Source organism: Theropithecus gelada, chromosome 4 (assembly GCF_003255815.1).
Source record: "Theropithecus gelada isolate Dixy chromosome 4, Tgel_1.0, whole genome shotgun sequence".
Lineage (NCBI taxonomy): Eukaryota > Metazoa > Chordata > Mammalia > Primates > Cercopithecidae > Theropithecus > Theropithecus gelada.
In genome coordinates, this window is record NC_037671.1 from 46,760,417 (window position 1) to 46,832,505 (window position 72,089).

Here is a 72,089-nt window from a genome sequence, read left to right on the forward strand (position 1 = left end):
TAAATAGCTCAAGGGCGGGCTGCCTGCCAGCATAAACCTTTGAGTGGCAAATACTACCAGGGTGGCCACGGAAAATGCCCTCTTGCTGACCATAATTGTTCAGAATGTGTGTAAATAAAAGCTAAAAGGAAAAAGAAAGAAAATTCTTTAGCTCTTTCAGAAGAGGCAAACGGAGAAATGAGAAATATAAAGAGTTAGGCACTATAAAAATACTAAATACTATAAATAGGGCATTTCCCAACCCACTAAATATTTTGATATTTTCCAGGGATGGAGCCAGAGATGTTCTGGAATGGTGAAGAAGGAGACTGCATGAATAATTGGGGTGGGATAGCAGAGAGTTTGCCAATCCCTACCTCACTGGGTTTTAGTTATGTTTCAGTTAATCTGCCTCATTTATGAGGCAGGTATTTAGTTCTACTTTTCAGATGAGGATACTGAGATTCAGTAAGGTTATTACCCAAACGTACGAGAAAGTCAAGATTTCACAAGATTTCAACCCAACTCGAGTTTTCTAATACCAGTGCATATCAACGGTATTATTAATCCAGACTGAGCGATGAATTAAAAACTCTGACGTGACGCTTCTGCGGGTTTCTGGAACAAGCATGGATCACCTGGGGACGGGGTGAAGTTGGCGTTGCCCTCCTTGCAATAATAGATGCTATTGTGTTGGAGCAGTTATTATGGATCAGATACTGTGCTGGGTCTATGATCTCATTTAGTCCTTACGACAATCCTGTGAGGTTGGCATTACTATGTTCTCTATTTTACAGGTTAGGAAACTGAGCCTTAAATAAACTACTGGCTTTTCCTGAGTATTCTGTGAATAAATTCCTATTACTGAAATACTTAAAAGAGCTAGATTAATAAATTAACAAAGCCCTCTTCGTAGCAACTGTGCTGAAATTCCACACGCGTGGCGTTCCCAGCCTCTGCCACTCGGTGACGTTACGATCAATCCCACCACTTTGTTCCCAGACAAGCTCCACCGCCGCTATCTCGCGAGAGCCGTAGTTTCTTCCATTCGGTTTTGGACATGCGCGGGGCGCAAGGCGCTTTGGCCAGAGTGGTTTGATGGTTTTTTGTCAGTCTTCCTACAGCTGAGCTTCCACAAGACACTTTTTCCCTTTCAGCCACCCCAGATCTCGCGAGACTTGCTTTCTGCTTTCCCCCTCCCACCTTGCGCCTGCGCAGGTCTTCAAAGCAGAAGGTCGCGCTTGGAGGAAGTGGCGGCTTTGAGTCCCGTGGCCCAAGCGCCGTTACTGCTTCTCCGAAGCTCCTGTCGGCTGCTTGCCGAGACACCCTGCCGCCAAGATGCCTCGAATTATGATCAAGGGGGGCGTGTGGAGGAACACCGAGGTAAGTCTCCTTTTCCCGCCGTCCGCTGCCCTCCGCTCCCCTCTAGCAGCTTGTGCGCACGCGCGCGGAGCTTGGGTAGGCGAGGAGGAGACCCTGTGGGATCTGCGTGGAGGGCAGCCTGGGGGCGGACCCGCGGGGCCCTTTCCGTGTGTCCGGGCCCGTGTTGTGCGAGCGCCAGTGGGACAGGGACCGTGATGTAACCACCTGGCTTCTCAGCTCCAAGCTCACTTGTTAGGCCCTTAGTGAACTTTTGTTGACTTGAATACGCCCCCTTCCACCCCCGCGCCCCGGGAGGAACTCAGAGTTCCAACTCAGGGAGAGTTGGTCCCCTGGGGCACCATCCACTCTTAGTCTGGGCATCACGACTCTGTCCGATACTCAGAAATAAAGAAGTTGCCGTGGCCACAACTTTGTTTCTTCATTGACTTCCTTGCAGAGGGGAAGCAGTTTGAGTACCAGGTTCAGAGAGCCCGTTTATGCCCGCGTCTCTCTGGTTACCTGTTATCAGGGCATAACCTGTCTGCCATCCCGACAGATCCCAAGGTCTGGCTCTTTCTGTCACTGCCTTTGCCTGGATGGAAGCCAGAAAGGAAAAACTGCTTAGGATAGTCTCTGCTTCCAGAAACGTAGTGGATAGTGCCATTGGTGAGCCAAAGGGCAGTAGAGTGGGAGTGAAATAGAAATTAGATTTTAGTGCATTTTGTGTTCAAAGTGTACCGAATTTATCAGTTTCTGGAGCACATCATATCTTTTCATGCTCCGTGTCTTTTTTTCGTTAAATTTTATGCCTTCTTTTTTTTACGTCTTTTGCCTTCCTAGCACTTGACATCTTTATGATCATCCTTCAAACCTAGGTCAGAAACACTTATTGGAATCTTTGTAAGAGTTAGTTGCACCCCCAGTATTCTCATGGTACCTTTTTCTTCCGTTTGTTAAAGCTTGCTTTGTCTTTTTGTAAGCATCACATCCTCTGTGTGGTACTGGTTAAGTTTCTTAACTTCTGAGAGCCTCAGTTTTCTAGTTTCTCTAAATTGGGATAATAATACTTACCTCACTTGAGGATTACACGAGTTAATACGTTTGGAATATTTAGAACAGAGTAGGGCACATAGTAGCCTCTGAGTAAGTGCTGGTTGCTCTTTCACCTCACCAGATGGCATTGCGAGAGGACCAGGTCTTGGTATCCCTAGAACCTAGGACAGTAACCAGCGTGAAGTAGGTTGCTTGACAGGTGTTTGCAGAATGAATCAAGTAGAGTAGGTATCTGCTGTATCTGTTTAGTTGAAAATGTATTTAAGTGTAGTAGTACTGCAACCGAGTTACAAATACAGACAGTGAAAACTGCCTCAGCTTGCTCCGAGGGAAGCAGTCTGTTTCAATTTGAGAAGAGATGATTTCTGAGGGAGAGACAGATATAAAATCAAGTAACAGTAGGATTCCTATGCAGTGGTCAAAGCTCTGCAGTCTTTTTAAAACATTATCTTTGATCATGGGAGATGCAGAGGATGGAGTGGGGTATCTCACGAAGCATGTACCTCAAATGCAATGTGGGAAGAAAAGCCTAGAAGTAAAATCGCCCAAGTGCATGCATCTATGACTCCATTAACCTTCTTGTCTGTGACTTGGCTTGCCAGGCTGCCTTGAGATTGGCGCATTCCACGTTGTGATGGGTGCCCTGGTGAAATGGTATCCAGAGACGGGGGGTCTCCGGAAGGAAAGCTGACTGGTGGGGTTGGGGTAGAAATATTTAATTCTTAGGTTAGACCTGAGATTTGGATTATTGGGTCATAAGTAGGGTTAAGGGACTGGCGGGGAAATGCCATGTGTAAACTTGAAACAGGAGGCTTGGATTGGAGAATACATTCACCAGAGTCCCAACTTGCTTCTTGAGGCCTGGATATGTCCTGTTTGATAAGACCTTTTCTGAAGACCTGTTTCAAGGCAGATGTTGCGGAAGTGTTTTTTGAGTGACTATAAATGAATGAGTTATATCTTTTTGTTGTTGTTGTGTTTTTTAGTTGTCCTTTTTGAAGAGAAGGACAGCCACACGTTGAAGAATACTTTTTCTTAATCTTTGTCGTAAAGTAGGGTTTCTCAGATTGGGCTATTCCCACTGCCAATTTATTGAAGAGTGTGGTGTAAGGGTGGGTAGATGTCTTTCTAAGGGATTTCTTCTTAATTTCTTAATTCTTGGTTGCTGTTTATTATTATAGTTAATGAGGTTTTCATCCTTAGTCTTTTAACCTAGGGGGTGTGAATGTGCGTGTTATGTGTCTGTCTCTCCAACAGCCCTATCAGAGTTAATTTAAATTTTGTGTTTTCTCACTTTGAGTTTTGTGACTGAATGTACTCTTTGGCAAATTTTTTTAGGATGAAATTCTGAAAGCAGCGGTAATGAAATATGGGAAAAACCAGTGGTCTAGGATTGCCTCATTGCTGCATAGAAAATCAGCAAAGCAGTGCAAAGCCAGATGGTATGTACCAGTTTAATAAGTGGAAAACAGAAAAGGAGCTTAATTGTGATGATGGAAAATGTCAGCTCTGTGAACCTTATCAAAGGAAGCAGACATCATGATATAACAAGGCATGGAGTGGGAGATGGAATTTGGATTTTTGACTTAGCTGTCACTTTCTTCCTGTGTAATCTTAGGCAAGCCATTTTTCTATCCCTCTCCCCTGCCCTTGTCTTCTCCCAATTAGGGATAATAATACTTGGTCCTAACTGATAGATATGTGAGGTGTCATCTAAATGGGTTAATGTATTTGAGAGTGCTTTGTGAAGCATACAAAGTCTACTTTCAGGGACAGATGAGCCCCAGCTTGTAAATTAATTGTGTTCTAAAAGTGCATAAGTTAGCTGTTTTAGGACTTACTTTCTCAAAGAAATAAGTGATAATGGCTGATTTTCCAAATGAGCCTACAGTAGTTGAGTTTCCTCATAATGCAGTTGAAATATTATATATTTTATAGTTAATATGTTATATATTAAGCATATTTAATATGTTATATATGTTAAAACATAAGCCAGCCCTGAGCCTGTGGTGTCACCTCTTTTTTATTTTTATTTTTTGAGACGGAGTCTCACTCTGTTGCCCAGGCTGGAGTGCAGTGCCGTGATTTCGGCTCACTGCAAGCTTCGCTTCCTGGGTTCACGCCGTTCTCCTGCCTCAGCCTCCCGAGTAGCTGGGACTACAGGCTCCTGCCACCATTCCCTGCTACTTTTTTGTATTTTTAGTAGAGACGGAGTTTCACCGTGTTAGCCAGGATGGTCTCAGTCTCCTGACCTCGTGATTCACCCGCCTCGGCCTCCCGAAGTGCTGGGATTACAGGTGTGAGCCTCCGCGCCCGGCTAGTGTCACCTCTTAAATGATAGGATAGTGGACACGTGAAGCTATTTAGTGTGTTCTTAGCATGAGTTATTTAGCACCATCCCCCAACTCATGTGGCGTTAGGAAAATACTTTGGATTGTACAAGAATGACCTAATTTCCTCGGCACCTGTGTAGGGGAAAGGATCAGAATGTAGAGATTGGCCAGGTGTGGTGACTCACATCTGTAAGCCTAGCACTTTGGGAGGCCAAGGCTGGGATCACCTGAGGCCAGGAGTTTGAGACCAGCCTGGCCAACATGGTGAAAACCCCATCTCTACTAAAAATACAAAAATTAGCCTGGCGTGGTGGCTACTTGGGAGGCTGAAGTGGGAGGATCGGTTGAACCCAGGAGGTGGAGGTTGCAGTGAGCTGAGATGGTGCCACTGCACTCTAGCCTTGGTGACAGAACGAGGCTTTTTTCCATCTCAGAAAAAAAAAGAATGTAGAAATTGGCTGTTAAAGAGGAAGATGATTTTTAGGCTGAAGAAATGGTTCCGATTTCTGTTTGTCTTAGTGGTACCAGTTCCTGCTCTCATATTTGGTAGGACGTAAGTCCTGTTTGCCTGCCTGTCATCCAGCTAAGTAGACTGGATGGAAAAGGTGTGCTGGGTGGGGAATTAGGAAAGACGGAGGGGATGTCGTAGTAGTTTTACTTAAATTTTAAAACATATCAAATGAAAGGATACGGTGAATTTAGTGAGTGTAAGTCAAATGCTTAAAGAAATAGGCCTTGGTGTGAGAACCAAAGCATGAGAAAATAGTATGAAAACTGGAAACACTGTACAAAACGTGTCTTCCAAATATTTCAAAATTTCTAGAAAAGTGTAAAAATAAATAAAAACAAATGATAGTTGAGAAAGAAAGCATATGATCATGATATAGTGAAGTAACCTTTTTTAACCATTACTAATCTTGCATAATTAAAATAAAATAGAATGTGATGAGATGGGGAATATTGGCTGGGTTAAGTGTGACCACACAGCAAATATTCTGTTGTCAAAAAGAACAGTTTTAGTAATTGAAGGATGAGAGCATTTGTTTTTCAGACACTAGAAGTCAGTGTATCCATTGTGCAAATTCGATGTTTATGCCAGGTAACTGACTAATATATAAAATGATCTATTTTTAATAGGTATGAATGGCTGGATCCAAGCATTAAGAAGACAGAATGGTCCAGAGAAGAAGAGGAAAAACTCTTGCACTTGGCCAAGTTGATGCCAACTCAGTGGAGGACCATTGCTCCAATCATTGGAAGAACAGCGGCCCAGTGCTTAGAACACTATGAATTTCTTCTGTAAGTGAATCTTCAGAAAGAGCATAGAATATATGTATATGTTCTGAAAGAGGCTGAATAAACTTTGAGTATTTTTTCTCTTAAACTTTTAATTATGGATGTGAGTAAAGCCAAAGTTAAAGCCATTGGATAATATTTTCCAAATCTCAGATGGTTGATCAAAATTATGCCTTCTATTATATACTTCCTAAAATAATAATTTAAAAGATTTATACAAGTCATGCATGTTCATCATAGAAAATCCGGGGAAAAAATAGTAAAAGAGCAAATAAAAGTCACCCATAATCACACTGCTAAGAATTAACTACTGGAACGTTTTGGTTCTTTACTAATAGTGTTTTTTTTTTTTTTTTAAATTTGTATGGCTGTACTGCATTTGTGACTAGGATCCGTTTGGGTCCTATTTCAGAGTGGTTGAAACCAGTCACTGAAAGTAACAAATTTTAATATCATTTATTTCAGATGAAGTGATAGTAAAAAGGCTTTATGTTGTTAAAGCCCATCCATTGTTTTCTTAGGGGGGAAAAAGAGTGTCAGAACTTGGAAATCTGGTAATTTTAACACTAAATGGTATTATAGTGTGAGTAACTCCTGTGGGCTTTTTTCTAGGGATAAAGCTGCCCAAAGAGACAATGAAGAGGAAACAACAGATGATCCACGAAAACTTAAACCTGGAGAAATAGATCCAAATCCAGAAACAAAACCAGCGCGGCCTGATCCAATTGATATGGATGAGGGTAAGTGTATGCTTTGAGGAATTTATTTCTTTGGTAACTGTAAACTCCTCTGGCCTTTTTGTAACTCTTTTAGTTCCTTTCTGAACTCCTCTACTTTAGAATTCTTTTTTTTTTTTTTTTTCCTGAGACAAGGTCTTGCTCTGTTACCCAGGCTGGAATAAAGTGGCACAGTTATGGTTCACTGCAGTTTTGACCTCCTGGGCTTAAGCAGTCCTCCCACCGCAGCCTCCTGAGTAGTTGAGACTACAGATTTATGCCGCCATACCTGGCTTATTTTTAAATTTTTTGTAGAGATGGGGTCTCCCTGTGTTACCCAGGCTGGTCTCAAACTCCTGGCTTAAGCTATCCTCCCTTTTCTGCCTCCCAAAGTGTTGAGATTATAGGTGTGAGCCACTATACCTGGCCCCCAATTTTGTCAGCGGTGTTCTTATTCTAAGTATCTTTCCAAATATGTCCAGTGTTTTCTGTTATAGAGTAGTTGCTTTTTCTGAACAGTGCCCCTTCATCTTCTGTTTCTTAAGTTCAGTTAATTAAGCAGTGTTACTGGGTGTGGTGGTGTGTGCCTGTAGGGCTAGCTGCTAAGGAAGTTGAGATGGGTCGATCTCTTTAGCCCAGGAGTTGAAGGCCAGTCTGGGCATCATAACCTCTTGAGCCTAGATAGAAGTTGGAGGCCAGCCTGGGCAACATAATGAGACCCTGTCTTTAAAATTGATAGTGTGATTCTATTGTGTAGATTTTTCAGAGGCTAGAGGTGAGCCCTTGAGGATTCTATTTCTCATTCCTATTCTGTAGAGACAGACAACAAGTCTCAGTCCTCCTATTAATTACTTATTTGACTATAGGCAAGTTATTTATTCTGTGTGAGAAGGCAACACTGTGAGACAGTGATGGAGACTTAACAGTGATTCTGTGAGGCATTGAATCAGGGATTCCACAATAGAAAGTATATGGAATCAACTTAAGTGTCCATTAATGGGTGAATGGGTAAAGAAAATGTGGGCTGGGCATGGTGGCTCACGCCTGTAATCCCAGCACTTTGGGAGGCTGAGGTGGGCAGATCACTTGAGCCCAGGAGTTCAAGACCAGCCTGACCAACATGGTGAAACCCTGCCTCTATAAAAAATACAAAAATTAGCCAGGTATGGTAGCGCATGCCTGTAGATCCAGCTACTGGGGAGGCTGAGGTGGGAGAATCACTTGAGCCCAGGAGGCTGAGTTTGCTGTGAACCGAGATCAAGCTACTGCACTCCAGCCTGGGCAACAGAGCAGGACCCTGTCTCAAAAAAAAAAAAAAAAAGGTGGTACACACACACACACGAATACTATTTGGTCATAAAAAGCAATGAAATCATGTCATTTGCAGTAACATGGATGGACTAGAAGTCATTATGTTAAGTGAAATAAGCCAGGCATAGAGAGAGAAATACTGCATGTTTTCCCTCATATGTGGCAGCTAAAAGCGTTGATCTCATGGAGGTAGAGAATAGAGTGATAGATGCCAGAGGCTGGGTATGGTGTGTGGGTGGGAGAGCAGGATGAAGAGAGGTTGGTTAATGGGTACAAACATAGATGGAAAGAAACAAGTTATAATGTTTGATAACAGAATAATTGGGTGACTATAGTTAGTAATGGTATATTACATATTTCATAGTAGCTGGAAGAGAGGTCTGAAATAAATACTCAAGGTGATGGATACCCCAGATACCCTGACTTGAACATTATACATTCTATGCATGTAACAAACTCTCACATGTACCCTATAAATGTGTAAAGTATGATGTATCAGTTAACAGAATCAGGAATTGGATTTTCAACCCGTGTGTGCCACCTCTTAGCTGTTTGACCTTACACAAGTCATAAAATCTCTCTGAGCTTTAATTCCCTTTCTTGCTAGATGGGGAATCTTAATACCTGCTTTACCTTAGCAGGGTTGTTGTGAAGCCCTCAGTGAATATTTGTTGAGTTTCTGAAATGTAAACTTTGAATGTAGTGGTTCCCAAAGGCAGACTGTGGCTAGGCTGGCTGCATCATTATCACAGGGGGAGCATTTAAAAATAGAAATATCAGGGCTTCTCCTGTATGTACTGAGACAGTACATCTGGGGTGGTGTGGGAGGCAAGGGAAGAGCAGTTATCTTGGAATCTGAGTATTTTACAAGTTTCCATGTGATTTAATTGGACAGCCTTGCGTAGGAATTGTTCTAAGGCATCAATAGTGGCATGTGTTATTCTGTTCTATAGAGCCATGAAAAATGTATTGGAGGAGAGAAATTGTTCTGAGGGGAAAAAAAAGTATCTAATGATAGCAATTCTCTCATAATTAAATAGTTTTTACCCTGTTTCACAATTTGTGCTGTGCCAGTTAGTTGATGATAATGAAGGATATAATAATTGTAGCTGCTGTTTAATGAATACTTGCTGGATGCTTTACATATTTCATTTTACTTAGCTCTTCTGAAAATCCTTGTGAAATAGGAATTGTTATTCCAATTTTATAGGGAAACATGCTTAGGGAGGGTAAGTAAGTGACTAAGGTCACATAGCTAGCAAGTGGTGGGCCTGATTTTTAACCTAGGTTCTTTGACTTCAAAACTCAAGCTGTTTCCATTATGCTACACCATAAAATCAGTATTTTTTTTTTTTCTCATTTTGAGCAATAGAGTGTCTGTCTCTTACATACCTTGCTTCTGAAGTATGTAAGAACTAAGAAAATACTTAGTTTTTCTTCTTTTAATTTTGGCAGATGAACTTGAGATGCTTTCTGAAGCCAGAGCCCGCTTGGCTAACACTCAGGGAAAGAAGGCCAAGAGGAAAGCAAGAGAAAAGCAATTGGAAGAAGCAAGGTATGTGTGTATATAGGAATAAAAAGCAAAGTGTTTTTCTCATGTAACGATCAACACGGAATACTTCTGTGACCAGATATGTGTTTTTTTTTTTTTCCCGCCCCACCAGCAAGCAGGCAGTCAATTCTGCAGTGGATAGCTGGGTGTCCTCTATTTCAGTTAATTCTAATACTGTCTTCCTGGAGATAGCTCCATATCTTACAGGTTGAGGACTTAGTCCCACAAGACTGAACCCCAGTTTTGATGCTGACCCTAAGCCCCAGGTTATTTATTTATTTATTTTTTTGAGACAGAGTCTCGCTCCGTCGCCCAGGCTGGAGTGCAGTGGCGTGTTCTGGGCTCACTGCAAGCTCCGCCTCCCGGGTTCACGCCATTCTCCTGCCTCAGCCTCCCGAGTAGCTGGGACTACAGGTGCCCGCCACCTCGCCCGGCTAGTTTTTTGTATTATTTTTAGTAGAGCCGGGGTTTCACTGTGTTAGCCAGGAAAGTCTCGATCTCCTGACCTCGTGATCCGCCCATCTCGGCCTCCCAAAGTGCTGGGATTACAGGCTTGAGCCACCGCGCCCGGCCGCCCCAGGTTATTTTGCTTGTTTGTGACCAATGAGCCAGGTTCCACTGCCCCCACCTCGGGTTCCATTCATTTGCTAGAGGGCTCACAGAACTCAGGGAAACACCCACATTTACTGGTTTATTACAAAGGATATTTTAAGGATACAAATTAACATTCACATGAAGAGATACATAGGGTGAAGCCCAGAAGGGTCCTGAGTGCAGGAGCTTATGTCCCATTGAAGCTGGGGTATGCCACCCTCTCAGCAAGTGGGTGTGTTCTTGTTCACCTTTTTGGAAGCCCCCATGTATTTGGCTGCCCACAAGTTCTCCAGACCCTGTCCTTTTGGGTTTTTGTGGAGGCTTCATTAAATAGGCAAGGTTCATTACGTCATTGGCCATTGCTTATCAACTCAATCTTCAGCCCTTCTCCCCTCTCCTGAGGTTGGAGGCGGGGAGCTGAAAGTCCCAACCCCTCTAGTCCTGCTGTGGTCTTTCTGGTGACTGCCAGCTATCAGTCAACTCATTAACATGCAGAAAGACACTTATCACTTGGAAGAGTCCCAGGATTTTAGGAGCTGTATTGTTGGAAACACGGATGAAGACCAAATACGTTATTTCACAATGTCACAGTGTGCTTGTCTGCATTCACAGTTCAATAATTATTCTAGGCATCCTTAGGACCAATAAAACTGCATGATTTATTAACCCTGTTGGGTGAATGATAATTGGAATTGTCCAGTTCCCATTTCACTAGTATTCTTTTTTTTTTTTTTTTTTTTTTGAGACGGAGTCTCGCTCTGTCCCCCAGGCTGGAGTGCAGTGGCCGGATCTCAGCTCACTGCAAGCTCCGCCTCCCAGGTTTACGCCATTCTCCTGCCTCAGCCTCCCTAGTAGCTGGGACTACAGGCGCCCGCCACCTAGCCCGGCTAGTTTTTTGTATTTTTTAGTAGAGACGGGGTTTCACCGTGTTAGCCAGGATGGTCTCGATCTCCTGACCTCGTGATCCGCCCGTCTCGGCCTCCCAAAGTGCTGGGATTACAGGCTTGAGCCACCGCGCCCGGCTTCACTAGTATTCTTTACCTTCTTTATTTCTCTGAAAATATCTTGTGTTTTTTTCTCCTAACCATTTCAGAATAGTTATAGAAAACCATATTTCAAAAAAAAATTTAAGCTATGGCAGAAGTAATGCCCAGTTTATCCAGTATGTTGAGTGTGTTCTGTTGGCATATGAGACATTCATTTGTTGTAGCTATTTTGGAGTCAGATGACTGTAGGACACACAAGATTATGTGTCTTTTGTATGACTGCCAATTAGTTACTTTCCTTGATTGGTATTGGAAAGGCACTGGCTGTGAAACAGGAAACTTGGCTGAACAAAGAGGGAATTAATGAGCCTAGAACCAAATTTTAGGTCCTCATAGAAATCTGTATTTAAAAAGTAAATGAATATATATTACACATTGTCTTTCACCCAGGATTTTCTTCTCTTTCCCCTTTTTTCCTTTTGGCTAAGTCCATGATATCAGTTCTAATAGCCCAGAAACCAGGATGATGTCACTAAAGAGCAAATCTGGACTGCGTAACAGCTTATTAGCTTCTGGGATTCAGGCCCTAGAATAACCTCCCTATCCTATAGAGTGCCTCTTGTGGCCCCCAGGTTGGCCTGCTGGTTCTTCTTGACCTGATGACTAGCTTTGTGTTGTAATTAATGGCTTTGAAGTGCCAGATCCTGGGATGGAGGATTTTTTAATGCCTCAGGATGCATGTTGACAGAGCTGGCCCATTGCTAGCCTAGAATAGTTAGCTTATTTGGGGGTATTAGCTGCCTGGGACAGTAAACAGAAACCAAGAGGAGGTACTAACTTTTCTACCATTCTTGGCCACCTCTCTATTCTGTGTACTCTTTAGAGTTAGGTACTGTGAGTAAGGTTGAAAAAAAATCACTTTTCCATTTTTATCCATGGTTGTAGGGGACCAAATTTTTAGAGCCCTTTAACCATGTGGTTTGGGCCAGGGACACAGCAAATGCATATGTGAAAAATCTCCAAGTGTGGCTAGCATTGATTGCTTTAAATAAAATTTGCAGATTTTAATTTACCCTATAATTTCTTGTAGGCATTCTTGTAGAATCTACACATCTTTATAAGTTATATTGTAACAGGCTGGATTGGCCTCTATGCAAAGTGCAGTGCAGGGCTGTTTGCTTTAAAATGTTAAATTACAAATCTACCTTACAACTTAAAGCAGTTTTTTATTGATTATAAAAGTAACACATTTTTCCTTCCAGTATTGTTAATGTTCTCATTTTGGGACATAGGTGATATAATGCTATATGGCTTGGTTATATTCATTTAGCGTTATGATGTAAAGGTTTTCTAATGTGGTTTGAAGTCTTTATTTCCATTATTTATAAATGAAATTACTTTAAAATTTGAAATATATTTTTCTAAACCTTTCTCTCTCTCAACATAGATGTGCATTTATGTGTATATATGTACACAAACATTTATACAAAGTTGGATCATACTGTAGTTTTAATGAGAAGTCAGCTGTAAATCTTACTGAGATTTCCTTGTAAGTGTTGAATCATTTTTGTCATACTGTTTTTAATTTTAATTTTAATTTTTTTTTAAGAGAGGGTCTTTGTTGCCTAGGCTGTAGTGCAGAGTTCACTGCAGCCCTGAACACCTGGGCTCAAGCAGTCCTTTGCCTTAGCTCCCTGAGTAGCTGCATCTACAGATGCACACCACCATTCCCAACTAAATAAAAAAAAATTTTTTTTGTCGAGACGGAGTCTCGCTGTGTTGCCCAGGCTGGTCTTGAACTCCTGACCTCAAGCTATCCTCTTTTCTTGGCCTCCCAAAGTGCTGGGACTGCAGGCGCGAGCCACTGTGACTGGTTTGTCTTACTGCTTTTAAATCTTCTCGTCTTTGATGTTCAACATTTTTAATATGATGTGTCTGTTTGTAGATTTCTTTTTGTTTATCTTACTTGGAGTTCATTGAGCTTACTGGATATGTAGATTAATGTTTTTCAATAAATTTTTCAAAATTTCAGCCGTTATGTATCTGCAAATATTTAATTCTGCTACTTTCACTTCTCTCCTTTTGGTACCCCTGTTATGCTTATGTTGGTGCATTTAATAGTGCCACATATTTCTCTGAGGCTCTATTCATATTTCTTCATTCTTTTTCTCTGTTTAGATTGCATAATTGTTACTGCTCTGTCTTAAAGTTTGTTAATTCTTCTGCCAGTTCACATCTACTGTTGAGACTCTTCAGTGAAGTTTACATTTCAGCTTTGTACTTTGTTTTGTTTTGTTTTTTTGAGACAGAATCTCACTCTGTCGCCAGGTTGGAGTGCAGTGGCGCCATCTAGGCTCACTGCAAGCTCCGCCTCCCGGGTTCATGCCATTTTCCGGCCTCAGCCTCCTGAGTAGTTGGGACTACAGGCATCTGCCACCACACACAGCTAATTTTTTGTATTTTTAGTAGAAACGGGGTTTCACCATGTTGGCCAGGATGGTCTCGGTCTCTTGACCTCGTGATCTGCCCACCTTGGCCTCCCAAAGTGCTGGGATTACACGCGTGAGCCACCGTGCTCAGCCTGTACTTTTTTTCTTTTTTCTTTTAGACAGCTTTGCTCTGTCACCCTGGCTGTAGTGCAGTGGCATGATCTCTGCTCACTGCAACTCCACCTGCCGGGTTCAAGCGGTTCTCCTGCCTCAGCCTCCCGTGTAGCTGGGACTACAGGCGTGTGCCAGCATACTTGGCTGATTTTTGTATTTTTAGTAGAGAGAATTTCACCAGGTTGGCCAGGCTGGTCTCAAACTCCTGACCTCAGGTAATCCGCCTGCCTCGACCGTCCAAAGTGCTGGGATTACAGTGTGAGCCACCACGCCTGGCCACTTTTTTTTTTTTAAATTACGTAAATTTTTTTTCATTTTTGTTATTTCATTCCCTTTCTAAGTTAGCTGATCAGCTTTGTGCTTTTCAATTTGAGAATTTCCATTTGTTTCTTTTTAAGCATTTTTATCTCTTTACTGATATTCTCTATTTGATGCAACATTGTTATCATACCTTCCTTTACCTTTTGGTTTTCTTTTGTTCTTGGAACATAATGGCTACTTTCAAGTCTGTTAATCTGACATCTGGTTGCACTGTCAGGCAGTTTCTGTTGCTTGCAGTTTTTCTAGCATTTGGGTCATTCTTTCCTGTTTCTTTGCGTGTCTTAAATTTCTTGTTGGAAAGGAGACATTTAAGATGATATATTGTAGCAATTTTGGGTAATTCCCCAGCCTTCATTTATTATTTGCTTGTTTACTTGTTTGGTGACTGGTTTATTTTATTTTATTTTATGTTTTTGAGATGGAGTCTCGCTCTGTCACCCAGGCTGGAGTGCAGTGGCATGATCTCGACTCACTGCAACCTCTGCCTCCTGGGTTCAGGTAGGTCTCTTGCTTCAGCCTCCAGAGTAGCTGGGATTACAGGCACTCTCTACCGTGCCTGGCTAATTTTTATGTTTTTAATAGAGACAGGGTTTCCCCATGTTGGCCAGGCTGGTCTTGAATTCCTGACCTCAGATGATCCACCTGCCTTGGCCTCCCAAAGTCCTGGGATTACAGGCATGAGCCAGCGTGTCTGGGCAATTTTAGTCTATCTAATTCTTCCCTTCCCTCCTGTGAGAAATGTGAAGCATCTGATGTTGCTTCCCAGGGAGGCAGTCTTGTGTATGCTCACAGACACCCTGAGATGGCATGGTTTGGGCAGGGCTCTCTTTGACGTTCCTTTCCCTGTTAAGTTTTGCTGATTGCCAGCTGTTTGCTGTGTTTTCAACAATGTCTTGGGGCATAAGTTGCACTACAAATTGATCCAGTCAAATTTGGGCTCCTTTCAAGGGATGCTTCCTGATGTCAATGTTTGAGATTTATTCTCACCCCGGGAGGGCTCCTCCCAGCTCTTATTCCCTGTTTCTCTCTGGCAAACTACTAGGCCTACAGATTCACTGATATCTCCATTGAGTCTGTCAAGTTTTTTCCCAGCTTGCCTTTTACCAGAACTTCCACTGTTTTTGAGAGTGCCCTTAGGCTTGAACTTCTCTACACTCTGTTGCAAATGAAGTCCTTTTGTTTGAGGAGAAATGTGGAGCTCAGTTCTATGTCCTGCTTCTTCCCCAGGGCTCTGACAGGGCATGTCTCCAAGTGACAGCCCTACTTTATTAGCTGAGTGTTTGGTGGGAAGTGGGGGATGGACAGCAGCCCAAGGTTTCGTTGGCTTGCCCTCCCTGTCCACCCCCAGTGTGGAACCCTCACAGGCTATCAGGGCTCCAGTATTCTCAGCAGCATTGTGTCCAGAGCTAGGACTTCTGTTTGGGTGGAGGAAGGAAGGCCGCTTCTCAGCCAGTCTTGATGGAACTTTGCCACCAGAAATACTGATGTCCTGCTCCTCCTGGAATGAAAGCCCTTCTGCTGGGAGCTGGAGGGTAGAAGGAGTCCTGGGTTCTTGGCTGCACTTGTGTGGAGTGGGGTCTCTGTTTCTCTGAGCTGGGGGGAAGGAGGGAGTGGGTCTTGATTTAAATATTAGATTTTCGTGTTTCTTACTGAGTTTAAGTAGATTTTCTTGATTTAATGTTTATATAGTTGCTGTATCTGCTTCAGATCCTCTTCAGAGACTTCAATTGGTTGTTTTTAAAATATATATAATTTTCACCATTCTTCCTGGGTAGTGAGTTTATGGAGTTCCTCATGCTGTCATGCTGGAAGTTACTCATAGATACTGTTTTGTAACTTGTTTTCCATCTTTAATATTGTGAATAGCTTTATCTTATGAAATCATTACAGTTATAGCAACATAGGAAGATTAAAAAAAGTAAAAATTAAATGGAATTCCACTCTGCAATGACTATCGTTATTAATATTTTGGTGGACGTGCTTTGATAGATACGCATACAGTTCTTACGTGTTGCTCTGTAACATGTAAACTTTCTAACATTTTTTACACAGTGGTATGTCCTGGGCCTCTTTCCATGTCAGAGTAGATTTATAGCCTTTTAAAAGTTTATGTAAATGTCTGTATAATATCTTATAAATTCATTTAATTTCTTACTGATAGATGTTTAGATTGTATCCAGCTATCCACTATTATAAACAGTGCTTAGTGAACAGCCTTGTAGTTAAGTCCTTGCTCATGGTCTAACTTATTTCCCTAGGCTAAAGGCTAAGGAGTGAAATTGCTGCTCAAAAAATATGAAAATCTTTAGGCTGTGAATGTGTATTTCTAACTTCTCTTTGGGAAAAGATGCACCAATATACTTTTTCATTACCAGTGAAGCAGACTGTCCATTTTTTGCAGCCTTGCCATTAAAACAAAAAACTGAATGGTATTAATTAGATATGCACAAATGGTACTTGTTAATTTAATTTGTGATTCTTTAATTGTTAAGTAAAACTTTCGTCATTTTAGCTGCCTGCATTGTTTACTTTGTGAACTGTTTCCTTTTGCTCTTTTTACACCCTTTGAGTGCATTTAAAAAAAAAAAAAAACTTTGCTTAGACTCTTTATATTTAATCATCATACTAGTTGCAAATATTTTTTCCTAGTATTTGCCTTTTAATTTCATTTATAAATTTTCATAGTGCTACAATTAGAAGTTTTGTATCTCAAAGCTATTCAGTGTGCAGATGAGTGGACTAAAAGGAAAAAAAAAGCTGTTGATTTTTTTCTTTTGCCATTTATTTAATTTATATTTGCTAAGTACATTTCCATCCAGAAATAAGATATATATTTACTTGTAGTTCCTTTTGGTTTTTCTTTTTGCCTTATTGTGTGCATGTGTGTGTGCACCTTTAAATTAAAACTAGGATTTGTTTTGGTGAATGATGTGAGGTAAGGATTTAAATAAATATTTCTTCCCTAAATAAATAGATAGTTTTTTTTTAACTGTATGGGATAATTTGTCCCTGCCACATGGCGGATGATTTTCAAAGTGATTTTGCATTCTTTTCAGACGTCTTGCTGCCCTCCAAAAAAGAAGAGAACTTCGAGCAGCTGGCATAGAAATTCAGAAGAAAAGAAAAAGGAAGAGAGGAGTTGATTATAATGCTGAAATCCCATTTGAAAAAAAGCCTGCCCTTGGTTTTTATGATACTTCCGAGGAAAACTACCAAGCTCTTGACGCAGATTTCAGGAAATTAAGACAACAGGATCTTGATGGGGAGCTAAGATCGTAAGTTGCCTTTCTGATTTTGGAAATGGAAAGGAATAGTAGGAGGAGTCTTACGAAGGGCGAAGTATTATCCTTGTCAGAGCCAGATTTTTATTATTTATTTAAAATTCTTTTAAAATTAATTTTTTTTTTGAGACAGGGTCTTGCTGTGTTGTCCAGGCTGGAGTACAGTGGTACAAACATGACTTACTGAAGACTTGACCTCCTGGGCTCAAGCAATCCTCCCACCTCAGCCTCCTGAGTAGCTAGGCCTTCAGGTGCACACCACCACACCTAGATAATTTTTTTTTTTATTTTGTAGGGTGGGATCTCCTTTTATTGTCCAGACTGGTCTCAAACTCCTGGGCTCAAGCGATCCTCCTTAAAGTGTTGGGATTATAGGCATCAGTTACTGTGCCTGGTCTAGATTTTTATTAGTACAATGTGGCCTACATATGGTTTTATTTATTTAATGGATTCATCTTTCTGAGAAAATCAGGGACTCTGGCTATCATGTTTTTAGCACAGAATGCTGTTTTTTTTTTTTTTTTTTTTTTGAGACAGAGTCTCGCTTAGTCGCCCAGGCTGGAGTGCAGTGGCGCGATTTCGGCTCACTGCAAGCTCCGCCTCCCGGGTTCACGCCATTCTCCTGCCTCAGCCTCCCGAGTAGCTGGGACTACAGGCGCCCGCCGCCTCGCCCGGCTAATTTTTTGCATTTTTAGTAGAGACGGGGGTTTCACCATGTTAGCCAGGATGGTCTCGATCTCCTGACCTCGTGATCCGCCCGCCTCGGCCTCCCAAAGTGCTGGGATTACAGGCGTGAGCCACCGCGCCCGGCCCAGAATGCTGTTTATGGCTCTTAAGTTGAAGTGCGTGACTCTTAATTGACTGTTTACTCTTTGAATCACATTTTAACTTTTAGGTACATTTATGAATAGGTTAGTTTCACTGGTGGCTGAGGAATCTGTCAAAATTGAGTCTGGTTTTTTTAGTCTTTAAAAAAATTTGTTTTTTTTTTAAGACAAGGTCTCACTCTATCACCCAGGCTAGAGTACAGTGACATGATCACAGCTCACTGTATCTTCCACCTCCCAGGCTCAAGTGATCCTTCCACCTCAACCTCCCAAGTAGCTGGGACTACAGATGTGTGCCACCATGACTGGCTAATTTTTTATTTTTTGTAGAGAGGTGGGTCTTGCCATATTATCCATGCTGGCCTTAAACTCCTAGGCTCAAACTGTCCTCCCTTTGCCTCTCTCACAAAGTGTTGGGATAACAGGCGTGAGTCACCATGCCCGGCCCTTTTAGTCTTTTCTAGTGAAAAATTTTGTTTTTATTAAGATGAAATTAAAAGAAAAAACTACTGATCCTTTCACTTGATGGGATAGATACACTTTTATAAAATCTTTATGTTTTAGAAGATAGCAGATTTTCCCTATTTCTTGAGATTTTTAGTTTCTTTAAATCTCATATCTGAATATTGTAGGGAAAGTATTTTATGGTTGTCAAGGATTTTTTAAAGTTTTCTGCTCTGTTGACCTTTAATTTCTGTTGATATGAATTGTTACAAAACAACAGCTATCAGCCATTGTAAAATAGGATTTTCTTAGATGTACTCCATTGTATTTATTCCTCAAATTAGGACTTTGCTTTAGGTAGGCTGTACAAATAAAGAGATGGAACAGGAAAACTATTGATTTGGAAGGAGTACTAAGTGGGGGAGGCAAGAAAGACGCAGAAGGGGAGGAGGTATTCCTGGAGCTTTGAAAGACTGCTTCGAGCCTGTCTTTAGGCTTCTTAATCATGTTTAGATGTCGCTTGTCAGTATTAAAACAGCCTTTTTAAAAAAATTGTGAATTTTAAGAATCATGACAATTTAGTAAGTTTTAAAGGGAAATTTAAATACTATATTTTAATATTATTTCTTTCATACACATTGTCCTTTTTACATACTTGTCATACTTTTTCCTATGTGCACACACATTTTCATTGAATGTTCATAATATAGGAATAGTTTTTCTTTTGACATTATGTGGAATGTTTTGCTTATCACAGTCTTCATACTTATATGTTTTAATATTTAGTACTTCAATTACTTAGGGTATGTTATTAATAATTTTATTGCTATTCTGAGTTTGCTTTTATCTTGAATATAGTAAGTAATGGTGTAGGGGACCACTTAATGCATATTGTTTTTGCCTTTTTTTAGTTCTTTTCTTTTCTTTTCTTTTTTTTTTTTGCGATGGAGTCTTTCTCTATCGCCCAGGCTGGAGTATAGTGGCAGGATCTCAGCTCACTGCAACCTCCACCTCCCAGGTTCTAGTGATTCTCCTGCCTCAGCCTCCGAGTAGCTGGGATTACAGGCACACGCCACTACGCCTGGCTAATTTTTGTATTTTTAGTAGAGACGAGATTTCGCCACGTTGGCCTGGCTGGTCTCGCACTCCTGACCTCAGGTAATCCACCCACCTTGGCCTCCCAAAGTGTTGGGATTACAGGCGTGAGCCCCTGCACCCGGCTTTTTAGTTATTTTCTTAGAAATGAGGTTGTTTGTTCAAAGGGTATGAGTATTTGTATGAATTTTAATGTTTTTGCCTATATGTAACTTACAAATGTCTTTTCTACCTTGATCCATGACAGTGAAAAAGAAGGAAGAGATAGAAAAAAAGACAAACAGCATTTGAAAAGGAAAAAAGAATCTGATTTACCATCAGCTATTCTTCAAACTAGTGGTGTTTCTGAATTTACTAAAAAGAGAAGCAAACTAGTACTTCCTGCCCCTCAGGTAATCTGATAAAAGCAAATTTTTCACTATGTGAATTTATATGCTTATATCATTTATTCAGCAAATGTTTGAAGGCCTGTGTGCCAGGTTTGTGCTGGATGCTCTTAAGAAATTCACAGTTTAATGGGTAAGACACACATAAAAACAAGTAATTGTGGGCTGGCTGCGGTGGCTCACGCCTGTTATTTTAGCACTTTGGGAGACCAGGACGGGCAGATAACCTGAGGTCAGGAGTTCAAGACAACAGGAGTTCCTGCCTAGTGTGGTGAAACCCTGTCTCTACTGAAAATACAAAAATTAGCTGGGCGTGGTGGCACACACCTGTAATCCCAGCTACTCAGGAGGCTGAGGCGGGAGAATCACTGGAACCCTGGAGGTGGAGGTCACAGTGAGCCAAGATCGTGCCTCCGCACTCCAGCCTGGGTGACAGAGTGAGACTCTGTCTAAAAAAAAAAAAAGAAAAAGAAAAACCCACAAGTAATTGTGATATAGGTATGATAAGATAGCTTCAGCTTCTCTGTGTAAATTATTGTATCAGGTCTTAAACTGCTCATATGATGGTTTGGTAAGTAATCGTCAGCTCTTAACATTTTGTCAACAGGTTAGGATTTTAGGCTTCTTTTTTGTAGCTGACAAGGGTAAAGGTGTGGTTTGGCTTTGTGGACTTTAAGCTACCTTCTCCCAGGGAATGTTTTGTTGTGTTTTGCTTGTCTTTTTTGAGACAACAGTTACGAAAATCAATGTGGGAGTTGTGGAGAAAAGATACAAACATTCTTTCATTCAGCTTGTTACAGGCTGTATTCTTTTTACTTATTCTAGTTGATCAGAAACATGGGACCTTAGAGTAACCTTTTTTTTTTTTTATGAGACTGAGTCTCGCTCTGTCGCCAGGCTGGAGTACAGTGGCGCCATCTAGGCTCACTGCAACCTCTGCCTTCCGGGTTCGAGTGATTCTCCTGCCTCAGTATTCTAAGTAGCTGGGACTACAGGCGTGCGCCACCATGCCCAGCTAATTTTTGTGTTTTTAGTAGAGACAGGGTTTCACCATATTGGCCAGGATGGTCTCGATTTCTTGACCTCATGATCTACTCGCCTCGGCCTCCCAAAGTGCTGGGATTACAGGTGTGAGCCACTGTGCCTAGCTAACCTTCTTTTTTTTCTGTTTTGAGTAGTACAGCTTTGTAGAATTGGACAGATTTAATGGTGCAGAAGAAAGGACTTAGGAGACCAGAAGAACTCTTTCCCCCTGTGAGCACATTGGCTGCATCAACACAAGATTCTTGGGCATAAACTAATTTTGTCGTATCCTGACATTCCTAGTGGGGATATTTATTAAATTGAAATTTTGTCTTTAATTTTTTTCTTAGTACACCTTAGGATATTTATTTTGGTAAGATTACTAACACAACACCTTTAGATTTTCTTAGGGATCTTGTGGCTCACTGGAGTATTTCTGTGTAATATTTTAATTGGTTTTCAGTCTTCCTCCTCCAGTTTTGTATAAATGCTGCTATTTTACATTCTTGGTACATTGATACGTTGATTTGAAAGAATTTCAGTATAGAGATACAGCCTTTGTAGCTTGATTTTATATCAAATGTGAATTTTCCCCTCGCATTCTGTAAGGAAGACTTTCTAAAGCTATATTATGGAAACTTTCAAAGCCACAAAAAAGATGAGTACTACCGTGAACCCCTGATACTAATCACACAGCTTTAGCAATTCGTTTTTCTGGGATGTGGAAATTTAAAGATGTGTCAGCTCTCAGTTAAAATAGGGCTTTTTTTTTTTTTTTTTTTTTAAAAAGACAGTTTTGCTCTGTTGCCCAGGTTGGTCCCCAACTCCTGGGCTCAAACAGTTTGCCCTCCTCGGCCTCCCAGAGTGTTGGGATTACAAGTGTGAGCCACTGTGCCCGGCCTCAGTTAAAATGTTGCTTACTATAATTGTGTCCTTTTAGATTTCAGATGCAGAACTCCAGGAAGTTGTAAAAGTAGGCCAAGCGAGTGAAATTGCACGTCAAACTGCCGAGGAATCTGGCATAACAAACTCTGCTTCCAGTACACTTTTGTCTGAGTACAATGTCACCAACAACAGCATTGCTCTTAGAACACCACGAACACCAGCTTCCCAGGACAGAATTCTGCAGGTAAGGTGTCACGTAGTAGAAAGAGCCTTTTACTTTGTTTATTGTCCTTAGAAGTATCATGCAGGAGAACTAAGTGGTTTGGTTGTGTTTCTTTTAGTGTAAATGGTTTGAAACTGAGTCCTGAATGCATAGATCTTGCAACGTTTCTGTAGTAGAGAAGCTAAATAGATTCAGCAATAAGTTTTATTTTCTCATTTATTAATTTGTAACTTTTTGAAGCCAACCCTTTTACCTTCATTAGTCTTTTGTACCTGTCAGTAAAGCATAGTTTTGTAAAATTTCACATTGCCTACCAATCCTAGGAAGAAAGAAATACTTCCTTGCATTTCTGTGCTTAGCTTCGCATAGTGTGCCTGCAATTCTGCTTTCTTCCCTCTCTCTAACACATGGGGTAGACACAGCTTTGTGTGTTCCCAGGGTATCTGTATACCAGAGAATATCCAAACCTACAAAACATAGTTGGGTCTTTTGGTACTCTTACATCTCATTTCCTCGTCTCTGATAGTCAGGAATATAATTTTAAGGTTTTGATTCAAGGCAAACGGTTGTGTAAGGCTTAGCAAGAAAAACAGTTGTGCCTCTCATCTATAGAGGTACTTGTTACAACCCTTTGTTTTACTTTTACCGTTTAAGATCTTTGTTACTCGTTGACCATTTTCAGTTTTGGGCATTATCTGTTGTTTTTCCATATATAATTTGACATTTGGCTTTCACACCCTCTGTGTCCGTCATGCATACATTTTCTCTTCCCCTATTGTCTGTTATAATTTGGTTAGCTTTAGATTCTTGGTTTATCTTACAACTCTGTAAATCCTATTCATTGCTAAATCATGAATTACCTTATAATTTGTGTAAGTTATACAAATATGTAATACTCTTACATATAGTATGTAATCTATAGCATACCATTTTGCTTTGCGGTATAGTATTTTGTTTTACTTGGAGTTAATACTTGTTTTATTCAGTTGCTAAATTTTTTGACTAAGCCCTAATTCAACTCTAGACTACGCTGGCTGTGTCCGTTTTCTCTAACCTGTACTGACTTCAGATATTCTTATCTCTTTGAAGAAGTCTTTCTTAGAACTTCCGAATGTTCTTGCCTGGAGTGATTTTTCTTCAGGGCTTGTTTATGGCTTCTTGTTTTGATTTCCCTTCACTGTCACCCTAGAGAGTCCCTTGGATCAATGTCTTTTCGGGCTCCCATGCCTTTGGCTGTCTTGGTTTACTCCCTTGTTCAATGAAGATTATCATTCAGTAGCTTTCAGAGAAAGGGTTCATAGGAGGTAGATTTTTTTTTATTAGTTTTTTTCATTGATAAGGAAAAATTGTATCTATGGTGTACAGTATGATGTTTTGATATATATATACCTTATGGAATGGCTAAGTCAAGCTGTTTAACATGTACATTACTTTACGTATATATCATTTTTTTGTGGTAAGAACACTTAAAATCTACCCTTAGCAATGTTCAAATGTACAGTATACTGTTATTCACTATAATTACTGCAATGTATAATCTCTTGAACTTATTTCTCCTCTGTTACTGAAATTTTGTGTCCTTTGACAGACATCTCCCTGGTTCCCTCACCCCTCAGCCTCTAGTAACCACCATTTTACTCTTTTTCTGTGAGTTTGACTTTTTTAGATCCAAAATAAGTAACATTTGTTACAAATAAGTAAAATTTGTCTTTCTGTATCTGGCTTATTTCACTTAATGTAACGTCCTTCAGTTTCATGCATCTTGTCACAAATGACAGGATTTCTTTTTTAAGGCTGAAAAGTATTTTATTGTGTTTATATACAACATATTTTTTAATTCATTTTTCCATTGATGGACCCTTAGATTGTTTCCAGAGGTAGAATTTTTCAAGATCTTGTGTATCTGTCAATTACTTATCTACCCTCTTGATTGATAGTATAACTGGGTATAGAATCCCATATTGCAGTGGTTTTTGTTCACAGTGTTGAAGGTAGCGCTGCAGGGTCTTCTGGCTTCCACTGTTGCTCTTGAGACCTCCCATACTGTTCAGTTTGTTAAAAGGAAACCTAGTTTTTTCTTTTCTGGAAACTTATATTATCTTACATGATTTATGATGCATGTTTCTTGGTGTAGGTCTTTTTCAACCACTGTGGATCTTTTCATTCCGGAGACTCCTGGCCTTCAATTTTGTAAAATTATTTTGAATTAAAATTTCTTTCTCCCTTTCGTTGATCTCTTTATGAACCTCCAAGTTTTCTATTAATTCCTCTGCAGTTTTCTATCTTACTGATTTTGATTTATTTGTAGGAGGTTTTCTCAATTTTTTCTTTATTTGGTTTTTAATTTACTATCATATATGTAATGTTTAAGTGCTTTTTAAAATTTTGTTTGGTATTTTTTTTTTTTTTTTACCATCTCTTATTTCATGAGTATCTTATGTCTCTGAGGCTGTTAATGATGGTTTTGTTTTTACAAGTTTTCTTTTCCTTGCATAGTTTCTAAGTTTTTTGTTTTGTTTCCTTTCTGTCTTTCCTGATGGATATTTCCTCAAATGTCTGGTGCTCTTTGCCTGTGTCTGGAAGTGGGTGGGGGGCAATCACAAGCTGATTGGAAACTCTCTGGGTGTGGGTAGGGCTCTTTGACTCTTGGCTTCCCTGGAGACTGATATGGCTGGGATGTTTCATTGGGGAAATTCTTGATGTCAGTGTTAGTCCTTTTGGGTCAGTGTTAGTTCTTTTTGCTTAGGTTAGATTCTTCAGAGAAGTAATTTCCAGTCTCCTATCTACAGGGTATAAAGTTGGCCAGCCTCTGGGGAAACAGTTGGGGAAAAAGGCTGGATGTCTCCAATCTAAAATAAAAACTTCTGCTTCATTTCTCTATTTTCATAGTGATAATTTTGCTCTTAACTCTTGGTATTCTCTGGTTTAGAAATCTTTTTTGTACTGTCTTCAGAGAGTAAAGCCCCGCTGTCTTTTGTAAATCCTGAGAGACAGAGAGAGGGGAGGGGTGTATGTGTGAGACTAAAAATCTCATAGATGTTGTTTTTTATTATCACTCTCCCTTTTCTTCTCTTTTTATATTGTTTCATGAAAGTTTACGAATTTATGGCACACTAGTTATTAACCAGCTCAAGGCTTTGAGGAGGTCTGAACATACGGTTTCTCAAGTAAATAAGTAAAATATCTAGCATATCAGAAGCTTTAAAAACGATAATGTGATCTTGCATTTATTTCCTTGGAGTCTGAACACAAGTAAGGAATGTGTTCTCAGGCGTTCAAGGCCAGGTAAAGTGTCAGATAAGCCTGTTCAGGCAGGCTGGGAAAGAGAAAACCTAACCACTCACAGAGGAAACATGGAGGGAACTAAACAATCCAGAATACAAACAGGAATCCACTTAAATGATATAGACCTGTTAATAACGGGGGCAATAATGGCTATAGATATTGTAAGAATCCCACTGGCCATCTCCTCCTGGTGGCCCTGAAGTGATGGAGATGCTTCTGATAGAGGCTCTGTCAGTGTTACGTGGCTTAGTATTGCTTGTGCGTGTGTAGCACTTATCCAGCCCTTTCATTAAAATACAGAGCGTGCTTTCCTGGTTCTGTCGCTTTATCCACGCCTCAGCCTTTCAGATGTCTCCGCTTCTCTGACAGATAGGAATAACCTGTTCCCCATTTTTTTTTTTTGAGATGGGGTCTCACTCGCATCTCCCAGGCTGGAGTGCAGTGGCACAATCATGGCCGCTGTGCCCAGCCAGTTTTTTTACTTCTAGTAGAGACAGGGTTTCGGCATATTGCCCCAGGCTGGTCTCGAATTCCTGGGTTCAAGTGATCTGCCCGCCTTGGCCTCTCAGAATGCTGGGATTACAGGCATGAGACACTGCACCTGACCCCTACTTTTTTCAGTGGTGCTGTTTGAAGAAGTTTGCAAGTGTGATTATTCACACTTGAAATTAAAAAAAATACATAGTTTTTTTAATTTTGGGAAAAAATTACATTTTACAGTAATATAAGGGACATTTAATGGAACTCCTTTCATGGTTTTTAAACAGTTTTATTGAGATACCATTCTTACAGAATTCACCCATTTTTACTGTATTTATCGAGTTGTATAGCCATCACCACAGTCAATTTTAGAATAATTTTATCATCCAGAAAAAAAACCCCTACCCATTCCCCATTCCCCTCAAACCTGCCAAGTTTTTAGGCACCCATTAATCTACTTTGTATCTCTATAGAGTTCCCTATTCTGCACATATATGTAAATGAAATCATATAATATGTGATGTTTTGTGACTGGCTTTTTTCACTTTGCATAATATCGTCAGGGTTCATCCATGCTGTAGCTTGTATCAGTACTACATTCCTTTTTGTCGTTGCGTAATATTCCATTGTATGAATATACCATGTTTTGTTTATCCACTTGTCAGCTGGTGGACAGTTGGGTTGTTTCTACCTTTTGACTGTTAGGAATAATGCTTTGAACAGATGCTTGTGTGGACATGTTTTTTTCCTTTCTCTTGCGTATATACCTAGGAGTGGAATTGCTGGGTCCTGTGGTAACTATGTTTAACTTTATGAGGAACTGCCAGACTGTTTTCCAAAGTCGCTGCACCATTTTATTTATTTATTTTTGAGACACGGTCTTGCTTTGTTGCCCAGGCTGGAGTGCAGTGGTACAATCATGGCTCACTGCAATCCTGACCTCCTGGGCTCAAGCGATCCTCCCAACCTGGCCTCCCGAGTAGCTGGTACTACAGGCATGCACCACAAGGCCCAATTAATTTTCTAATTTTTTGTAGAGATGGGGGTCTCACTGTGTTGCCCAGGCTGGTCTTGAACTCCTGACCTCAAGAACCTCAAGTGATCCTTCTGTGCCTCAGCCTCCCAAAACGGTGGGATTACAGGCATAAGCCACCGTGCCTAGCCCGTTGTACGTTTTTATTAGGAATGTATAAGGGTTCTAATTCTTTATATCCTCACCAACACTTGTTTTCTGTCTTTTTGATTATAGCTTTCTTGTAATCAAACAGATCCTAGTTGTGAAGTGGTATCTTGTGTTTTTGATTTGCATTTCCCTAATAGCTAATGACATTTCGTGTGCTTATTGGTCATTTTTATATCTTTGTTGTTGTTGTTATTGAGACAGGGTCTCACTCTGTCACACAGGCTGGAGTGCAGTGGCGCTATTGTGGCTCACTGCAGACTCAACTTCTCAGGTTCAAGCAGCCCTCCCACCACAGCCTCTCAAGTAGCTGGGGCTACAGGTGTGCATCACTATGCCTGGCTAATTTTTTATTTTTGTAGAGATGGGATCTCACTATGTTGTCCAGGCTAGTCTTGAAGACCTGGGTTCAAGCGATCCTCCCACCTTGGCCTCCCAAAATGTTGGGATTACAGGTGTGAGCCACTGTGCCTGGCCTGGCCTGTGTGTGTGTGTGTGTGTGTGTGTGTGTGTGTATCTATTTTTTTTTTAGAAATGGCTATTCATATTCTTTACCCATTTTTAAATTGGGTTATCTTTTTTTTTTAATTAAAAAAATTTTTTTGTAGCGACAAGGTCTTGCTTGTGTTGCCTAGGTTAGTTTTGAATTCCTGGCTTCAAGATTCTCCCACCTGAGCCTCCCAAAGTGCTAGAATTATATACGTGAACCATTGCACCTGACTGGGTTTTTAATAATGTAAGAGTTCTTTGTATATTCTGGATATAAATAAGTTCCTTATCTGATATAACTTGCAGATGTTTCCTCTCATTTTATAGGTTGTGTTTTCACTTTCTTGATGTTCTCGTTTGCAGTACAGAAGGTTTAAATTTTCATGAGGTATAGTTTAGCTGTCTTTTTCTTTTTTGCTTATGCATTTAATCTTACCCAAGAAATTCTTTCCAACCCTGGGTCATGAAGAGTTACTCCCATGCTTTTTCTTCGGATTTTATAGTTTTAGTGCTTACGTTCAGGTCTGTGATCCATTTTGAGTTAGTTTTTGTATGTACTATTAGGTATGGCTCTACCTTCATTCTTGGGCATGTGGATATCCAGTTTTCCTAACACAATTTGTTGTTAAGACTGTTCTTTTCCCATTGTATGGTCTTATTAGCAGCCCTTAAAAAAGTCAATTGACCATTAATGTAAGAGTTTATTTCTGGACTCTCAATTCTGTCTCACCGATCTGTTATCTATCCTGTGCCAGTACCACACTGTCTTAATTCCTATAGCCTAGTAGTATCCTTCTGTGTTTTTAATACAGGCTTTTTAACTGATTGTTAAAGAATATTGAAGTAATGAGTGAATGTTAACTGAAAGAGTAGTAGTTATTTTGAAAAAGCACAAAACAGGTTTAGAACCTGAGCCATATACAGTAAGTTTGGGGCTTGTAACTTTGGATTCCTCTTCTAAAAGATGTGGGGGAAGTTATATATTTGTTGGAATTAGGGTTAGCTGTAACAGAAAACCTCTAACAGTGGCCTAAATAGAATAGAGATTTATTTCTGTTTCATGTTCTAAATGTTGAGAGATAAATCAAACGGGCTTGTGTGGCACTCCCTGGTGTCAGGGACCTGGGCACCTGCTTTTTTGTCCTCCCGCATGTCAGGTTTCTCTTCTTAGTTTCTCCTTGTGGCAGGTACAGTCGCTGCAGGGCCAGCCATCATGTTTGCATATAGCCTGTAAGAAAGAGGAAAAAGGGCACACCCTTTCCCTTCTTAAGAACACATCTCTTGTACACATCATTCTGTCTGTCTTGCTGACCAGAACTTAGGCACACATGTCCTAGCTACTGGGACATGGGATATTTGTTCTGGGTAGCCAGGTGCCGGTTAAGAATTGAGGCTTCTGTTACTGTGGAGGAAGAGAATGGGTGCTTGGTGACAAGGAGAAGTCTCTGCCACAGTAAAATAAATATCTACTAGTGAAAAATGATTATGATTGGTTGAAGCCCTTTGGAACCTCTAAGATGAACTGACAGAAGTTGAGATTTAGTCTAGTCTGTGACATATTTTTATGTAAAATTTTGATAAATTTAGTTTTCACTTTGTGAGCTTTTATTGGTTCAGTGTCTCTGTTCTATGTGTGATAAAGGTGGTACCTCTGGCTGCTGTTGTGTGTAGCTAGGGATAAGAGGAATTTTGCTTCTCTCTCTTGGCCTCCTCTGATCTAGTCTAGGCTACATCAGTCAAGATTTAATTAAGGAAACAGAACCACTATGAAAATCATGGAATAAGGAATTTGTTAGAGGAATTAGTCCCATATACAGTTATGAGAAAAGCAGGGCATTAAAGGTCTGAAAAGGAGCGTTAAAGATCGGAGAAAGGTCACCAGCCCTGGTGTGGGGTGAGTCCTAGCTTATAGGAAAATCTGGAGGCTAGGCATGGAAGTCTGGAGGGTTGTTGGCTCTTTGTCACTACTGTTTCTGTGAGTTTGAAGCAGAAGTCTGGTCACCAGGGCTGCCTATAAAGGAGGAGAATTGGATATATGGAGCAGTGGGGTGCAAGGACACACTGAAACTCGCCAGCTCCTCTGCAAGTCTGTCACTACCTCTAACCAATGACGGCCATCAGAGCATAGTGGTTGCTACTTCACCTCTGTCACCTCTGCTTCTGCTTCTGCCTCTACCTCTGTTTTACTTTTGATGAACTCTAACTCGGTACCAAGAGGGAAGAGGATTCTGGGAAACATCCCAGTGTAACCAGGTGGACACAGGATAATTCACCACATAGGAGATAGCTCTCAGATGCCCCAGCATTTTACTGGACCAAACTCCCCCACTCCTTAGCCACACTATTTTTGGGAGTGTTGCCTATTTGTAATTTTGGCACATATGATATGTCATGTCACCCACTCTTCCAGGAATATATACTTTTGCCATTTGATTCTTATTTCTTCTCTTTCCTGTGCAGAAGTTCTAAGCCTACATATGTTTCTTTCTAGTAAATGCTTTATATTTGGAATAGCAAAAAGGACACACACAGGGCCTTTGATAATGTAAAATTCAAGGTTTTTTTTTCCTGAGTGAAGATATACAGAATAACGGAATTAAGTCTTGCTCTGGTTATTTTCATTTTGCCTTGAAATTTAGTGGTTTAGTGCATTTTATTATGCTTATGACTTCTGTGAGTCAGGGATTCAGACAGGGCACAGAAGGAGTGGTTCGTCTGTGCTCCGTGATGTCTAGGGCCTTAGTAAGGAGGACTCAGCAGTTCTGTGTGATTTGATGGAGAGGGGATAGAGTCATTTGGAGGTGTTGTCTTTCCATGTCTGGTGGTTGATGCTGGCTGTTGGTTGGGTGGGTCCTCAGCTGGGAATGTGGAGTGAATCTGCATGTGGTCTTTCCATGTGGCTTGGGCTTTCTCATAGTGTGGTGGTCTCAGAACAGTTGAACTTCTCACATGGTGTCTCAGGGCTCCAATGTGAATGTGGTGGGAAGCTGCGTAATTTTTTCTAAACTAACCTTGGAGGTCAAGCATTGTCACTTTTGTTGTATTCTGTTGGTTACAGGTGAATCACAAGCCCACCTAGATTTATGGGGAGGGAATATAGACCCGACCTCTTGATGGAAGGAGTATCGTGGTTGGATTTTAAGAACATGAAACATGAGAGAAAGAAGGTTGTGACCATCTTTGGAAAATAAACTCTGCCACAGGCCCTAAGTTGGACATTAAGAGATTTATGGGTACAAAGATAGCACTGAGGACGGCGTTACAATAGAGGGACTAAAGAGAACATGGGCAGTTCTGCCTGAAGAGATCAGGCAAGACTTCTGAAAGGGACCTGACCCCCACAAGTTGTTTTCTTGTGCAGTGGAAAGGTTGCTTGGGAGTATCTTAAGTTTCAGTAGAAGAAACAGACCTCAGAGACACTAATGAAGACTGGATAGAGAATTCAGTGGTGAAGCCAGACTAAAACCCAGGCATTCAGACATTTGGCCTAAGCTCACACTGGGAAATTTGAATTCTTGTATTTCATGATTATAGAGAGGTTTGGCACAGGTAATAGGAGAAGTTTTTGGGTAATAGTAATTTCATATGTGAGGCCACAAAAGTGCACCTCTACACATAAAACTTTATTTGATATATAAAACTTCTGATGTGATGTGTTAGATTGATAGAAGGAATGGAAACATTGAAATCTGACATGACTGGTATTCATTTTCTCTGTTGGTTTTCATTGAGAAAATGAGTAAGAATTCTGCCTGCTTCAAGATTTATATAGTAGGACCAGAAGAGATTCTGCAAGCCTGTCTAAACTGTTAACCGTGCTTCTTCGCCTGCTTGTTTATCAGGAAGCCCAGAACCTCATGGCCCTCACCAATGTGGACACCCCATTAAAAGGTGGACTTAATACCCCATTGCATGAGAGTGACTTCTCAGGTGTAACTCCACAGCGGCAGGTTGTACAGACTCCAAACACAGTTCTCTCTACTCCATTCAGGTATTGTAAATGAACATGTTTTTTATTTTAGAAAAACATGAATTCAAGGACTTAGCATGTTTGCTTTAGTAATGTTTATGGAGAGCGAATACTTATTGTGTTGAATTTTCCTCTTTGATTTCTTCTTCACAGTAATAAATAATAGTGTCTGGGAAATGGTTAAATACTGTGGAGTGCCTCTCCCTTTTTTTTTTTTAAAGATGGAGTCTCGCTCCGCCACCCAGGCTGGAGTGCAGTAGCACGATCTCAGCTTACGGAACCTATCTGCCTCCCGGGTTCAAGTGATTCTCATGCCTCAGCCTCCCAAGTAGCTGGAATTACAGGCGTCTGCCACCACACCTGTCTAATTGGAGTGTCCTTTTGCAAAACTTCGGATCCTATCACGTTATTTTTGAATACTTTGTGTTTGATTTTAGAGTAGATTGATTCATTTTTAATGATTACTTTGTGAATTTTATTAAAATTGTAATCCTTTTATGTATTGCTTTCCCTCCAGCATTTTATTATGAAAATTTCAGGCATTTAGAAAGGTTGAAAGAATGTGTGGAAGTTATCAGTATTGAAATGGAGTCACTTAATGTTACATTTTAATGAAAAAGGAACCCTCATGCGTATATATGCCCATGACAGAAATTATTCCAGGGATCTTCTGAAAACCACACAAATTCCAGATAAGTTGCTTCTGTGAAGATGTTGCCCTACCAACAGCCAGTACAGGTTGAGCATCCCAAATCTGAAAATCCAGAATGCTCCAAAATCCAAATTTTTTTTTTTGAGACGGAGTTTCGCTCTTGTTGCCCAGACTAGAGTGCAATGGTGCAAACTTGGCTCATCACAACCTCTGCCTCCTAGGTTCAAGCAATTCTTCTGCCTCGGGCTCCCGAGTAGCTGGGATTACAGTCTTGCGCCGCCGTGCCCGGCTAATTTTGTATTTTTAGTAGAGATGGGGTTTCTCCATGATGGCCAGGCTGGTCTCGAACTCCTGACCTCAGGTAATCCACCCACCTCAGCCTCCCAAAGTGCTGGCATTACAGGTTTGAGCCACTGTGCCCGGCCTAAATCCAGACTTTTTGAGCACTAATATGACACTCAAAGGAAATGCGCATTGAAACGTTTCAGATTTCAAATTTCCTGATTTGCCATGCTCAACCAGTAAGTATAATGGAATTATCCCCAAATCTGAAAAAAAATCCCATATCTAAAACTCTTCTGGTCCCCCATTTCAGATAAGGGATACTGTTATGTATACCGGCAATGAAAACAAATGCCACCTCCTGTGATAAGTCCCTGTAACCAATGGTCTTTGTTTCAAAACAGTTTACGTAGACTCCTCCCTTGTATCTTTAAAAACTTCTCCTTGCCCCAGCACTCTCAGGTATACCTATGGTCTGTTTGTTATAGCACACATATCCCACATTGTAATCCCTTGCTGTTCCCAAATAAACTCTTTGTTTTGGAGACCCAGTCTCTCACCTGTTGAAGTTGACAAATGGTAAAGTGAACATCCATATATATATACCTACCACTTAGATTCTAAGATCGTTAATATTTTACTGTATCTGCTTTATTGCATATCCATCCACCAATCCATCATATTTTTTAATGAGTTTCAAAGTAACTTGCAGATATCAGTTTGCTTGATCCCTAAACACTTCCACATGCGTTAACTGGAATTCAGTATTTCTTTATAACTCTTTTGCTTAGTTTTAAGCTGCTGTTTTTTAAGAAGAATCTTTAAAATACAAATGTTATGGAAGCATGTAGTAGTAAAATGGAATTGGAACTTACAGTGGTTGGATATATTTGGGGTTTACTTTGAATTTTAAGTGTTAAGGTATGTCCTCCTACTGGTTATTTAGTAGAGAAAGCACTTCAGGCTATTACAGGTGTCATGACAGCAGAACCAAGAAGCATTGACAGCCAGTCGTAGACATTTAACACTTCTTGAGTGTCTTATAAGAGAGCGTAATACCTCACTTCCTATGTTTAGTTGGCTCTCTGTATCTGAGGGTTCCACATTTGTGGATTCAACCAACTGTGGATAAAAAATATTCTTAAAAACTCAAACAGTACAACAATAAAAAATAACACAAATAAAAATACAATATAACAACTATTTATATAGCGTTTACATTGTATTGGGTATTATAAGTAACCTAGAGATGATTTAAAAGTACATGGGAAGATGTGCATACGTTATATGCAAATACGATGCCGTTTTGTATCAGGGACTTGAGTGTCTGCAGATTTTGGTCCTGGAACTGATCTGCCGATCCCCTGTGAATACTTAGGGACAACTGTATGTCTTGTCTCTCACCTCAATTGTAAAATCCTTGGGGACGGGAACCACGTCTTATGTGATAACACCTTACTTATCAGGAATAGCTGTCTGGCAGCGTCACCATTCTGCAACACACCAATATACAGGAAATAGGCAACCAGGGGAAAAAAAGGCTTTGATTATTTAAAATATAGGTTGCTGCAGATTCTGTGGATCTTATTCCTAGGAGAATCTCTTAGGCTTCCCTCAGGAACTTACTCATGTATACATGTGATTCCAAAAGTGTGGTGTTTGGTTTCTAAACAAAATGTAAAAGGAGGAACTATTTAAAGTGCGTACTTTGGTAATAATGACAGTGACAATGATGTGAGAACCAACAGCTTGATAGGGAGGGTAGGAGACAAATATACACCAAACTCAAAGAGTCATCTGGGGTCATTGAGTGTGGTGGCCCACCTCCCTGCCCGCTGCATGTTCCTAGCCGCCCTAATGTGCCAAGAAAAAGTGGAAATAATGTTTAGTGGGTGCAGTTTAGGAAGGCAAGAAAATATCAAATATAGTGATTATTTTAAGTCAATAAAATAAAAATACCATGCTAGCTAGACCAAACATTGATTTTAATCTAGAGATCCTAACAAAACCAGCTAGACAGAATTTCTGAAATCTTTATTCCTTTTTTTTCTATATTTCCTGTGAAATAATTTATGTGAAAAACATTTGAAAGCACAATCTAAATATAAGTGGCACTTCTGTTAATTGGGATTCCTGTCTTTCTAGGACTCCTTCTAATGGAGCTGAAGGGCTGACTCCCCGGAGTGGAACAACTCCCAAACCGGTTATGAACTCTACCCCGGGTAGAACTCCTCTTCGAGACAAGTTAAACATTAATCCTGAGGATGGAATGGCAGACTATAGTGATCCCTCTTATGTGAAGCAGATGGTAAATGTCAATTCCCTTTTAATACTCTTAAATTTTTTTTTAATATCTCATGGGTGCCAAATTAAAATTTCTCCTGTTAGTGCATATCACGTATACCTTAAGAATCTATACACCTGTGGATGCCAGAAAAAGAGAATGATCTGTAAGACTTGATGAAAGGGAATATTTTGGGCTCAAAACCCATCTTTCTTTATGCTTACTAGGTTTGTGAATATTGATGTTTGTTGTTGATTTCACTGAAGTTTTCTTCAGCAAGGTGAGGTAGAAAGCTAATTGTAAAAGTTAAGTTTTGCTTCTGCCCGTGTTATTGCATTTATTACTTTGCTATTGGGCCTTATTATCTAATGCCACAGAAATCATTGTGAAATTAAAAAGAAAAAAACTTCTAATTATACTGGCTTGTCTTCAGTTTAAAATTAATTCTAACTTCATATATATATTTGGTTGATTTATATATGTTTCTTAAAGTTCAAATTGGTATCAACTAAAGCCAACTCTGAATGGATACATAAGAATTAAACAGATTAAGAACCTCATGAGTGCGGAGTGTGCATTTGGACATTTGAGGGGATCTAAAGTTGAATATAGATGTCCTTTGTCCTGAGGAAATTTATATTCTGGGGAGATTGGCAGTACTAAACTAAGTCCAAAAATAATTGTAATATCAGAACAGAATAAGCCCTTTGAGTAAAGCCAATGTGCTTAGGGTAGTTAAAGAAGGGAATAATCACATTTGTTGGGTAACAGGAAAGCCTTATTGGAAGAGGTATGTTCCGAAGGAGGGTGGGGGCTGTCCCAGATGGAGACTACAGTATGAGTAAGCACAGAGGATGTTTTAGACATAGCAACTCATCTGTTCCTCACACCTGGTACATGTGAGTACTGAGGATGGACTGGAAAACCTCTGGGTACCAGGAGGGTTTTTTGGGAACCAGGACTCTACTTTCTTTCGTCTGCATGGGATTTAGTATTTTCATTAACAATAAACATATACATACAAATTCAAGTATCTTTCAGAGTGGGTTTTATTAGTCCAAGGACAGACTAACTTTTGAACCTGTTCTTTTCATTTGCTGTTAACTTTCGGTGTCAGAAATATGTTCCCTCAAATGAAAATTATAGTGGTCTTTTTTCTGCCCTGGCCTCAAACCTCCTGTTGGAATATCCCAGAGTATCTTCAGTGATCACAAGTGAAAGTTTTTGATTGGTCTTAATGTTGGGAAGAAGAGGGGATAGAAAATAAACAAAAGCCTTGTCATAGCTCTGAAGTCAGGATTATTTTTCTAGAATTAATATTAGGCTGATTTTTTTTGAGACTTTTTTTTCTCTGTCTGTAATTTTTAATTTTTGTGGATACGTAGTAGGTGTATATGCTTATGGGGTATATGAGATATCTTGATACAGGCATGCATGTGTAATAATCACACCATGGAAAATGGGGTGTGCATCCCCTCAAGCATTTAACCTTTGTGTTAGAAACCATCCAATTATTCTCTTAGTTATTTTAAATTGTACAGTTATTTTGACTAGACTGTTGTGCTATCAATTTTTAAGAGACTCATAAAATTCTGGTTGAATATTTAATATGCATGAATTGAGAAGGACCACTTCTTTTCTACAGGAAAGAGAATCTCGAGAACATCTCCGTTTAGGGTTGTTGGGCCTTCCTGCCCCTAAGAATGATTTTGAAATTGTTCTACCAGAAAATGCCGAGAAGGAGCTGGAAGAACGTGAAGTAGATGATACTTACATTGAAGATGCTGCCGATGTGGATGCTCGAAAGCAGGTGGGTAACTGTACTGAAAGAAGCGTGAGTTCGGCTGAATGTGTCAGTAGGCTCGAAGAATGAAGAACAGCCATTAAATGTCTCAAGATCTCTACCTAGTTCTTTTTAATATTGAAAAAACTTCTGAAGTAAATAATTTATGTCATTAATAATGTATCCTCACATAATTAATATACTCACAATATTTTGATGGACATTCTTAAAAATATATATATGGAAATTTAAATACATTTTGTCAAATTCATTATGCTTCTCTAAAATACACATAGGTAGTCTTTTGGACATTGCTTCAATCTAGCAAAGAAAAGATGTTATTGGTTAGTCTTAAAAACAAATACATCTTGGTTTCTGGGTGGTACGATAGTACGAGCCTGTAGTCTCAGCTACTCAGGAGGCTAAGGTGGGAGGATCCTTTGGGCCCAGGAGTTTGAATCCAGTCCAACATAGTAAGACCTGTATCTAAACTGGAGTTGGAAATTTAGATAGAGTATGTCAGAATAATATTAGTAACACTTTCTAGTAATATATCTTATACGTAATTACTTTCTCATTTGCACATAACAGCACAGTGATATAAATAGGATTGGTATTACAGGTTGAACATTGCTAATCCGAAAATCCAACATCTGAAATGCTCTAAAATTCAAAACTTTTTGAGTGCTGACGTGATGCTCAAAAGAAATGCTCATTGAAGCTTTTTGAATTAGAGTTAGTATAATGCAGATGTTCCAGAATCTGAAAAAATCAGGAATCCAAGATACTCTGGTCCCAGATAGTTCTAATAAGGAATACTCAACAAGCTCAGATGAATTCAGGTCTCATGGTCTCAACTTTCTCAGGTCTAATAGTGGGTAAGTGGTGAATCCTAAACTAGAACTGATATTATATGACCTTTTTAGTAAGTCTTGCTGCAGTCCATTGCTGAATGATTTTAGGTACCTTTAATCTCAGGGGATTGGAGTGAGAATGACATCAGTGGAAATAATATTTTAGAGGGGACCGATATGAATGTGCTTTTCAGTGGGAACAGAGGATGGTACTTTTTGTGTTTAGTTCTCAGCTACTTTGAGTTACATTTACTCCTTCAGAAATGGCGTGAAATTTTAATGTGTTATCCCACATTATTCATAAAAATCAGGAAACTACATTTTTTGGCTGGCTTTTTGAATTAAGTCAGTAATTTTGGAGTGAAAGGGAAGAAAGAGTTGTGTCGTGGGAGTCTCTTTGGAGTTTAGGTTTTCCATTTAGATAAGAGAAGTTTGTTACATGATGGATGGATCCATGAAAATTTGGAGAATGCCCTAGTAGACACTGGAAGCTCTTAGTTTCTATTATAATGAGAGTGAATAGACCGATTCATTTCTGTTGCCTTAACATTGCCTTTCTACAAACTTAAACCAATTTCTAACATACCAAAGTGTTTTTAGCTTTATTGAGAGATATCAAATACGCTATAGCTGCAATAAAGGATATAAAAATCATTTTTTAGGCCATACGAGATGCAGAGCGTGTAAAGGAAATGAAACGAATGCATAAAGCTGTCCAGAAAGATCTGCCAAGACCGTCAGAAGTAAGTGTTAGAATTTCTGGTTTAGGAAGTTTTAAGTTTCTTTTTATATGATTGCTGCTTTTTACATCATTCATAAAGACTATAAAACAAAATTTCATCTACTTTCTGGAATATAGCAAAGTAGTTCTCAAACCCAATCTTTAAAATGTTTCACTAGTACCAGAATTTAGAAGGAAAAAAGTAGAAATTGCTTTTGAAAATGTAAAACTGCTATTTAATTCGTGCTGTAACAGGTAATAACATTAATATATTGCAGTGATATGTTTGGTAATTGTATTTGTTTTAACATTTTAGGTAAATGAAACTATTCTAAGACCCTTAAATGTAGAACCGCCTTTAACAGATTTACAGAAAAGTGAAGAACTAATCAAAAAAGAAATGATCACAATGCTTCATTATGACCTTCTACATCACCCTTATGAACCATCTGGAAATAAAAAAGGCAAAACTGTAGGGTTTGGCACCAATAATTCAGAGCACATTACCTATCTGGAACATAATCCTTATGAAAAGTTCTCCAAAGAAGAGCTGAAAAAGGTATGATTGAGCTGGACTATTTCTTCTTGAGATTTAGGTATTTGTTAGGTGCTGTGTATCATGGACAAATAATGAACTTATTTTTCCCCATTGGTATTCATAAACAACTGAAACATATGATTAGGAGATACATGTTTAGATTGTTATGAAGAAGACATACTTTAAATACCTCCATCCCCCATGTTCGGTGTGATAGACCTTTATCAAATAAACACCTGCAGGGTGTTTTTGGTTCATGGGTATTAATGGCTTGGTTGACAGTTGTTGCAGTTGCCATTTTCTGTATTCAGCTCTGCTATCCCTGAATAAAAATTAGATGCCTTTAGTACCTAAACCTCACTTATTTAGAATAATATGAAGAGGTAAGAAAGACTAATATAAACATGTTTATAGATTAAACCTTTTACTTATTGAAAAAAAGGAAGTATTTTTTTTACTGACTATATTCCCCTCACATGATTTCCCCCTACTCTTTTGGATAAGGACATGAAGACATGATTTCTTATATGAGTCTATGTCTGGTCTTTTCTTCTATACGCATTTTATTCCTTCTGTTTTGACAGAGCAAACAACTGTGATTGTAAATAGAAATCTCCATAATTGTATAAGAAGATACAGTGGGTCTCATAGTTGGAAGCAGAGTGGTCATTAGTTTTCTTTAGTCTTTTTTTCTTTAGTCTTCAGCCCTGAGGAGCAGTGATAGACCCATGGATTTGGAATGAGCTGCTGCATACTTAGAATGAAACAAACAAGATTCTTACAAAGTCTCCTGTCTTCCCTCCTGCATTTTTCCTCTTTCTTCCCTTCTCACAATTTCTTACTTTGTATTTTCTGTATTGCGTAACTAATACATATTTATTATAGGATTTTTAGAAAATAGAGGAAGGAGGGTTTCGATTTATATTTCAACAACTTGTCCCTGATTTCGGAGTAACTTTGAGTCACTCATTTTTTAGTAAGTGCAATAGGGAAACTGACGTTGAGTTGCCTCCTCTGTCAAGCACATGTAATCATTGAACTGGGATTGAAAATCAGGCTATGAAATTGATACTTGCACAGTTTCCTCTTTTTAAAGTGAAAATATGAGGGGAAGAGGAATTTAGGAAATAAATTTTCCTAAATTATATGTATGGAAACCTGAAACAAGGATCATGTTGTTGCTTTTGGAGATTCTGTAGAGGATAAACCCTAACACAGTTTTTGAAAAATAATAATTCTAAGTATTGGTCTGGAATTGTTTGAAACAAAGTAGCTTAAATATTCTCTCATATTTTATTTATCTGTGTATATTTCTCTTTGTTCCAAAAAGAATTTGAAGCAGCTATTTACTTAGCAGATTATTTATGGATAGTTTAAAGATAACTTACCCATATTCTCTCCTAAGATCTGAACTTGTAAATTTTTATTGTGTACAGTTTCAGAGTGAAATAGCATTTCTCTTTTAATAAAGTGTCAGATTTTCTTTTTCTTTAATATACTTTCTTTAAGGTATGTTAAAATTGATTTGTTTCCATTATTTCCCTTAAGAGTTATTGTTTAAGTGTCCATTTTTTCTCCTATAGAGATGATTTTCCATTTTTTTGTTAAAATTGTTTATTGATCATTTCTCTTGATTTTATGGATTTTGATATGTTTATTTTTATTATTACTAGAAAGATTGAAAGCCTTCTGTAAGGCACAGAAGGTGGTTCCCAGTTTTTCATAAGCAGTGAAGCAAAGGGCTGGGAAAAAATTCATATGCTTATGGAATTCTTTGTGTCTGGCATTGGGCTAGGCTCTATAGTATATTGTTCACTTAATCCTAATAACAAACACGTCTGATCTAAGGTCAGCATCGTAATTGCTTGGAAAGGTATTTTTCAGCTTTCCAAGCTGAAAAAGCCTGAGAAATGGGCTCAGATAAATTAAGCAAACTCAGAGAGATGCTTAAATGGTGAAGCTGTGATCTGAACCCAGGCCTGTCCAGCTTTCCCTCTCATTCTGTCATTTTACACTATTTTCTTTAGTAGTGAACTAAGCTGATCTATCATCTGATTCGTGCCCCAGTTTCATTTTCTGGCAATGTCAGGGGCATTCCTTCAGGATGAGAAAAAAAGCCACGTGACAAAAAGACGCCTAGCTCCCCTTTACCATCACGTGAGGTCCTGCACGTACGGTGGAGTGGGAGAGTGGAAGGTGCACACCCATTGGTGCCATTTGTATTCTGCGTCATGCTGCCTGCTAACGATGTGGTCTTAACAAGTTGTTGAATCTCTATGAGCCTTAGTTTCATGAGCCTTTTTTTTTTTTTTTTTTTTTTTTTTGAGACCGAGTCTCGCTCTGTTGTACAGGCTGGAGTGCAGTGGCGTGATCCCAGCTCACTGCAACCTCCACCTCCTGGGTTCAAGTGATTCTTGTGCCTCAGCCTCCCAAGTAGCTAGGATTACAGGCGTGTGCCACCACATCCTGCTAATTTTTGTGTTTTTAGTAGACACAAAGTTTTGCTGTGTTAGCCAGGCTGTCTTGAACTCCTGGCCTCTTTATCCGCCCACCTCAGCCTCCCAAAGTGCTAGGATTACAGGAGTGAGCCACTGTGCCCGGCCTAATTTCATTAGCTTTTAAATGAGGTTAATATTGGCTAATTTGTAGGGTGATTGTGATCTTTGGATATAATGTAGGTAAAACTTTTAAACCTAGTTTCTCACACACAGTAGGTACCTGAGAAATGATAACTGCTGCTATAGTGAGTGAAAGCAAAGGATGTTTATACTTTCGAGGAAACATGGATGCTTGACTTTTAAAAAGCAGTCTGCATTGACTCAAAGGCTTCTGAGGCTATTTTTCCTAGGTATTGTTATCACCCCTTCCAAAAAACAACCAATCATGTCTCCTTGGCTTTGGCTCAAGGAAGGAGGGAAAAAATTAGTCTTCTAAAGCTCTCTGGATATGGCAAGTGTTTGTAGTACTTAAACTTACTGTAATTATTATTGTAAACAGGCCCAGGATGTTTTGGTGCAGGAGATGGAAGTGGTTAAACAAGGAATGAGCCATGGAGAACTCTCAAGTGAAGCCTATAACCAGGTGTGGGAAGAATGCTACAGTCAAGTTTTATATCTTCCTGGGCAGAGCCGCTACACACGGGCCAATCTGGCTAGTAAAAAGGACAGAATTGAATCACTTGAAAAGAGGCTCGAGGTTGGTATCCTTTCAAAATTTTAATTGTAAAAGTACTTTGATTGAGATAATGAACCAGATAATGCCACTGGAGACAATCTCAGAAAAATACACCTGAGGTGCTTATTGCCTTTTTGGTTCTTGGAGAAAAGCACACTTAAGTGTTGGATCTTCCTTGGCCTTGTTCGTTGTTTTTGTTTATTTTATTTTATTTTTTTAAAGAATTGTTGACCTTCATGACTAAAGAGTACCCTGCAAGTTGACCAGAGGTCAATCAGAACCTTTAGATGTGGGAGCAAGGAGCCAAGAAACCAACACTAGTCACTCAGAACAGTGCAGGTCATTGCTAGCATAGCCTGTTTTCTCTAAAAAGGAATCTCAACAGTACCAAGGAGTTTCATTTTTATAGCAAAGAGAGCACATTTACAAAACTTAAATACAATTCTGTTCATCCTTGGATTACTGTGAGTTTGAGTTAGGGAGGGCAGAGCTGGATTCTCTAGACAGTGGCTTCCATGATTTTCCATGTCTGTGAAAATGTTGAAAACATACTAGATACGTATATTTTCAACAGGACATGTGGTTTCTTAATTTAGTCTTCATATTTTGAATTCCAGAATCTGTGTAGGCATTTTGCCAATGGCATGTAATTGTGGTTCACAGGCCACCAGGCTGCCTTGTGCATTTTTTTTTTTGAGACCGAGTCTCAGTCTGTTGCCAGGCTGCAATGCAGTGGTGCAATCTCGGCTCACTCCAACCCCCACTTCCCAGGTTCAAGTGATTCTCCTGCCACAGCCTCCCTAGTAGCTGGGACTACAGGAACGCGCCACCACGCCCAGTTAATTTTTGTATTTTTAGTAGAGACGGGGTTTCACTGTGTTGGCCAGGATGGTTTTGATCTCTTGACCTCATGATTCACCCACCTCAACCTCCCAAAGTGCTGGGATTACAGGCATGAGCCACCGCGCCCGGCCACGCCTTGTGCATTCTTAATGGTAATCTTTAGGGGCATTTCTAAGGCCAAGGTGGGATGGGAGAGAAGGGGTACTTCAGGCAGTCATATATAGAAAATGGGCTTGGTTTCCTCTTCTATGTGATTACCAGTTTCTCTTTACAAAAAGCACATTTGAAAATATTTTTATTTAGGGTTAAAGCCAGAGTAGTAAAATCACTTGGGGTGGTTGGGGCTGTATGGGGCTGGGGAAATGAGCAGGAAAAAGCAGTATCTTTTAATTTGAGTTATTCTGAGTTTTAATTTAACCTTTAAGATCACATATATATAGGCAGCTGATGGTTAATGCCTGTGAACCTCTTTTTTTCTCAGTTAGTGAGAAATGACTGGTTCTGAAGTAATTCTCATCTTGGGTAAAATCTTAGCAGTTCAGTGCTGCTAATTATTCGTGTTACCAACTTCCAGCAGGGTGTGCTGTTGCTCTGTGTTACGGTTCAGCGTTAAAGCCAGGGAAGATAGAACATCAGTGGTTAAATTGTAAGTTATAGTTTTTGGTTGTGTAGACTTCGTTTCTTATAAATGGTAGTTAGCAGTGTAATTGTGATCTGAGGTCAGCATCATCACTGATTGAAAAGCTATTTGGAAAGCTTCTTTGTATCATTTATATATAAATACTTAGGTTTCTTATTTAGTATGAAAATCTTCTCATTTGAGGGGGGTAAACTCTTTTTGCCGCAAATGGCAAGGACATTTTGTGCTTTTTAAAATGGTAGAAAATTTTTTTCTCCCTAAATCTCATTTACTTTGTTGAGGCACTAACTTTCATGACAGCAAATAAATGTGTCACAGAGTGAGTGGTGCCATAAAGTACAGTAATTTTTATTTCTGTGTTGAATTGGTCTTATGAATTTTAAAGGGAAAAATACTGAAAGAACTACTCCTGTTCTTTTGGAGATTTATTTGGGTCGTTTATGAGCAACCATTAAAAACATGTGGTTCTCTTTGTTCAGTTCAGTACCAGGAACTGAAATCTTCCGTTGAACTATTTTTGTTGAAGGATTGGTGATTTTGGAGAATATTCATAAAGCAGTCTGAAGTCATTTTTCTTTTCTTGACTCTTGGATAACTTACTTTATTGTTTACCCAGCTAGTTACTTTTAAAGAATACTTAATCAGGTCCTTTAATTTAGCAAACTATGCTTATTTCAAATGAAAGTCCAAGAAATCTTTTAAAAAAAGAAAAGCAGCTCAAAGACCCGAATAAACAAACCCCCATTTTATTTGTATCCATCCCTAATTCAGAACTAGGTTTCTTTTAGCTTGTTTTAGTTTTTGAAGACACAGTTCTACTGGTTTGAAATACATAAATATTTTATTTCAGTTGTGGTAATTCTTTCATTTCAGTTGATTGCTAAATTATAAACATTATTCAAAGTTTGTTGTGGGGAAGGAACTCCAGTTATATTGTATAAACTAAATGCTGTACTTAAATTATCCTTTCCACTCTTAGGTTCAGGAGATAAGCCCTCCTCTGTAAGCACTGTATGCCATGGCTGCCAGTGTGTTCGATTTTTGCTGTCATGAACTTTGGAACCGTGAATCTAAATTATGGCCCTATCACTGCCTATCAAGCAAGATGAAATCCAGCTTTGTCGTGGCTGGTGTCTCCTGAATGGATTAAAAAAAAAATTCCCTGAGGTTTACATTGGAGGTAGTCTTTGAGCCATTCATTACTCAGGATTAATATTTGAAACTTTAGCACTTAAATGAAAATCCTTAAGATACTCATTTAAAACTAATAGAACCATCTCAGATTTTATGTAGAATGTGGTAGAGGATGTGTGTGAGCAAGGAGTTTGTTAAATAAATAGAATCAGAATGTAGTTACAGGTCAGAAATAAGTGGAAAAGGCTTCTGAATTGTAACCAAGTCCATGTATTTTATTCTGCTTTGGAGGCAGAATTAAGTTTAGAACCTTGCCAGACTTTTGTGTGTAAAATAAGACAGCAAGAGCAAACACAGCAATGACAGTTAATATAAGGAAAGGAAAAGTTATGAGAGCATACCATGCTGAGGCCATTTTTACATGGTGGCAAAAAGCCCAGTGTATTTTAATAGCTTTAAAGGCACTAAGATACATTGTACGGGAGTAAAGTGATTGCTATTTATAGTGGTATCCCAAATTAATAAGAAAAACTTTATTTCTTTTCAGTGTCATTTTTTTTTTTTTTTAAAGGGAGGGATGGCTGTAATTCAGTGTAGAAAACATTTTCACAAATGGTTAAAAATAAAAGAGCTTTAGTACTTTTATTTATTCACACGTTCAGTAATTATTACTGCCTATCTACCATGTACTGGACACTGTTCTAGGTCCTGGGATAACAGCAAGGAACAAGGCAGACAAGTTCTCTGTGTTTGTGGGCTTCAGTTACCTGGAAAATGCTTAATGTGGAGAACCTCATTTTCTGATGATGCCAGATAAATGAGTCATTACTGTATTTGGGAAGTGCAAATAGAATTTGAAGTGTTCTAATTTGTTTCTACTTTAAGTGGAAATAGGAAATCATCTGAAGACATAATTATTTTGAGTGAAATAATTTCCAGTAGGTGCAAAAGTGAAATGAGAAGTCTGAATTTAGGCCTGCCATTAAATTTAATAGTATTTGAAATAGTATCTAAACTGCTGTGTTGAGGAAGTTTGGCTGAAAAGTGGATTTTGTCATGTTAGCTATAAAAATGGAAAGGCTTTCCTTAGAGATAGAAAGTAGGTCCAGAAGTAATACTACTTCTCCCTGTAATTTGCTGGCACAGTCAACTGTAGTCAAGAAATATTATATAACATTGACTTCTTAGAAGTAAAGTAACTTAAAAAATACAGATAACACACTTAAAATCCTTTTCAGTGTATTTGTAGCTCTTATGGGGACCCCTGACTTGTCTGAAGGTTATATTTCTGCAAAATTGGCTGCACAGTAGATCTCATTTTCTCAGTGATTTTCATTATAAAGTCAGATATTTTTACACAGGAAAAAATTTCCTTAATACTTTAAAGAGGGAAAACTTAGGGCAAGGATTTAGTTAGTAGACAGTTCTGGGTAGAGGGCTATATGTTGTCAGATATCAGCAGGTTTATGCTTATGTTGCCTTGTGTAGGGGTGGGGGAAGTGACCTGTGGTACAGGAGAGGAGTTCACAGTACTTTGGAATACTCTCTGTTTCCCAAATTCTGTTCTCTGCCATGACCCTTAAAGGCACTGACGGATTTCGTAGTTGTCTCTGGTAAGAACTTTATGAGCTGGACCAGAGATCTTGATATAACCAGGTTGCTTCTGTTATGCCTCAACATGAATTGAATTTGTTTTATGCAGTTGACGTGTTTCACTTCCTAATGTATGCGGATGTAAAGTGCTCTTGTATTGCTTTGTTCGTGTATTACTGTCCTTGGAAAGATTTTTAGTAAGGTTTTGCCTTCCTGGTTAGCATACTTTTCAGGGATGCAGTCTGATGGTTGCTAACTCATAGATGCAAACAATAATTACTTTCTTGGACCTGCATCTCATCAGAGTAGAGTAGGTTCACTGATAAAAATGCTGGTAAGTGGTATAGAGATTAAAGGAGAATCACTCATGGACTCCTGTTGTTTGCAAACATTTTGGTGATTGAACCACATCTTGACTATTATATGGGATCATATTGCTGAATGATGGACTGGCAAGTGGAGCTCCCATTGACTGTGTATTTATTTTGGGTATCCTTAAACCTGTTTTTCCAGTGGGATAAGGTTATATTCTGGGCCCCCAAGCAAGAGTTTCAGTGAGGGGTGCTCTTAATGTTTCTGAAGCTCACTGTAACGGACTTTTACTGAAGACAGTATTGGAGACCCAAGGATAATGTGTTTATTTTGGAATTACTTAAGCTTAGTAACCTTAACAAACTTAGTGAGCTTGAAAGTAACAATTACACTTTTATAAGTCCCATACAGCTCCCTTTTGTAATGACCCGAGGAAACACTTAGGTTCCACTGATTCATCTCCTGGGGACCATCAATTTTCCATTGGTCTCTGGCCAGTCTTTTTTAGACAGTTTCTCTTCTATGCATTTCAAAAAATAACATTTCTAGGCGTCTTTCTATAAATAATACCTGTGCTTTGTAGAAGTTTTAAAAGAAATAGAAAACATAAAGAAGAAAAGGAACCTACTATCCAGACATAATCACCGTAAACATTGTAGTGCATATATGCACACACTCCCCCACATACTTCCATATATCTTTTTTTTTTTTTAATGTTTGGATGAAGGTGTTTAAAACTAAACTGGGATCATCATATTCTACATTTTTCATTTAATAGTTGTAAATATGATTAAACACTAGTTATATTCCACCCTACTTCTAAAAAAGTGGTAAATGCAACCTTTTTTCTATACATTTTTTTGAGAGATGTTTGTTTTCTTATAGTTTTATAGCTTGTTAATAAAAGAATTTAGAATTTTAAAATACAAACTGAGGAAAGGAAAAACTTCTCAGGTGTCAAAATTCTTATAAGTGGGTACATATAGGTGAGAGTCTAAATCAGGGAAAGAATGATGGGCAGAATCGCTAATTAAGGTCTTATTTCTTGTTTACATGTGTCTAGAATAATTTATTTTTCGGGGAGCTGTCTGATGACATTTAAGCTGTTCAGTTCCACAGCTTAAATTTTTTCAGGCATGTTTGCATTTCAGGGGCTGAGCCAAGGAGGACATTCGGTTTATTAGCAGTGGTGTGGCAAATGTATTGGACTTTAAGTGGGGCCCAACTGCATGGCATCATCCGCTGGTGGCTGTGGCCTAGGGCAAGCCACAGAGCCACTCGGTGATGATGCCAGCAGTTGTGCCCTACTTAACCTCTCGGGGTGTTATATTTCCTTATCTGTGAATTTGGGTAATAGTTTTTTTTTTTTTTTGAGATGGAGTTTTGCTCCTGTTGCCTAGGCTGGAGTTCTATGGCACGATCGCGGCTCACTGCAACCTCTGCCTCCAGGGGTCAGGCAATTCTCTTGCCTCAGCCTCCCGAGTAGCTGAGATGACAGACGCCTGCCACCACGCTTGGCTAATTTTGGTATTTTAGTTGAGACGAGTTTCAACATATTGGTCAGGCTGGTCTTGAATTCCTGACCTCAAGTGATCCACTCACCTTGGCCTCCCAGAGTGCTGGGATTACAGGTGTGAGCCAGCCGTGCCCGGCTGAGTAATTGTTTTTGTTTGATGGAAGTGTGAGTTTGAGATAATGTAAGATTAAATGAGATACTGTGTGATTAGCGAATAGCAGGTTTTAGTAAATGGGAATTCTCCCATGTCTCTTCAAATCTATATCACCCTTAGAGTTTCCTAATTGGATTATACTTGGTTTGATACCATGAGGTATTAGGAACTAACCTCACTTTAAACAATCAGGTGGCTAAGTTTTTATATTCTGTAAATTTTGAGGAAAGTCTGAAATTCGAGACATGGGCTGATTTTAGGAGAGAGATGGTTGTACTGAGTGAGGCTTAAAACTCAGATTTTGGTTAGTGTAAATAGATTTTTACATCATTGTGGATTTTAATCTAACATTTCATGTATACATTTTGGTGTGTTGAAATAGTTGACATACTTGTAAATTTTAATGTCTCGTTATATTTCATTACATTGATGTTTCATGGTTTGTGATGTATGGTCTTGAGAAAGTAGCCTTTAGAGTAGATACAGTATTGAATTTGACTTTTAAAATATCTTTTGGCCGGGCGTGGTGGCTCATGCCTGTAATCCCAGCACTTTGAGAGACCAAGGTGGGCGGATCACAAGGTCAGGAGATCGAGACCATCATGGCTAACACAGTGAAACCCTGTCTCTACTAAAAATATTTAAAAAGATTAGCCGGGTGTGGTGGCGGGTGCCTGTAGTCCCAGCTACTTGGGAGGCTGAGGCAGGAGAATGGCATGAAGCCGGGAGGTGGAGCTTGCAGTGAGCCAAGATCCCACCACTGCACTCCAGCCTGCTAACAGAGCGAGACTCCGTCTCAAAAAAAAAAAAAAAAAAAATTTCTTTTGTTACAAGAATTTTCAAATGTACCCCAAAGTATACTGGTGTAATGAATCTTCATGTATTCTCACCCGGCTATGACAGTCATCAATCATAGCCACTCTTGTTTCCCCTATTATCCCCCCTTCCACTATTACTTTGAAGCAAATTTGAAGCAAATTTTAGATACTGTATTATGAAATAGAATTATGATGCGTAAAATTTGTCAGCTTGGTCTTCCTACCGATTTGTATGTGGATATATTCTTAACTTCTTTCTTTGAATTGAAGTTTACCCTTTCATATTTGATCAAGTCAGCTTTAATTGTATCAAGTGTCGTCTACTTTAAATTCCTATTAGTGATAGTGAACTTCATTTTATTTAAGACTATTAGAAATTTTGTGCTAGTACATATTTAAAACACAGTGTGGTGGCTTCTAAAGCAAGGTGTCCATCAGGGCAGTTGCTAGTGCTTGTTTTAAAAAACTAATTTAGAAATCTGAATCTGGTTAAATCTGAGTCTGATTTTTCCTTTTTCTTTGAATTTTAGGAAATAAAATTTTGTACTGTCTTGCACCTCAGTGTTGTTTCTGTGTGTGGATGGGTGTTGGGAGGAGCTGGGCTGATTTAAGCTAGTCCTGTCCCTGTATGCATGTACATTTCATGCGTGAGGTTTATTGGCTCGAAAAAGACCAGAAACTGTAGGTTAGGATTTTTCCTTAAAGCATATATGAGCAATCATAGGTTGAGCATTTTACAAAGCATGCAGATATCTTCCTTCATGTTTTAATAATCAAATGACAGACGTAAGATAACTAAGTTCAACTTGAATATTAAAAGCTGTATTCCATTTCTTCTTTATATGTTTAATGGCTATATAGTTATTTGGCTAAATTAATTTTTTTCTGTGCTTAATTTTTGTACAACTTACGTTCATATTTGCTTGGAACTTTAGCACAATATTTGAGCCAGAAGACTTACAAAGCTTGAGCTAAATGAAATGAAATGATTGGCATTAAATGAAAGCTAACAACTTTGAAGTTTTAAAATCTCTGATGGTTTGAGAATAATAAGTGACTCCACTGGATGAGGTGAGGTAGTTCCAAGATACAGGGTACTGATAATACTAAACGTACCTTGATGACTGATTAAGCAGTTTCTGAGTATGGATGTTATGCTCTTACACCAAACTGGAAATGGACTATCCACGGAGCACAGTGTATAGATAATTGAGTTATCTTAATGAATGAAAATATTAATTCGTATGACTAATTTTTAAAAAGCATTGTATGTATTAATTTGAAATTATTTGCTCTTAAGGTTTTGGAATGTGTGTTTGAATCCAGATATGATTGGAGTACATAATAATGGGTATTCTTAGAACATGCTGAATTGTTTTTCTTTTTTGGAGATAGGGTCTTGCTCTGTTGACCAGGCTGGAGTGCAGTGACGTGATCATGGCTCACTGCTGCCTCCAACTTCTCAGGCTTGGGTGATTCCTGCCTCAGTCTCCCAAGTAGCTGGAACCACAGGCATGCGACACTATGTCTGGCTAATTTTTATATTTTTTGAAAGACAGTGTTTCACTGTGTTGTCCAGGTCGGTCTCGAACTCCTGGGCTCTAAGCAATCCACCTGCCTTGGCCTCCCAAAGTGCTAGGATTACAGGCGTGAACCACTGTTGCCTGGCTGAACATGTTAAATTATAGAATAAGGAACTTGAGTATAACTTGATGGATTTAGTTGCTCATATGTTATTGGAAATGAGGACTTTTTGGTAGATATAGCTGAGAAAACAACTGATACCTAGCTTCTGTAATGACTCTGGCTGAAACAGAGTTTGACATCCTAATTGCCTGTTAGAATCTTATGGGAGCTTTTAAGGACACAAAGATCTGAGGCCATTTAAATCAGAGTCTCTTGAGTTAGGGCACTGGTGAGTTTAGCTGTGGTTGAAAACCACTGGCTTAAAAAAGACATACTCCAGAAATATTTGAAGTGGAAAAGAGTGAGTACGAATTATCATCTTCTCCCCTTAATGGTGTCATAAAATTTATGTGGCAGAAGTTTTTTTTTTTTTAACTCTAACTCCATCCCACTACCACCTTTCTAGAACTTACACTCAAAGTACTGCTTTTGATTTCTGGGGAAAAATATTTTTGCGTTTACTGTACAGAAGAATTGAAGATGAGGATTTTTTTTTTTTTTCTCCTGTGGAGGTAGTGTTTCTATTCCCTGTATACCTTATGTTTATAATATGCTTACTGAGATATAAATTACATACCATAAAGTGAAGACCATTTAAAGTGTGTAGTTCAGTGGCTTTTAGTAAATTCACATAGTTGTGCAGCTATTATTAGAACATTTTCATCACCTCAGAAAAAGATTCTGTATCAGCAGTTACTCCCCATTCCCCCCAACCTGCCCACCCCTAGGCAACCATTAATCTACTTTTTGTATCTGTAGATTTGTCTATTTTGGATATTTCACATAAGTGGAATCATATAATATGTGGTCTTTTGTGATGGGCTTCTTTCATTTAACAATGTTTTCAGAGTTCATCCATGTGGTAGCATGTATTAGTATTTCTTTTTCTGGCTGAGTACCATTTCATTGTGTGGATAATACCACAGTTTTGTTTATCCATTTGTCAGTTGATGGATATTTGAGTTGCTTCAGCTTTTACCTATTATGAATAATGTTGCTATGAACATTTGTGTACAGGTTTTTGTGTGGACATGTTTTCATTTCTCTTGGGAAATGCTAGGAGTGCAATTGCTGGATCAAATACTTAGATACTTCCTTCACCTTATTTGAACTTCAGGGTTAGAAAGTCTTCCCATAGAGTTGGGAAGCACCGCGAGTCCATGTTCTAACACTATTTTTACACTGTAGGACAGAGGTCCAGTGTGTGTTATTTGGTCTTGTGGTCCACAAGGGGCAAACTCCTCACTTAAAAGAAGGACCAACTGTTTTTCCTTGCTGTGTTTCCAGGAAAGGGTCCATGTAGACTTATATTGAAGTTGGCATTTTAATGAAGTTTTTAAAGCCTCATCCTTTTACCCCTTAGTTATTAGGGAGAAGAGCAAAATGTTTGAACTGTTAGTATCTGGAAAATAATCATCGTAATCAGACCTGACATTTGTTGACTGTTTATTCTTGCCAGGCACTGGGCAACTGAGGCTTTTTATGTCTATGATCTTATTTAAGCTTCATAACTTGTAGCAATGACTGCCATTTTACTGATGGAGAAATGGAGACACATAGGTTAAATAACTTGCATCAGCTCAAAACAGCTGGGCAGCAGTGCTGGGTTGTACGAGTGACTCACTCTTACCCCACTGTATTGTGCTGCCTGCCCTCAACCAGTATATCCTGGCTCCCTTAGGAGACATATAATCATTGCCATGGAACATGGTTTGATTTATCAGAGGTTCATTTATAAAGGACGTTAACAGTTTTCATGAATTTATTGTTCAAGTAAATTGCAGAGGAATAAAAGCTTATATTATTTATAAAAATCTGAAGAAATGAATGGTTTTAAAGGAACTTCTTCATTTAAATTAATTTAAGATCCATCTCATGTTTGTAAGGCACATACATGCAGTGTTACTCCTCTGCCTCCACCTCCCATGGGCTTATTTGACTTTGATTTTTTTTTTTTTTTGAGATGGAATCTTGCTCTGTTGCTCAGGCTGGAGTGCAGTGGCCTGATCTTGGCTCATTGCAACCCCTGCCTCCTGGGTTTAAGTGATTCTTCTGTCTCAGCCTCCCGAGTAGCTGGGACTACTACAGGTGTATGCCACCATGCCTGGCTAAATTTTGTATTTTTAGTAGAGTTGGGGTTTTGCCATGTTGGCCAGGCTGGTCTTGAACTCCTGACCTCAGGTGATCTGCCCGCCGTGGCCTCCCAAAGTGCTGGGATTACAGGCATGAGCCACTGCACCTGGGTGCATTTTTTAAAGTTCTATTTTAATTGACATATAATAATTGCATATATTTATCGAGTAAGATGTGATTTTTCCATACATGTATGTGAAGTGATTAAATCAGCTAATTAACATATTAATCCCCTCAAATATATAACATTTCTTTGTGGAGAGAAAATTTAAAATCCAATTTTTTTTTTTTTTTTTTTTAAATGAAGGCTTGCTCTGTCGTCTAGGCTGGAGTGCAGTGGTGCCATCTAGGTTCACTGCAACCTCTGCCTCCTGGGTTCAAGCGATTCTCCCACCTCAGCCTCCGGAGTAGCTGGGACTACAGGCATGTGCTACCTTGCCTGGCTCATTTTTGTATTTTTAGTAGAGATGGGGTTTCACCATGTTGGCAGGGCTGGTCGTGAACTCCTAACCTCAAGTGATCTCTCCACCTCAGCCTCCCAAAATGTTGGGATTACAGGCGTGAGCCACCATGCCCAGCCTAAAAATCCCTTATTTTAGCTATTTTGAAATAAACATGATTCTGTGATTACCATGCTGTGTAATAGATCACCAGAACCTATTCTTCCTGTCTAACTGAAACTTTGTACCTTTGACCAACATCTCCCCTTTCCCTGTCTACCCTTTACCGCACTATCCTATGGTAGCCACCATTGTACTCTCTGCTTTTATGAGATTAATGTTTCTAGATTCCATATACAAGTTACATCGTATGGTATTTGGCTTTCTGTGCCTGGCTTATAGTAGTTAGCAGAATGTCCTGTGTCCATCTGTTGTTGCAAATGACAGGATTTCCTGTTTTTTAAAGACTGAATAGTATTCCACTGTATGTGTATACCATATTTTAAAAATCCATATCTTGGCTGTTGTGGATAATGCTGTAATGAACATGGAAGTGCAGACATCTCTTTGACATACTGATTTCAATTCCTTTGGATATATATACCCAGAAGTGGAATGGCTGGATTGAATGATAATTCTGTTTTCAGTTTTTTGAGGAACCTCCATACTGTTTTCCGTAATGGCTGTACTAATTTACAATACCACCAACAGTGAACAGGGGTTCCCTTTTCTCCACATCTCTTGCCAACACATACTGTTTTTCATTTTTTAAAATAACCAGTCTAACAGGTGTAAGGTAATACCTTATTGTGGTTTTGATTTGCATTTCTCTGATGATTAGAGATATTAAGCGTTTTTTTTCATGTACCTGTTGACCACTTGTATGTCGTCTTTTGAGAAATGTCTATTCAGGTCCTTTCCCCATTTTAAAAATAGGGTTACTTGTTTTTTATTGAGTAGTTTGAGCTTTTTTGTTTGTTTGTTTTTTGGATATTTTGGATATTAACCCCTTATCCAGGCTGGGGTGTGGTGGCTCACACCTGTAATCCCAGCACTTTGTGAGGTCTTGTTCTTTTTATTGATTAAAAAGTTCTTGTTCTTTTTATTAATAGCCACTATGCCTTTTATTTTTTATTTTATTTTATTTTTTTGAGATGGAGTCTTGCTCTGTTGCCAGACGGGAGTGCAGTGGCGCGATCTGGGCTCACTGCAACCTCTGCCTCCTGGGTTCAAGCGATTCTCCTGCTTCAGCCTCCCGCGTAGCTGGGACTACAGGCGCCTGCCACCGTGCCCGTATAATTTTTGTATTTTTAGTACAGACGGGGTTTCACTATGTTGGCCAGAATGGTCTTGATCTCTTGACCTCATGACGCGCCTACCTCAGCCTCCCAAAGTGCTGGGATTACAGGCGTGAGCTGCCATGCCTGGCCCACTCTATGCCTTTTGATTGGGGAATGTAATCCATTTACAGAGTAATTATTAATAGGTGAGGGACTTAACCAGTGCCAATTGTTTTCTGTTTATAGATCCTTTGTTCTGTTCCTCCTCGTGTGTGTGTGTGTGTGTGTGTGTGTGTGTGTGTTAATGGCTTTCTGTAGTGGTATGCTTTGGATTTTATCTTTTTATCTCTTGTCTGTCTGTTACAGACTTTTGCTTTGTGGTTAGCTTGAGGCTTACATAAAAGAGCTTATATAACGGTATTTTAAGTTGATAACTTAATTTCAATTGCATACACAAACTATGCACTTTTACACCCCTTTCTCCCATATTTTATGTTGCTGATGTTATACTTAAAATTTTTATATAATATTCCCTTAACAAATTGTTGCACTTTAGTTGTTAATAGTTTTGCCTTTTAACCTTTATACTAGAGATATAATTGATTTACTCACTGCCATTAGAGTATTAGAATGTTTGGATATGACAGTGTACGTACCACGCCCAGCCTGGATAAGGGGTTAATATCCAAAATAAACAAAAAACAAGTTTTGTACTTTAATATATTTTCATGTTACTAATAAGTATTTTCTTCCTTCAGCTTGAAGAACTCCTTTTAGCATTTCCTGTAAGGCAGGTCTAGTGGTGATAAAGTCAGTTCTGACTGAGAAAGTCTTTATCATCCTTTTGGTTTTGAAATACAGGATTGCTGGGTATAGTATTCTTGGTTAGCAGTTTCTCTTGCTCTCTCTTTCTTCTCTTTCTTTTTCTTCTCTCTTCTTTTCCCTTTCCCTTTCCTTTTCTCTTTCCCTTTCCCTTTCCCTTTCCTTTCCTTTTCTTTCTTTTCTTTTTGATTTTTAAATATATCATCCCACTCCCTTCTGGCCTGAAAGGTTTCTGCTGAGAAATTCTCTGATAGTCTTATGGAGGTTCCTTTATACATGGTGATATGCTTTTTTCTTGCGGTTTTCAATACTCTGCCATTAGTTTTTGACATTTTAATTGTGATGTGTCTTGGTGGGTCTCTTTGAATTTATCTTATTTGGTGTCTTTTGGGCTTCCTGGATCTGGCTTTCCATTTCCTTCCCCAGGCTTGGGAAGTTTTCTGCCATTATTTCTTTGAATATGTTACTTGCTCTTTTCTCCTTCTGGCACCTGATAATGCATAAGTTGTTCTCCATGATGGTGTCCCATAAGTCTCTTAGGTCATTCTTTTTCATTATTTTTTCTTTTTGCTCCTGAGGTTAGATGATTTCCAGTGACCGGTCTTCTAGTTTACTGATCCTTTCGTCTGCTTAAACTAGTCTGCTGTCGAACCCCCATATTGAATTTTTCAGTTCAGTTTTAGTAGTTTTCAGATCTATGTTTTCTCATTGGTACTTTTTAATACTTTCTGTCTCTTTGTGGAAGTTCTCAGTTTGTTCTTGCATTGCTCGCTTGACCTCGGTGAGCATCTTTGTGACCATTATTTGGAATTTCCTGTTGGGTAAATCATATATCTCCAGTTCACTTGGGTTGGTTTTTACTGCTTTATTTTGTTCCTTTTTTTTGGGGGGGGGGGGAATATATTTTCCTATTTCTTAATTGTTCTTGGCTGTCTCTGTGTTGGTTTCTGTGCGTTACATGAGACAACTGCCTCTCTCAGACTTCTTAGACTGGCCTTGTGTAGCAGAAGGATCTTGCCAATCCATCCAGCTAGAGATTTTAAGATACCCTTTAAATCTTTGTATTTGTTCAGACTGCTGTCTCTATTCTTGGTACTATATTCCATCAATACCCTGTAATCAGTCAGGTAGAAGCCAGATGCTTCGATGTAGCTGGGAAGGTTGAGGTGTTGGGTATGTGTCCTAGTTCCTTCTGTCATCATGTTGAAGATAAGTGCTTGATTCTTCCACTCTCTCTACACTAAGCCGTCTCTGTGGCAAATGCCTATGCTTGTGTTGTGGCTGCACTCTGTGATCCTGGGGAGATAATCTGCTGGAAGTGGGCTCGTAGTATGTCCACCTGTGTTTTCTGTGGTTTAGGGAGATTCAGGAATGCAAAGCCCTGTCACTTCCCAGAGCTTAGGTTGTGAAGGGTACAGTCCCTTGTCTGTGTGGAGCTGTAAAAGTGTGGCACGCAGTCTGTAGACAAACTCCTTTTAGGAAGAATGAGTAGGCCTGGAATTATCAGTGGGATGTGCTGGGGGAAAGGCTCAGGCTGCCTGAGGGGTACTGTTTATCTCCCGCATTAGCTCTCTGATGCAAGTTAGAGGCCAGGCTGTCAAGTAGCCACTGGAAGAGTATGCGGTTATAAACTCTTTCTGGAGAGAAAATGAGAGCTGCATGTTCCAGACTCTTTTCTTCACTGCTCCCAGAGAGTGTAGCCCTAGAAAGTATTTGCACACCTGTTTAAAACCACCTCCTTGGGTGCAGCAGACCAACATGGCACAAGTATACATATGTAACAAACCTGCACGTTATGCACATGTACCCTACAACTTAAAGTATAATAATAATAAATAAATTAAAAAAAAAAATAAAACCACCTCCTTGTTTTTTGATATAGAGAGACATGCATATGCTTAGTCTCTTCCATTACCAGATCTAGGAGATTTAGGATATAGTCCTTTGGGTAGATGCTGTGCAAATTGAGGCATTTGATGTGTGGATAAACTCCTTCTAGGAGGAATTGGTAGGCCTAGAGTTACTGCTGGGGCAGACTAGGGGGAAAGGCTTGGAAAGTGTCCAGCTGCTGCTTAGGCTGCCAGAAGGCTACTTTTGCACTTCACTGTCCCATTAACTCCCCCATGCACGTTAAAAGCCAGGCTGTCAAGTAGCCACTGGAAGACTGTGCCATGAGCCCCTTCCAGGGAGAAATGTGGAGCTTCATGTTTTTGGCTCCTTCTCTGCACTGCCCCCAACGGGTGCAGTCCCTGAAAGTACTTGCATGCTTGATTAAAAGTATCTCTTTGTTCTAGGGATGTAGTGATCTAGGAAGACTTGCACTAGATCCCTCAGCTCCCAGAGCCAGGAGATTTAGGATGCAGGCCTTGGGATGGAAACTGTAAAAGTTGGGGTCTTGATGTGTGAACAGACTCCCAGAAGTACATTTTTGGGATATAGATGATGAAGATGGCTTGCAGCTAGTCCCAAAATAAATACGTTGAATGATAGCAGAAGTCATTTTCAGAAAGTAGACATTAGTTTTTCCCCTACTGTGACATTCAAGCCCGCTTTGAGGTTCAGTCATGGGTCAAATTATTATAAATAGATTATAGATTATTTGGGACTCACCTATAAAACCCTTTAGGTGTAAGATAAATCCTTCTTAAGCTTGATTTTTTTTTTTTACAGTAGTTGAGCTATAAGGAGTTCTAGTGTATTTTTGCTTTGAGGCACATACATGAACGAATGGTACCTTTTTAGCCCTTTATTTAATAGCCTGCTTTTCTCATGTATGCTGATGTGATCTTCCCCTGCTCTCCAGATAAACAGGGGTCACATGACGACAGAAGCCAAGAGAGCTGCAAAGATGGAAAAGAAGATGAAAATTTTGCTTGGGGGTTACCAGTCTCGTGCTATGGGGCTCATGAAACAGTTGAATGACTTATGGGACCAAATTGAACAGGCTCACTTGGAGTTACGCACTTTTGAAGAACTCAAGAAACATGAAGATTCTGCTATTCCCCGGAGGCTAGAGGTAACGTTATATATTGAAGCGTTGCTTAAAAAGAGTGCTGCAAAGAATTATCAGGGCTATCCTCTTTTACTTCTCCTATGTAGGCTGTCTCTGAAGTTGGTACTGTCAGGCTTTTAAAAATGAGAGCCTAAAGTGTTTGACTTTCTAATCTAGAATTGCCTCTGCGTAGATGGATAGACTCGGCAAGTTGTAGCTACGAAGGCCTTCCTTTACTCATGTTCTGTTTCATACGTAGATACACTGTGAAATGGAATACTTAGCCCTTGTAATTTGTCCCCTTGAAACTTGATTACATTCCATTCATGCAGCTCTGTGAGGGGAAACTAAACCAGTATCTTTCTGTTTTATAACTTAGGTGGCTGGGAACATAGCTAGTCCTTCCAAACCATCAAATTCCTTTGACCGGATTTGGATTCAACTTGTCTCCCAAATGTGCATAATAGCTCCTGTCCAGCTAAAGGGCAGCCAGGGCTTCTTGAAGTGCATTTGTGGGTATTGATAAGACAGTAGTGGTTTGTTTATTTGAAGTAGCAGCAGGATTTCATATGACCAAATCAAAGAATGGCTGTGATACTGGTTTTATAGCAAAAGTATTTGATATGTTTGTTTTTCTTTGAGAAATTTTTACCTCTTAAGAATCATGATTTAACTCGGCTAGTTTTTAAGATAGTAAAGTACTGTAGATTTTTTTCAATATAGTTACATCTAAAAGAATTACTTAATATTTTTGTTTCTTTAAGTGTCTAAAAGAAGATGTTCAGCGACAACAAGAAAGAGAAAAGGAACTTCAACATAGATATGCTGATTTGCTGCTGGAGAAAGAGACTTTAAAGTCAAAATTCTGAAGTACAGTTTATATTCTGTCACAGGATTAATTGCCGGTTTTCATACTCTAGAAGGCTGAAACTGATGTTTATCTTCATTGACAAATTTACCCACCATCTGTGGTTTTTCGGTTGTTTATTTTAAATGATATCGATCTTACACATTCTGTGTATAAAGACCTTAACTCCACAGGACCGACATTTTAGAGTTTAAATTATTAAGGCTGTCATTCTTTTAGCAATGTCATATTTGCAAACTTTTTTAGTTTTGGCCTTTAATTTAAAAAGCCTAATTTTAAAGTGCTGCCTGTGAGTAACTCTTGAATAAAAACAAAATATAAAAAATTGAGAATGTAGCCTTTTGTTTTAAGTAATTAGATACTTAAGAGTGCCCGTAAACCAGCAGCTATGTACTCTGTGTCATATTTAATGAGTAACTCTTGGGTAATCAAAATGGTGATGCAGTATCTTAAACACTTAAGAGGCAGTTCTTTGTGGCTTTGTTAGTTTCAGCAAAGAATGGTCATTTCTGTATACACTGACAAGTTAGATTAACTTTTTAGTACCTCAAATTTTTTTTTAAATATCACTTTAAAGAAGGTCTCTTCTCCGCCAGCTACTTAAATAATTTATGGGTCAGGGCTTAAAATATTTAATTTTCCTTGACCCATTATTTTCTTGTAAGTATTTTTTGACAAAGGCATTTTAAAAGTTAATTTCAAGAAGGCCATCAAACTTAAAGCTCTATGTTTAGCGTAAGAAGTCAGTTACATCAGTGTAGAATTTGGGGAATGGATAGAGGTGGAGAGATTTAATTTTATAATCATATAAATTAATTTAGTGTACAGTATCAGTTGGCTACGAGCTCATTATAGGCCAGCAATGTTTTGAGATGACCAAAAACATTTGCCCAGTCTTAGAATACTAGGAACTATAGGAAGGGAAGGGATTCATTCATTCATTCATTCATCAGATATTGAATGTATACCCTGTGCCAGAGTTTTAGAGAGAGAACAACGAACAAAATAGGCCTAGTTCTTGTTTAGTAGAGCTTATAGTCTTTTGAGAATAACAGACAATTAAAATCCAAATGTTTATTTGGTGATTCTTATGTGTCAGACACTTACTTAAGTGTTGGAGATAAGCAGTTATTAAGACAGAGTTCTTGCTGTCATGGAGGTGACATTAGTGGGGAGGAGATACTAAATATGTACAGGGAAAGTATCAGACCATGAGTTTTAGATTCTGTGGAGGAAATTAAAGTAGGGTGATTATGAGATAGTGAATGACTGGCTATTTTAGACTGGACGATCAAAGAGACCTCTTGGAAGGCAGCTATGCTCACCACTATACCACACCATACGACTATAAGCTGCATGGCCAAAGAGACCTCTTAAAGAAGTAACATTTAAGATAACATGTGATTGACATTTTAGAATGGGCCATCTTTGTGAGATTCAAGGAAAAAGCATCCCAGGTGGAGTGAATAGCAAACATAAAGCCTCTTTTGTATGTTTGAGGAACAAAAAGGACTATGTGGCTGGAGTGTCAAGAATGGCATTTCTGTATATAAGGCCTGGTTGTATAGAGCCACATAAATAAGGCTATAATAAGGAATTTGGATCTTACTTTAAATATGATAAGAATCTATGAGAAGATCTAAGCAAAGGAATGACATGATCAGATTTGGTTTTAGAAACATCACTTTGTCTCCTTAACTGGGTAAGATCTCACCAGGCTGGGAATAGGGAAACCAGTCCATTTAGGAGCCTGATGCAGTAATCCAGACAAAAAAATAATAGTGATTCTAACTAGGGTCCAGGTAATAGTAGTGGAGATATGTGGAGAGGCATGATAGGTGTATACTTAATAGTCTTTTATCAGACCATAAATTTATATTTTCCTGGTATGTAGTCACTTAATTCAAATACTTTTTTCAGTAAGTTCTGGGTTTTCTAGGAAAAACTTCAGTATCATCAGTGAATAATGATAGTGGTTCTTCTGATAGTTCTATTTCACTTTTATTGCATGTTTTGTTAGCAGAAATGTTTAGGACAATGTTAAATAACAATAATGATGTTAGACTTTTTTTTGTCTCATTTTAATGGGAATGTCCATAGTTTTTACTTTTAAGTTTGCTGTTGGGAGTTAGATAGTCTCTATCTGAAAGATAGTGTCTCTTTTTTAATTTTTAAAGAGTTTGAATTAGAAATGGCTCTGGAACTTTAAAAAATATACCATTCGGGCATCTATTAAAGCATTCATATAATTTTTCTCATTTGATGTTCTGATGAGCTGTATTAATAGATTTTCCCACATTAAATCATCTTCGCACTCCTGGAATCAGGTAGATTAATTTTTAAAAAGTTTTAAAGGATTTATAGTTTATTTGCATTTTTTGTAGACATGGATTTAAAAGTCGATCTAATATTAATAAAGGCTCACTTTGTTCTTAAAATTTGAAGTAATGCACAAACTTATAGCCTAAAAAAATTGGCAAGAATTACGAAATATCAAAACTGGCGCATCGTAAACTGCATATGCGTTTGCCAGGTAGCAGTGCCACTTGAAATGGTGAACAGACACACTGTTATCCTTTGTTAGTATCCTGTAAAGCCCAGGATTCTTTACCAGCACCACACAGCAATTTTGGTTACTATTTTAACATTCACACTGAGGCCAGGGGTGGTGGGTCATGCCTGTAATCCTAGCACTTTGGGAGGCCAAGGTGGGAGGATCATTTGAGCTCAGGAGTTCAAGATTAGCCTGGGTAACATAGTGAGACCCTGTCTCTATTAAAAAATAATCACAATAAAAATAACCTTCAATACCTTGGTATTGTTCACTAAGGTATTGGTCATTAAGGCATTCATTAAGCTATTGTTAAAATTTTGTTAAGCATGTTAAAGTCTCGGTAACTTTGGGATAGAAATAAAATGTGATAAAAAGCTGAAAGAAACCACCACAAAGGAGAGTCCTTTTTGAAATATTAGAGACATAATGCTGTCTAATAAAAAAACGAAATCAAAGAAAAACTACACTACAGTGATTGCAGACTTAATGTTGGCCAACCATGCATCTTCCCTAGAAATGCATTTGAATTTGATTTACTAATCTTTTATTTAGGAAATTTACCTTTTTACATTAGTGAGATTGGTCTTTTGGGCTATTGTACTTTTTTTTTTAAGTGGAGTCTTGCTCTATCACCCAGGCTGGAGTGCAGTGGTGCAATCTCAGCCCACTGCAACCTCCGCCTCCTGGGTTCAAGTGATTCTCTGCCTCAGCCTTCTGAGTAGCTGGGACTACAGGCATGCACCACCACACCTGGCTAATTTTTGTATTTTTAGTAGGGATGGGGTTTCGCTATGTTGGCCAGGCTGGTCTTGAATTCCTGACCTCAGGTGATCCACCTACCTTGGCCTCCCAAAGTGCTGGGATTACAGGTGTGAGCCTCCATGCCCGGCCTGGTTATTGTATGTTGACATTGGGATTTTGCTAGCTCTCTAAATAGGATAACTGTATATCTTTTTCTGTGCATTAAGCAATTATAACATGGGAATGATTTGTTCATGAAAGGTTGAAAGTCTGTACTTGTAGAACTTTTGAGTTCACAGTGCTTTCTGGAAATAATTTCTTTGTAACTGTCAGTTTCTTTTGTGACTATTATGTTATCTATTTTTAAATTTAAGCAACTTTAAATTAAAAAAAATTTGTTTTAAAATATATTTTTCCTTTTATGTTTATTATTTAGTTAATTTAAGTAATGTATACTTTTAAAGAAATACTTTTATTTTGTTTAAATTTAAACATCTGTTGTTAGCAGAAAATTCTAATAGCAATCTCTTTTCTGTTAACTTTGCCATTTCTAAGGTCTAGGAAATTTACCTTCTCTTAATTCTACCGCTTTTTACTTGACTAGACTTGTTAAGGATACACCTTTTCTGTTCAGAAAACTGGTGTTTGTTTTGATTTGCTTATCGATTGGGATTTTGTTTTAAAATATGTTAATTTCTCAATTTAGGCTTATTTTGTTTTCTGTAGATTTTTTTGACTTTTTGAGACTGATGCTTATTTTTTGCTTGTATACAAACGAATGTGTTGAAGGCTTTTGAACTGTCTCTTAAGTTCAAATATATTCACATCCCAGCCATTCTGACATGTAGTAGTCTTGTTTTCTAAGTAGTTTATCATTGTGTTTTAAATTTCTGGTTCAATAATTAAGTCTTTCAAAATATCTGTATGGTTGGCTTAAAAAAAATTTTTTTTTCTAGTTGTAGGATTTTTACCTTGTGGAAAAAAAATAAAGTTTATGTAGTTTCTGTTTATTGAGGCTTGGGGGCCTAGCATCTTTAAAAAGTGTTCTATGGATGTTATAAATGAAGATGTATTTAGTTTGTATAGGACAGAGGTGAATGTGTGCTTATTCAACCAATTTAATTATTCAAATTTAATATTCTTATTGTTGTTATAGATACCCTGGAATAATAGTGTTTTCTTAAAGTCTCCGATTATAGTTATTTCTCTCAATTTCATTTGTTTCTCTAGAGCTTTTGCTTTGTGTATTTTAATAGTGTTATTTAGTATATAAATACTTGTGTCTGTTACATACAATTCATAAGGAAGACTTCATGGCCTAAAGCTATCCTTTTTGTTTTGTTTATGCTTTTTGCCTGGAATTTTACTTGCTTTGTTATTAGAATTTCTCCTTTCTTTGCTTATATTTGCATGATAAGTTGTCCTTTTATTTTCAACTTTCATATATAATTTTTAGTTGTCTCTTAAACAGCATATCTTGTTGAATTTTGTATTTCAAACCATTTGGAGAGTCTGGGTTTTAATAGGGTGTCTGTTTCATTTATGCTAATTAATGACTTTAGTCTTCTGTAATCATGTCTTATACTTTCTCACTGATGTCCGTAAATGGACTGTAATTTCTTGGTTTTAATTTTCTTAGTGATTTAGAAAATATACATCATCTTTTAAAATCTTACAAATAATTATGGTATCATTCAGGGTTTAGGATCTATTCAGGAGAAAGAAAGCAAACCCGTGATTTGAACAAGGAAGACTCAATATGAAGATTACTGACCAGTAGTAGGGAGTTAACTACTAAGAGGGACAAAGACATCTCTAAATAATACAGGAATGGCAGATGTAGGGAGCAGCTGCTACCTGTAGACAGAGAGTAACCGAAGAAGGACTTGGAAGAGCCCTTTTCCCGCCTCCTCAAAGGCTGGGATTCACATCTCACTGAAGAGAGTGTGGGTGGAGAAGTTTGCTGAGGTGCCAGGGTGCCAGGGAACCTCGCTAGGAATGAGGGTGCTGGTGATAGTTGGAGGAAACCTGCCTCCTGGGTCATTAGCAGAACTCCAGAGCGCCGTCACTACTGGGTCTCCCACGCCGCCCCGGCAGAAAGAAGTGCTGACAGTGACACAGTAGAAGCAAGAAGGAAAAGCGCCGGAACCAGAAGTGAAGCCCCTTCCACTTGTTGTGTCCCTCAGTGGCTGTGCTATTGGATCCACTGGCAAAACGGAAACGTTTCTAGGTTACAACTCCTGTTTCATAAAGCAGGGTGAATTTCGAGCTGGCACACTAACCGTTGCTTTTCAAAATCACACTCAAGCCTGTAGTTTTCTGGACTCCTGAGTAAAGAATGAAGCAGTGGTTTGAGCCAGTTTTAATTCCTTTAGCAGCTCCTTTACACTGTGGTCAGGGGACAGCTTATGTATGTTTCGGGGGGATCTCTAGGGTATGCATCCTATTTCATTATTTAAGGCTGTTTATTTCATCTGGTGGTCGCTGGTGGCCAATCTTTGCGTTTGGTTCCAAGTTTTTCACCTCTGCCTGGCCTCTTGGACTTGGATTATTTGTTGAAAGTGACTCCTTGGTTCCTCATCCTTCCTGCAGTCCTACATTATTTCTTTGGGTCTCCTCTGCATATTTGCTGCCAGAGATAAGGCCAAGGAGGGAAGTTCAGGCAGTATTACAGTGGTCCCCCCTTGAGGTTTTACTTTCTTGAGATTTATAATCTGCAGTCAGCATGGCCCAAAAATATTAAATCGAAAATTCCAGAAAGAAGTAATTCGTGCTTTTTAAATTACACACAGCTCTGAGTGGTGTGATGAAATCTGTCATGGTCTCACTCCATCCTGCCCAGGAGGCGAATCATCCCTTTGTCCAGTGTATCTGGGCTGTGTCTATTACCGGCTCATTAGCCAGCTCTGTTATCAGATCAGAAAGTACAGTTACTCATCACTTGATGGGGATGATACCTTTTGAGAAATGTGTTAGTAGGTTACTGTCGTGGGAGCATCTTAGAGTGTACTTACACAAACCTAGATGATACAGCCTCCCACACACCTAGGCTACAAATCTGTACAGCACATTACTGTACTGAATACTGTAGACAAGTGTAACAGTCATAACTATTTGTATACCTAACTATATATACACCTAACATAGAAAATGTACAGTAAAAATATGGTGTTAAAGATTACGTGGTACACCTGTATAGGACACTTACGTGAGTGGAGCTTGCAGGACTGGAAGTTGCCCTGGGTGAGTCAGTGAATGAGTGGTGAGTGAATGTGAAGGCTCGGACATTACACTACTGTAGACTTACAAACACTGCACACTTAGGCTACACTAAATTTAAAAAGTAAAGTAATTGTGTTATACTTTATGACAGCTATGACATCACTAGGTGATACAAATTTTTCAGCTCTGCTGTAACTTCATGGGGAGGTTGTGGTACATGTTGTCTACTGTTCACCAAAACATTGAAGAGAGGTTAGTAATCTCAATGATTAATAGACTAACATTTTAGAGATAGGCTTAAATATTTCAAAAGCTTTGTTCTGTCTCAAGATTTTTTTCTTTGAAAAAAGAAGACAGTAACTTAGTAATATATGCGTATTAAAATTGCCAGTTATAAGAGACTTGTTAATGTACCATGTAGCACTGTGCTGTCCTGTATGGGAGCCACTAGCCACACGTGGTTGTTGAGTGCCTGAAACATGGCTGTTGTAAAATTTGAGGTATGCTATTAAGTGTAAAATACTGGATTTTGAAGACAATATGAAAGTAAATATAGCTCAATTTTTTTATATTGCTTACATGTTGAAATGAGAGTATGGTTGGCCCTTGAACAACATGGGTTTGAACTGCAGAGTTTAATTATACAAGGATTTTCTTTTTCCTCTGCCATCCCTAATACAGCAAGACCAGTCCCTTCCCTTCCACCTCCTCCTCAGCCCACTCAGTGTGAAGATGCAGATGAAGACCTTCATGATGATCCACTTCCACTTAAGGAATTCTAGATATATTTTGTCTTCCTTAACAATTTTTAAAATAACATTTTCTGGCCGGGTGTGGTGGCCCACGCCTGTAATCCAAGTGTTTTGGGAGACTGTAGTGGGAGAATCACTTGAGGCCAGGAGTTTGAGACCAGCCTGGGGGTGAGATGGAACTAGAAGGTGTGGAGAAAGTGAATCCTTGTGTACTGTTGGTGGGAGTGTAGATTAGTGCAGCCATATGGAAAACAGTACAGAGGTTCCTAAAAAAGTAAAAGGTAAACCTACCATATGACTCAGCAATCCCTCTTCTGGGTATACACTCACAGGAAATGCAATCACTACTTCATAAAGATATCTGGTCTCTCGTGTTCATTGCAGCATTATCCACAATAGGAAACACAGAAGCACAACTGTCCGTCGACAGATTAATGTGTGAACACACACATGCACACACGCACGATGTAATATTCTGCCTTAAAAAAGGAGATCCTGCCATTTGCTGTAACATGGATGAACTTGGAGGACATTATGCTAAGTGAAATAAGGCAGACACGGAAAGAAAAATATGGTACCATCTCACATGAAATCTAAAAACAAAAAGTCTAATACATAGAGATGAAAATGGTGGTTACCAGGGATTTGGGGAGTAGGAAATACCTAATTCAAAGGATGCAGAGTAGAAGCTCTGTAGGATGGACAAGTTAGCCATCTAATGTACAGTATAAGCACTATAGTTAATACTGAATTGTACTCAGAATTTTTGCTAAATGAGTAGATTTTAGCTGCTCTTGCCACACAAGAAGGGTAATAATTGTGAGATGATGGTTATGTCAAACTTGCTTCACTATAGTAACGATTTTTACTGTCTATATGTATTTCATATATTTCATAACGTTATGTTAAATAAACACAAAATTTATAAAACAAAGGATATGTGGGAGATGGTTATTTGATTACTCCAAGGTGAGCTCCCTGCTTCCCCACAAAAATGGTCAGGTCTGTCAACTATGGTTTGGGTTTTAAAACTCTTCATCTGAGACAGGAGAGATCAAGAAAACCTCCCCAGATGTAGGCTTTGCTTGCTTGAGAAATCTAGAAGTTAGTTTTTTTGTAGTGACAGGATCTCTCTCTGTTGCCCTGGTTGGTCTCGAACTCCTGGCCTCACGGGATTCTCTTGCCTCAGTCTCCCAAAGTGCTGGGATTATAGGTGTGAGCCACCGTGCCCTGCCTAGACTACAGGTTTCAAACGTCCATAGAAATTTCCATTGTCTTCCCTCAAAGTTCTCTTAATTGGTTCTGAAAATCTGGTGGAAGAAAAAGGAGGATGGCAGCTGCCCACATTATTTTTTGTAGAGACGGGGTTTCCTCATGTTGTCCAGGCTGGTCTTGAGCTTCTGACCTCAAGTGATCCACTGGCCTGGGCCTCCCAAAGTGATGGGATTACAGGCTCCAGGTCACGTTTTATTTTAGTGTTCAAGTGGCAGGGAACTGAGAGGCTTGGCGGGAGCAAGCCGCCTCCTCTTTGCTTGCTGAGTTAGGAGGAGCCCATGTGGATGAACAGCTACTAAATGTTTCAGGGATTACACCTTGGGGAATTGAGCCCTGGAGAACTGAGCTCCCAGGGAAGGCAGGATCTTAGCAGTGGTAAGTGTGCAGATGGGACAGGCACCAAATTAGAGGGATTATTTTTTTCCAGCTTCTTCTGTAGAAGGTGTCATTTTCTGGGGGTGAGATGTAACAAGAAGGTGAAACTAAGAATCATGACATGCAGACTCTGTGAGCTACAGACTGGGGTTTTCTAAAGCACCTATTGGGGTTTTTTCCCACTATTGCTTTTATGGTAATCAATTATTAATATTTTGTTGTTTAATAAAAATCGGTAATAAAGGGATATGCTGGCTGGGCGTGGTGGGAGGCTGAAGTGGGCGGGTCGCTTGAGGCCAAGAGTTCCAGACCAGCCTGGCCAACATGGGGAAACCCTGTCTCTACTCAAAATACAAAAATTAGATGAGTGTGGTGGCACGCACCTGAAGTCCCAGCTACTCGGGAGGCTGAGGCAGGAGAATTGCTTGAACCCTTGAGGCGGAGGTTGCAGTGAGCTGAGATGTGCAGTGCCATTGCACTCCAGCCTGGGTGGCAGTGTGAGACCCTGTCTCAAAAATAAAATAAAATAATAAAATAAATAAATAAAATAAAATAAAATAAAATAAAAATAAAGTGACATGCTTGTATGGTTGGTTAAGGAATTGGTGGGACATCTCTTCCAAATTCCATCTGCTCTCTGTCCAGGACCCCTTGGGGTGTGGTCCTAAACTCCGGAGCCAGCTGGCCCCGCCCACCGCGGCTCCAGTGCCATCTGGTGGTTAAACAGAGGAATGGCTTTTAACCGAGGGACCAAGAACTGGGTTAAATTTTTTTTTTTTTTTTTTTTTTTTTTTTTTTTGAGACGGAGTCTTGCTCTGTCGCCCAGGCTGGAGTGCAGTGGCGCCATCTCGGCTCACTGCAAGCTCCGCCTCCCGGGTTCACGCCATTCTCCGGCCTCAGCCTCCCGAGTAGCTGGGACTACAGGCGCCCGCCACTGCGCCCGGCTAATTTTTTCTATTTTTAGTAGAGACGGGGTTTCACCATGGTCTCGATCTCCTGACCTTGTGATCCGCCCGCCTCGGCCTTCCAAAGTGCTGGGATTACAGGCGTGAGCCACCGCGCCCGGCCAAAATTTTTTTGACCGTCAAATCTGAGAAGCAGAACATGTTCATTCTCGACTGTCACCACTATTTTTAAGCAAACTTGCTTTTAAAAAAAAAAAAAAAACACATTATTTTGAACTAGATGAATTCCAAAACAATATCAGGTCCTAAAATCCCTAGCAGATAATGAAACAAAAGCAATGTTTTTGCTTGATGACAAAACCATAGCAAGTAAGTGCAGGGAAAAACCTAAACCAAACCAATGCTCTCTGAAAAACAGGTTCATTCGACCTGGGATTTAAGCCTCCCGAAAACAGATTGACCACGTAGGGTGGGGCTCGCCGTATTTACTACTGAAGCCTCAGCTTCCAGCCCTAGTGGGGGCTCCATGGGTGTGGAGGAGGCAATGAGTCACTTTAAAAAGATGTGACTTTAAAGAGCCACATCTTTGAAGCTGTTTACTGGGATTGTTTCGAATGCCTTCAGCGGTGCTTGGAAGACTAACCTGGAGGCGGGGCCCGTAATGGGGTTGGAGAAAAGAGGCTGAGGCAGGAAGACCGTGGGAAATTATTGCAGGAGTCTACGAGCAGGTAATGAGGGTGGGGTAATGGAGAAGGAAGCAGGGGTGTATTCAAGAGCTTCGGGGAGGCAGAGTGGAAGGTGTTGGTGCCTGGATATGTCTCTGATGGACAATGATGATACCTCTGACAGAAGGTGGCATGATAAACTGATTTTGGAGAAAAGATGAAATGTTTACTATTAGTAGAAATGTCAAGCAGGTGTTGGAAAATACGGATCTGGAGGTCAAGAGGGAGGTTGTTTTTGGAGACTGATCTGTACATAGAACAAACATTGTAGGTACCTCTAATTCTCATGGCTTGTGTTGAGTAATCATCTGACATACTAGGGATGAGGTTAAACCTGCCTGTTCCTTGTCTGATATGATCCTCACAAAACAGAAGTATAAGTACTCAATTGTCTTCCTCTTATAGATGGAGATCAAGCTTGAAAGGGCAAATTCGACCCATTTCCTTCCTACCAGAGACTAAATTAAGTAAGAGAGAGGAGGAAACAAGAAGAAAGAAACAGATGAAAAATCAACATGGTTACTGATAAAAGCAGATAGGGCTTAGATTCATGCTAGCAGTGGCTTCCTAGAGCGCCCACCACCCTTGGGCCTCAGAGCTCCCCCTTATGGGCCAGGGTGAGTTTGCAGAGTGGACTCCTTCACCCAGGCTGATGCCTTATTCTGGTCAAGGATGAGAAGAAAAGAAAAGAGAGGCCTGGGACTCTAGGCTTTTGGCTGTCACCCACCAGTCTGGTTACTCCTACGTCTCTGGGCAAGAGGCCAGGAGAGTTTAGGGAAAACCCCTCTCTTAGAAAGCAGAGGAATGGAGAAGGAGTGTTCTCCGTGCCTTCCCAATACGATTCAGCAACTTGCAGAGGGCACACATGAATGCAGATGCTGCATTCAGAAGACAAACGAGACGCGATTCCTGGCTCAGAGGAATTAGATCGCTCTGCAGGCAGGGAGGGGAGGTCAGGTGTGACAACACGGTGACAGTATTATGTAGCAGGTTGTAAAATACAGCTAAGAGTCAAGGGCCACGGAATACAGGCGGGAGCTGCAGCCTGGACAGGGCAGGTGGCACATGTGGGGTTGTGTTTGTTGTCCTGAAGGGCAGATGGGTTTTTACCAGCAAGAGAGGAGAGACGCTCATATAGGTTGAGGCATGAGTAAAGGGATGGTGATGTGAACAGCCACCGTGGGTTCCCCGGGGTGGATAGGGCAGGGAGAAGTTCAGGATTTCAGGGCTGGACTTGACGCTCATCATTCGTTTTGGCCTCATACTATGTGCAGTGTCTTGGTATGTTTGTGGAATCTCCTCCTTGCTTCCTACCATAGAAGCTGCAAACTTGCACTCCCTGTCTTCCTGGCAGTGAAAGCTCCCCAGTCAGGTGCTGCTGGATTTGGCTCAGGAGCCAGGGATGCACAGGAGCCCAGGCTGTGTGGAATCCACACTTTCCAGCTCAGAAGGACCCATGCGTGCAGTTTCAGAGCCAGCCGTCACCACTGGAGGAATGTCCAGCAGAGGTGGTGGTGGCGCAGACCTCGGGGTATCTACCCAGTGGGCACAGGACTGATTCTGCAGGGTGTCTTTTGGACATTGTTCCGGGCAACACAGACGCCATGCCTGGCTCTCTGGGCCTGCCTGACAGAGTGTGAGCTATCAACTCCCTTTGTGCTGAGACTGGTCAGAAGTGGTTTCTGTGGCTTGCAACCAAGAATTTGGGTGGGTAGACCAGTAATACCCATATGGGGCAGTGGGATGGACATGCAGGAGGCAGTGAAGCCAAGTGAGATTATATATTGAGTGATGGGGATACCGAGCCCCCTGCTTCCTTGTGTGTGCCTAAAAAATACTGTAAGTTCTACTTCTTCCATGGAGCCTTCCTGATGTCCTCGTTTCCAATCAGTTATTTCTCTAAATTTTCATCGTATGAAAATTTCATACGATGAAACAGGGCCCAACAATTTTTTTTTAATTTTTTAATTTATTTTATTTTATTTTATTTTTTTTTTGAGACGGAGTCTCGCTCTGTCGCCCAGGCTGGAGTGCAGTGGCCGGATCTCAGCTCACTGCAAGCTCCGCCTCCCGGGTTCACGCCATTCTCCTGCCTCAGCCTCCCGAGTAGCTGGGACTACAGGCGTCCGCCACCTCGCCCGGCTAGTTTTTTGTATTTTTAGTAGAGATGGGGTTTCACCATGTTAGCCAGGATGGTCTCGATCTCCTGACCTTGTGATCCGCCCATCTCGGCCTCCCAAAGTGCTGGGATTACAGGCTTGAGCCACCGCGCCCGGCCCCAACAATTCTTTATTCTTCCATTTCCTCATAGTTGATTTGACACTCTTGACCTAATCTGGGCAAATAA

The 72,089-nt window shown here is 39.5% G+C and overlaps 1 protein-coding gene across 1 annotated transcript; it reads left to right on the plus strand.

The window, feature by feature from the left end:
* Window positions 1–1,006: 1,006 nt before the first annotated feature.
* CDC5L (cell division cycle 5 like) lies at window positions 1,007–59,522 on the plus strand. Its single transcript, XM_025382580.1, has 16 exons — window positions 1,007–1,362; window positions 3,733–3,836; window positions 5,865–6,026; window positions 6,636–6,763; window positions 9,506–9,605; window positions 17,163–17,381; window positions 20,001–20,145; window positions 22,103–22,291; window positions 31,547–31,695; window positions 34,754–34,916; window positions 36,538–36,702; window positions 38,192–38,272; window positions 38,567–38,809; window positions 41,786–41,983; window positions 58,137–58,349; window positions 59,090–59,522. The coding sequence occupies exons 1-16, from the start codon at window positions 1,318–1,320 to the stop codon at window positions 59,192–59,194; spliced, it is 2,409 nt and encodes an 802-aa protein (XP_025238365.1). The 5' UTR covers window positions 1,007–1,317; the 3' UTR covers window positions 59,195–59,522.
* The last annotated feature ends 12,567 nt before the right edge of the window (window positions 59,523–72,089 follow it).

Coding starts and splice junctions, on each gene's coding strand:
- CDC5L (XM_025382580.1), top strand. CDS start 1,318: ATGCCTCGAATTATGATCAAGGGGGGCGTGTGGAGGAACACCGAG. Junction 31,696..34,753: donor GTTCTCTCTACTCCATTCAG/GTATTGTAAATG, acceptor CTGTCTTTCTAG/GACTCCTTCTAATGGAGCTG. Junction 38,810..41,785: donor CCAAAGAAGAGCTGAAAAAG/GTATGATTGAGC, acceptor TATTGTAAACAG/GCCCAGGATGTTTTGGTGCA.